This window comes from Coregonus clupeaformis, chromosome 27, assembly GCF_020615455.1.
Source record: "Coregonus clupeaformis isolate EN_2021a chromosome 27, ASM2061545v1, whole genome shotgun sequence".
NCBI lineage: Eukaryota > Metazoa > Chordata > Actinopteri > Salmoniformes > Salmonidae > Coregonus > Coregonus clupeaformis.
Genome location: NC_059218.1, coordinates 4,394,586 through 4,455,533, shown reverse-complemented (window position 1 = coordinate 4,455,533; position 60,948 = coordinate 4,394,586). Strand labels below are relative to the sequence as shown.

General features: G+C 42.3%; 2 protein-coding genes and 1 pseudogene across 2 annotated transcripts; 2 read left to right on the top strand and 1 right to left on the bottom strand.

The window, feature by feature from the left end:
* Positions 1-4,506: 4,506 nt before the first annotated feature.
* On the top strand, positions 4,507-12,822 carry LOC121542170 (annotated as a pseudogene).
* Positions 12,823-26,949: 14,127 nt separating this feature from the next.
* LOC121541412 (serine/threonine-protein phosphatase 6 catalytic subunit) lies at positions 26,950-40,712 on the top strand. Its single transcript, XM_041850400.2, has 7 exons — positions 26,950-27,054; positions 32,735-32,830; positions 32,974-33,039; positions 33,164-33,305; positions 35,845-35,924; positions 38,128-38,337; positions 38,811-40,712. The coding sequence occupies exons 1-7, from the start codon at positions 26,980-26,982 to the stop codon at positions 39,057-39,059; spliced, it is 918 nt and encodes a 305-aa protein (XP_041706334.1). The 5' UTR covers positions 26,950-26,979; the 3' UTR covers positions 39,060-40,712.
* Positions 40,713-44,118: 3,406 nt separating this feature from the next.
* LOC121541100 (actin-related protein 2/3 complex subunit 5-like protein) lies at positions 44,119-47,355 on the bottom strand. The gene is made up of 4 exons (XM_041850082.2): positions 46,918-47,355; positions 45,855-45,927; positions 45,040-45,216; positions 44,119-44,793 (listed from the first exon to the last, which is right to left on the bottom strand). The coding sequence occupies exons 1-4, from the start codon at positions 47,055-47,057 to the stop codon at positions 44,731-44,733; spliced, it is 453 nt and encodes a 150-aa protein (XP_041706016.1). The 5' UTR covers positions 47,058-47,355; the 3' UTR covers positions 44,119-44,730.
* Positions 47,356-60,948: the final 13,593 nt, after the last annotated feature.

Genomic DNA, 60,948 nt, shown 5'->3' with positions numbered 1-60,948 from the left:
GTTGGTTCTTGTCCCCGTTTCACTCAGCTGCTTCATCAGATCTGTGTGAAGAAACTGCCAGAACTCCCAGGGTCTACGAATGTATAGGTCCGCACAATCTTGTCTCCTTTTTACAATTTCAACTGTACAGGTACAATAGAAAGAGCTCAATCTTCTTCTCCGGCCCCTGTAAGACCACCTGCTTGCATGGAGATGAGAGCGTTACTCACTGACACTTCCTGTTGCTGTTTTAACTTTGTTGTCTTTTTGTATTTGAAGGCAATGTGAAGAATGCTAGGTTGCTTTAAAACTACACACTGGAAGAAAGCCTTCCTTTACAGTATTTGCTCATGTGTCCCAAGCTCAAGCAGCCAAAGCAGATCCCCTTCTCAGTTAGAAAGGCAATGTTGTCCATGTGCATCTTCTTCTTTAACCCACTAGGGGAGTGTCCACCCTGACAGCATAAACGGGAATCTGATAGATGAACCATTGACAGATGAACCATTAATTTGTGTCTGCTCTGGTGTGGACTTGGATTCCACCAGTGGCGGTCGGTGCCGTTTAAGATTAAGTAGAATTATAATTTTTTATGAGCATGGCGTTATTTCTATTACAGCATGATGCCAGAATTTTCCCTGTACCCATCATGAGGTTGCTACAACCTCGCCTATGAATGAAAGTTTACAACATAGGTGCACAGGTCGAGAGAATTTTGAGTAATCAAGGTGACAGACAGTGACATATTCAATACCGCCTTGCACACCTTTGCCTGCATCTAGCTGATCTAGGGTGTAATCATTAGTCCAACAGTTGGAAATGAGAGTTTCTATTGGACAAATTCAGGTATGTTTATCCCCGTTTCGTTCTGTTTGCTTCCGTTTAAGAAACGTTTTTCAACAGAATCGGCGGAATGAATACACCCCTGATCACACGAAAACAATTCACTTTCATAGCAGCCACATAAAAACAGCATGATCCCTTTGCTCGTTATATATATAATTCCTTCTCTCAACTATCTACGCGCTGTCCTCCTCTCACCTTTTCCCTTCGCTTGTGGGTTTCAGTGCACAACACATCAGCTGTCTGTGACCAGGCAAAACAAACTTTACAAGCCAAACCTTCATATCATGACCGCTATACACAGCCTATATTGTTGTCCCGTCATAGTCAACTAGAACTACTAGAACTAACGAGTTAGTAAACCTGCTAATATCATGCAGGACAGTGTACAGTCAGAAAGCAGTTACACCGGCAGGCCCTGGTGGCAATAAATTCATAAAACCAAAAGCTTACCTTGACTTGGAAGAGTTCCAGTGTTGGATAGCCATAACCAGCTAGCTAACATAGCATCCCTCTCTGTTTGAGCCAGTTGTTTGAGTAGGCAAAACTAGCTAGCTGCATAAACAGTTTAGCAGTTACACCCAGAGGAGGACAGAAGCTAGCTGTCCTCCGGCTACACCATGGTGCTACCCTACAGAGTGCTGCTGAGGCTACTATAGACCTTAATTAAAAAAGTGTGGTTTAATCAATTATTTGGTGACGTGAATATATTTTGTATCGTTTTATCTAAAAAGGATTACTTTAATGTTTCACTATTTTTATTTTTATAAAATTCACTGAGGAGGATGGTCCTCCCCTTCCTCCTCTGAGGAACCTCCACTGGATTCCACAGCCATGTTTACAGCTGCGACAGTGGCAAAATGGCTTCCTTTATTAGACTTGTAACCTTTGACCTTTGCAGTTCCCCTGCCAGTGGAGTCAACTTGGAAAACTTGAATATCCCCAAAGTGAGGGTCGGACAGAATCTTTACTTGTTTTTCAATGAAGCTCACAATGTCAAAAAACCTGGCCCTGTAGCCGCATCGCTCATGTAGCTCACAAGCTGTAGTTCTCCATCATTCTCTAAGTTTGTAAGGCAACTTCATGATGATCAATCTCATGTTGGACTGAATATCCATCTCCTTTATGTACGTTATGTCCTCCATGGCAGTACTATATCCTTGTGGGAAGTGCCTTTGCCTTTTGATAACCTTGGTTCAGATTCAAGTGTTGAAAAGTCTTACAAGCTCGTGAGGTTGACCTCAGGTGTACTGTTACAAAAAAAATACAAACAGTTCTGACTGTTGCCAGTATTACCTTCAATACAGTGTTCAAAGGCTTGAATATAATGTCCCATACTCCATTGGGTCTCCATCAAAAATGGGTATGTCTCTTTGTTGTAAAGACGCAGCACACTGTTGTTGGGCAAGAAGCGCTGTGATTTCATTCTGTCTTTGTAACAGATCGTAGATGTTCCCTTGACCTATGTTGTCTTGAACAGGCAGACTTGTATGAACAGCACAGCTTTGAGCTCGAGGTATGTGTTGTTGTTCTTCCAGTGCGGCTCTGGACTCCTCTATATTCCTTGACATTCCATAAGATGCAGTAGCCGGAGGTCTAGAAGAGCCATGAGGTTGAGACCGAAGAGAGCGGTTAACATTTTCAGATCCATTTTGTCCTTGTCCCTGAGTATGTTTCCTCTCCTTAGGACACACATCTTGATTTTGTGGGACTGAATGGGTAGCCTCTGAGGGTAATGCAGGAAGGTATTCTCTGGCATTGGGATTCAACCTGACAGAGGGTTCCCATGTTTTGGTTCTTTTAGATAGGTAAGAATTCATTCCATTACCTTCTTTGTGACTGCTTTGTACATCACTTCCTTCTTCCAATACCAATAGCTTTGCGTTAGCTGCTGCTAACTCAGTAGCAAGTTCCAATTGCTCCTTCCTCCTTCTGAGTTGCTCCTGTCTTTCTCTGAGCTTTTCCTCTTCAGCCTCCAAGGCATGTCTGGCCTCTAGGGCGGCAGCACGTTGAAGTAGGGCCGCTTTCTCTGCTTTGGCTCCGATGCGAACAGAAGAAGTGGATGAGGCGTTCGACCTGGTAATGGAACAGACTTTCCTGTCCGTATGTTTAGTTGAAATATTTTACACACTATCATCTGGGCCAATTTCATCATTGGCAGTAGAGTACTCTTCAAAATCACACTTAGGTCCATTGTCATCATATGGTTTGTCATTGTCACACAGCCATTATTTAACATCATCCACCATTTTGTCATTTTAGTTGTGAACCTAACATCCTGTTTTTCACACTCATTGTCAGGGAGAGGTAGGTCCATCAACTGGCCATGCATTTCAAGTGCATCATCACAGAGCTTAATAAAACATTTCAAGTTGCTATGAACTTCAGACACTGTTTTTCATGAGGTCATCTATCTTTGACATTATTTTACTTGCTTGAGTCAACTTTCATTTTCTTCATTTCTGAAGATTGTCAATGTACATTTCCATGCCTTTTGCAGTCAGCTTAAATTGTCCTTTTTTTCTTTCACATGATCCATTTAAACTTTTGACTTATCTTTACCATTAACTTTTTCAGAATCTTGAGCAGCAGAATTAGTAGCAAGAGAAGTTTCTATTTTATCCATTTAAATTTCCACTTTAAATTAATCACTTTCAGAACGTGACACCTGATGATGTACACACGTCAGAACTCATCGACAACTCTTCAATGAATTAATCATAAGCTCGCCAAAGAAGCGCATCCCAAAAATATCCAATGCATAAATTGGCAAAGTACAGTATTCACAATTAAATGCTTCCGAACGTCCAACGATCCAAAATACATCAGAGATATAACCAGCCCTGGTATTCACATGCAGCAACCCAGTAATAACCCAATGCTGTTCCAAATTTAGGCATATGCAATAGAGAATGAAAAAGATACACCCACCGGTTGTCTTCTTGTGTCTTGCCATTGGTGTCCTCCTTTGTAAGTCGGTTTCAAATCCCAATGCCGGTGAAATCAATCAATGAAACATTTTCGGTACATAAATGTAAAAATCCAACGAATTCCAATAAGTCCGTTTGGAGAATAGGTTGTTACTTTTTATTTTGACAATTTGCTTCGAAAAAAAATCTAACAATTCTAAGTAGTCAATGTCACCAGGCGAGTGGATGGTAGCAAATAGACTTGTTTTATGCGCCTCAAACTTAGCAATAGTGGTTACCTTGAATGAATGAATGTTGAGCCTTAGAGTTGACTGTATTAATCCTTTGTATCTTGTTTCGGTGTGTGTGGATGGTGGCTCTCCCACCATCCACACACACCTTTAGGTTCAAACACCTGTGTCTTTATGGATCACTGACACGTTTACCACCACCATTTGTATACCCCTAGTGGTCGGGAGTGTAATTGCCCAAATAATACCAAAATATCAGATACACCCAAATAGTCTCCAACAGATATTTTCAAGGACAATGGGAATGAAAATGTAGTTGCTATTTGTTTAGGTAAAATTTTGGTTTGAGAGTTGGCTGTATGATTTATATAAATTAATTATATAATATTAATGTTACTTATCTCATTAAATCTCACAAATCCTTAGTTTTAGACAAACATTATGCTTTTGCTCTTGGATGTTCTATTAGGTAATTCCTGGAAATTATTTCTGTCATAAAGTTTTTTCATGCTTGAAAAATTACACTAATGCTATCCTCCATTCAGCTTCCAAAAACTGGTTTTTACTGCACCTCAGACAGGGACTGCAAAGCCGGCTTCAGTGATACCCGAGGCAATGGTAAGGATGTAAAGTGATTGACATTGAGGATTTGTGGACACTTGTTATCTTCATTGTCAACACTTTCATTTGAGTAATTTCAGTTATCACATTATCATCTAATCCTAGTTTTACATTTGCTGAGATTTTCTAGATTCATAATGCTTGATGTGTAGATTATCAGTCTTTCTGTAAAATAAAAATGCCTTTTGTTGTCACTTGATGGCAGCATCAGCATTTGATAATCATTACGCCCGTGTCATATGTCAATTATATTTAAAGGCTGATGTTGAATTTTGTGTGTGAGATTGCCTCCTACCATTTAATCATACAGTGAGAGGCAAAATAGCATATAAGTTGTCCTTAGTGATGTGTCTCCTCCCACTGGTTTTCAGACTGGGAAATGTGTGAAGTATTCAGATGTAGTTAAGACTTGAGGTTCTGGATTGGTGCCCGCTGGAGTTAGACACTGAACCACCCAAGTGAGAACTATTGAGTAAAATGTTCTGTAAACTTACATACTTAATCCTGAATGTTCTCATCCTTTATTATCACATACTTTAGTCCGCTGATGTTGGCAGATGCAGAAAACTTCACAGTACTCATAAAGAACAGCATCTGATACCCAAAATGTAACTTCAATAAGTAAGTCAAAAGTTGTAACTTGTGCGTAGCAAATGTCTTATAATTTTTGCAAATGTACATACTGTATGTACGGCACTATTAGTTACATTGGGTCATCCATTGATCAGTGATGAATAAAGTTGAATTGCAGTCAGAGGGATACAACAATGTAGCACAAATATTTAGCTTTTCTTGCCCTCTTCTTGTCTGTTCTGCAGAAGGAATATTTTGCCACAGGTCAACAAGACCTACTTGGAACATGATGTATTCATTCGCAACACTGATCCCGACTGCCCGATTTTCAGGCTCAAAGACAAGGTCACAGAGGCCGATGAGGACTTTCAGACCATGGCTGTCCAATTTGTAAGTGCCTTCATGTTTTTAAAAACTTGCAAATTAATTTCAATTTGGTAAGATGGGGATATATATATTAGTCAAAATGTCATGTTATACACTGAGTGTACAAAACATTAGGAACACCTTCCTAATATTGAGTTTCACCCCCGTTTGCCCTCAGAACAGCCTCAATATGTCTGGGCATGGACTACAAGGTGTCAAAATCTTTCCACAGGAATGCAGAACCATGTTGACTCCAATACTTCCCACAGTTGTGTCACGTTGGCTGGATGTCCTTTGGGTGGTGGACCATTCTTGATACACACGGGAAACGGTTGAGTTTGAAAAACCCAGCAGCATTGCAGTTTTTGACACACCCAAACCGGTGCGCCTGGCACCTACTACCATGCTCTGTTGAAAGGCACTTACATTTTTCACCTAGATTCACCTGGTCAGTCTATGTCATGGAAAGAGCAGGTGTTCCTAATGTTTTGTACAGTCAGTGTATATTGTGGCGTTATGATGCATGTAGAGTACTCTAACATGCATCAGAGCATATTATGTCTCATCGGGTCACCATTGTAACCAAATGTAAACTGTGCACTCCTTTTCTACATTGATTGTCATTGTCTAGGGTGGGGTTATGGGTGTCCAGATCTGTTGGGAATGTGATCTGGATATGCAAAGCAGCTGGTGTGTGCTTCGTAGTGATGTGCGGGTTATATCCGCGAGGCGGACGGGTTTAGGGTCATTAAATATTGTGTGCCTGGAGGTGTGTTGGGTCATTGTCCTGTTGAAAAACAAATGATAGTGCCATTAAGCCCAAACCAGCCATGCTGGTTAAGTGTGCCTTGAATTCTAAATAAATCACAGACAGTGTCACCAGCAAAGCACCCCCACACCATAACACCTCCTCCTCCATGCTTTACGGTGGGAAATACACATGCAGAGATCATCCGTTATCCCCACCGCATCTCACAAAGCCACGGCGGTTGGAACCAGAAATCTCCAATTTGGACTCCAGACCAAAGGACAAATGTCCACCGGTCTAATGTCCATTGCTCGTGTTTCTTGGCCCAAGAAAGTATCTTCTTATTATTGTTGTCCTTTAGTAGTGGTTTCTTTAGTAGCAATTCGACCATGAAGGCCTGATCCACACATTCTCCTCTGAACAGTTGATGTTGAGATGTGTCTGTTACTTGAACTCTGTGAAGCATTTATTTGGGCAGCAATTTCTGAGGCCTGTAACTCTAATAAACGTATCCGCTGCAGCAGAGGTAACTCTGGTCTTCCATATCTGTGGTGGTCCTCATGAAAGCCAGTTTCATCATAGCGCTTGATGGTTTTTGCGACTGCACTTGAAGAAACTTTCAAAGTTCTTGAAATATTCCGTATTGACTGAGCTTCATGTCTTAAAGTAATGATGGACTGTTGTTTCTCTTTGTTTATTTGAGCTGTTCTTGCCATAATATGGACTTGGTCTTTTACCAAATAGGGCTATCTTCTGTATACCCCCCCTACCTTGTCACAACACAACTGATTGGCTCAAACTTATTAAGAAGTCACAACTTAACTTTTAAGAAGGCACACCTGTGAATTGAAATGCATACCAGGTGACTATCTAATGAAGCTGGTTGAGAGAATGCCAATAGTGTGCAAAGCTGTCATCAACTCAAAGGGTGGCTATTTGAAGAATCTCAAATATAAAATATATTTTGATTTGTTTAACACTTTTTTGGTTACTACATTATTCCATATGTGTTATTTCATAGTTTTGATGTAATCACTATTATTCTACAATGTAAAAAATAGTACAAATAAAGAAAAACCCTTGAATGAGTAGGTGTGTCCAAATTTTGGACTGGTATTGTAAGTATTCAGACCCTTTACTCAGTACTTTGTTAAAGTACCTTTGGCAGCAATTACAGCTTCAAGTCTTCTTGGGTATGACGCTACAAGCTTGGCACATCTGTATTTGGGGAGTTTCTCCCATTCTTCTCTGCAGATCCTCTCAAGTCGAGTTGGATGGGGAGTGTTGCTGCACAGCTATTTTCTGGTCTCTCCAGAGCTGTTTATCAGGTTTAAGTCCGGGCTCTGGCTGGGCCAGTCAAGGACATTCAGAGACTTGTCCCGAAGCCACTCCTGTGTTGTCTTGGCTGTGTGCTTAGGGTTGTTGTCCTGTTGGAAGGTGAATCTTCGCCCCAATCTGATGTCCTGAGCGCTCTGGAGCAGGTTTTCATCAAGGATCTCTCTGTACTTTGCTCCGTTCGTCTTTGCCTCGATCCTTACTAGTCTCCCAGTCCCTGCCGCTGAAAAACATCCCCACAGTATGATGCTGCCACCACCATGCTTCACCGTAGGGATGGTGCCAGGTTTCCTCCAGACGTAACGCTTGGCATTCAGGCCAAAGAGTTCAATCTTGGTTTCATCAGACCAGAGAATATTGTTTCTCATGGTCTGAGAGTCCTTTAGGTACCTTTTGGCAAACTCCAAGTGGCCTATCATGTGCCTTTTACTGAGGAGTGGCTTCCGTCTGGCCACTCTACCATAAAGACCTGATTGGTAGAGTACTCTAGAGATGGTTGTCCTTCTTGAAGGTTCTCCCATCTCCGCAGAGGAACTCTAGAGTTCTGTCAGAGTGACCATCAGGTTCTTGGTCACCTCCCTGACCAAGGCCCTTCTCCCCCGATTGCTCAGTTTGGCCGGGCGGCCAGCTCTAGGAAGAGTCTTGGTGGTTCCAAACTTCTTCCATTTAAGAATGATGGAGGCCACTGTGTTCCTGGGGACCTTCAATGCTGCAGAAATATTTTGGTACCCTTCCCCAGATCTGTACCTCGACACAATCCTGTCTTGGAGCTCTACAGACAAGTCCTTTGACCTCATGGCTTGGTTTTTGCTCTGACAACTGTGGGACCTTATATAGACAGGTGTGTGCCTTTCCTAATCTTGTTCAATCTATTGAATTTACCACAAGTGGACTCCAATCAAGTTGTAGAACCATCTCAAGGATGATCAATGAAACATGATGCACCTGAGCTCAATATCGAGTCTCATAGCAAAGGGTCTGAATACCAATGTAAATAAAGGTATTTCTGTCTTTTATTCAAATTAAACATTTCTAAAAACTAGTTTTTTGCTTTGTCATCGTGGGGTATTGTGTGTAGAATGATGAGGAAAATGTTTTATTTAATCCATTTTAGAATAAGGCTGCAACTTAACAAAATGTGGAAAAGGAGTCTGAATACTTTCCGAATGCACTTAGCCACATTTGGTCAGAGAATATATCAATTTAACATATTCATATTTAGATAAAAAAATACTCACTTCAATGTGACAGTTGTTGATGATGGCAATCATGTACTGGACTTATATCACTGAGGGAGCTGCCGGTCAAGTGGTCTTGCTTGTAGGCGATTGCCTCTTGTCTGTACCTGAACATCCAATATTTGACAATTGTAGACAAGATGTACAGTAGGGTTGGGCTCAATTCGAATTGAAGGCAGTCAATTCACAAAGTAAACTGAAATTCCAATTCAATGACTGAAAATAAATCTCAAACTGAAAAGGGAAGCTATTTATGTCAGACGTTTCAATTGAAGACCAAGGTGAGGGGGTCACAATCTATTTGGCCTTCAGGTCTTCTGCAGCCAGCTCCTGGTCTCTCATGGACACAGGTTCTTCAAGCTCGACCACAACACTCTGAAGGTGTTGTAATGTGGGGGAAAGCGCTGCATCAGCGTCACCAGCCACATCTTGTCCGACTCGCATGTCACCGACTGGGTGCCCTTGCAGAGTATGACCCTACCTTACACAGGAAGCGGCACAGGTCCTAATCCAGGCACCTGTCATCTCCCGTCTGGATTACTGCAACTCGCTGTTGGCTGGGCTCCCTGCCTGTGCCATTAAACCCCTACAACTCATCCAGAACACTGCAGCCCGTCTGGTGTTCACCCTTCCCAAGTTCTCTCACGTCACCCCGCTCCTCCGCACACTCCACTGGCTTCCAGTTGAAGCTTGCATCTGTTACAAGACCATGGTGCTTGCCTATGGAGCTGTGAGGGGATCGGCACCTCTGTACCTTCAGGCTCTGATCAGTCCCTACACCCAAACGAGGACATTGCGTTCTTCCACCTCTGGCCTGCTGGTCCCCCTACCTCTGCGGAAGCACAGTTCCCGCTCAGCCCAGTCAAAACTGTTCCCTGCTCTGGCACCCCAATGGTGGAACAAGCTCCCTCACGACGCCAGGAAAGCGGAGTCACTGATCACCTTCCGGAGACACTTGAAACCCTAGCTCTTTAAGGAATACCTGGGATAGTATAAAAGTAATCCTTCTACCCCCACCCCACCCCCACAATAAATAATAATAATAATAATAATAATAATAATAATAATAATAATAATAAATATTTCAAAAATGTGTAAGTCGCTCTGGATAAGAGTGTCTGCTAAATGACGTAAATGTAAATGTAAATGTGTCCAGCCTTGCCCATGTCCACTGCAGCACTATCCACAGCTGCTTGGCCAGGTCGTCCGACAGGCCCTGTACCTCACCAAAGTAGTTTGAATGAGGTTCATGTTGTGTGTGTTCTTGCTGTCCATGCAGTACTCATCGTACATGAGGTCATTGCATGAGCACTCCAGCGCAAAAGTATTCATCCCCCTCTGCGTTTTTCCTATTTTATTGCATTACAACCTGTAATTTAAATGGATTTTTATTTGGATTTCATGTAATGGACATACACAAAATAGTCCAAATTGGTGAAGTGAAAAAAATACTAAGAAAAAAATAACGGAAAAGTGGTGTGTGCATATGTATTCACCCCCTTTGCTATGAAGCCCCTAAATAAGATCTGGTGCAACCAATTACCTTCAGAAGTCACATAATTAGTGCACCTGTGTGCAATCTCAGTGTCACATGATCTCAGTATACACCTGTTCTGAAAGGCCCCAGTCTGCAACACCACTAAGCAAGGGGAACCACCAAGCAAGAGGCACCATGAAGACCAAGGAGCTCTCCAAACACGCCAGGGACAAAGTTGTGGAGAAGTACAGATCAGGGTTGGGTTCTAAAAAAATATCCGAAACTTTGAACATCCCACGGAGCACCATTAAATCCATTATTAAAACATGGAAAGAATATGGCACCACAACAAACCTGCCATGGGAGGGCCACCCACCAAAACCCACAGAACAGGCAAGGAGGGCATTAATCAGAGAGGCAACAAAGACACCAAAGATAACCCTGAAGGAACTGCAAAGCTCCACAGCGGAGGTTGGAATATCTGTCCATAGGACCACTTTAAGCCATACACTCCACAGAGCTGGGCTTTACGGAAGAGTGGCCAGAAAAAAGCCATTGCTTAAAGAAAAAAAATAAGCAAACACGTTTGGTCTTCGCCAAAAGCCATGTGGGAGACTCCCCAAAGATATGGAAGTAGGTACTCTGGTCAGATGAGACTAAAATTGTGCTTTGTCTGGCGCAAACCCAACACCTCTCATCACCCCGAGAACACCATCCCCACAGTGAAGCATGGTGGTGGCAGCATCATGCTGTGTGGATGTTTTTCATCGGCAGGGACTGGGAAACTGGTCAGAATTGAAGGAATGATGGATGGCGCTAAATACAGGGACATTCTTGAGGGAAACCTGTTACAGTCCTCCAGAGATTTGAGACTGGGACGGAGGTACACCTTCCAGCAGGACAATGACCCTAAGCATACTGCTAAAGAAACACTTGAGTGGTTTAAGGGGAAACATTTAACTGTCTTGGAATGGCCTAGTCAAAGCCCAGACCTCAATCCAATTGAGAATCTGTGGTATGACTTAAAGATTGCTGTACACCAGCGGAACCCATCCAACTTGAAGGAGCTGGAGCAGTTTTGCCTTGAAGAATGGGAAAAAATCCCAGTGGCTAGATGTGCCAAGTTTATAGAGACATATCCCAAGAGACTTGCAGCTGTAATTGCTGCAAAAGGTGGCTCTACAAAGTATTGACTTTGGGGGGGTGAATAGTTATGCATGCTCAGGTTCAGTTTTTTTGTCTTATTTCTTGTTTGTTTCACAATAAAACACATTTTGCATCTTCAAAGTGGTAGGCATGTTGTGTAAATCAAATGATACAAACCCCCAAAAAATCTAATTTAATTCCAGGTTGTAAGGCAACAAAATAGGAAAAATGCCAAGGGGGGTGAATACTTTCGCAAGCCACTGTACATTGTTACTGTACAGCAGGGCTCTCCAACCCTGTTCCTGGAGCGCTATCCTCCTGTAGGTTTTAACTCCAACCCTGTTCCTGGATAACTACCCTCCTGTCGGTTTTCACTACAACCCTGTTCCTGGAGAGCTACCCTCCTGTAGGTTCACTCCAACCCCAGTGTTAACTGATTTAGTTTACCAACCAACTATTTATTAGAATCGAAGGTGTGCTAGATTATGGTTGGAGCGAAAACCTACAGGGCGGTAGCTCTCCAGGAACAGGGTTGAAGAGTCCTGCCGTACAGTGTCACATCAAATGCAATGCAAGCCAACAATAATAGTTCCCACTCAAGTGGCATCTTATGTTGCAACTGAACATACCTGAAAATATATTCTTCAGGTTCTCCACGGCTGAGGCAAGCTGACTGTTGCATCCCAGCATATTTTATGTCCTTCAGGTTTCAATGGTTTTGATGCTTTGCCTCCAGTCCTTGCTGATATCTGCCAGGGAGTTCTGGATGTCCTTCACGTCCCCCAGGGCATAGTGGAGCTGACAGAGGGCCTGTACGTGCCCTGTCTAACTGAGACTGGCTGGCAGCCTGGAGAGTGGTAACAGAACATTGTAAATGCTTTAGATAGGGCTTTACAGCAAGCAGACTCCATCAGTATACAAACACACACACAAAACAAACACACACACACACACTGAGATGTCAGTATGTCAGTTCTCTCCATCTCTCCGACAGGCTTGATGATGCGTCCGCTCCTGATGTCCACCAGAGTGGCCTGGGTGTTCTCGGTTCCCTGTCTGAACTCGTGCTCAGAGGAAGGAGTATACACTGGAGAGGACAGGAGAGAGAAGGGTATGAGTGAACCCTCCTGTAGTGGATAGTATTTTCACTGTTCAACATTTTTGGAAAATGACCATAATCTTTCTATCAGTATGTCTTCCCTGGTCCCACTCTCCTGTCCATCTCGCCAATGTGTTCCTTGAGCAGGCCGGTGTTCAGATCCATGAGCATGTGGAGGGGGCTCTGTTCCCTGCCTGCGCTCCTCCTCTGGATCTCAGCCTCGACCAGCCTCACATCTAAAGGGAGAAGGAGAGAGGGCTACTGAATAAGCTATTCAAATAAACAGGCTTTTGGATATATGACTGAGGCCTGTACGCACCCCGCCTAACTGGGACTGGATCGCAGCCTGGGGAGTGGGGACAAACCATTTTTTAAGGTTTAGATAGAGCTTTACATAAATGCAGCCAATGTAAAAGCTAAATAAATTATGTTCTACTTTCTGTCGTGCTTCTACTAAAAAGACAGATCTAAATGGGTGATGAATAAATCAAGGGATTTATGTCAGTTGCGAAGTCTTAGCAGGTGAATGATTCATTTTCTAATGATTATGCTAGCTATGGCCCCATACAGAAGAATGGAGCTAGCTACTGTAGCTAGCTTACATGTTAGCTTGGATAGCTAGCTCTGGGTAAAAATAACTTGCAAAATAACTTTACCTAAACGATTTCGGTAGCAGAAGTTAGAGTTACACTTATATTAAACTCCTGGCAATAATGACTTGGACAATAGCTTCCAAAAAAGCTGAAAGAATTGGAAACTTACCGGCCATGACAGCTGTGACAGATGGACTTCTTTGATGGACATGTGCACTCAGTGTCAGTTAAAATCAGCAAAAATCAGCATTGAAAGAGTTGCCTATCACAGTCCGACATGTGGTTCTGAATCACCATTCAAAGGAATCACATACCACATACAGTGGGGAGAACAAGTATTTGATACACTGCCAATTTTGCAGGTTTTCCTACAATTTTGCAGGTTTTCCTAAGCATGTAGAGGTCTGTAATTTTTATCATAGGTACACTTCAACTGTGAGAGACGGAATCTAAAACAAAAATCCAGAAATTCACATTGTATGATTTTTAAGTAATTAATTTGCATTTTATTGCATGACATAAGTATTTGATACATCAGAAAAGCAGAACTTAATATTTGGTACAGAAGCCTTTGTTTGCAATTACAGAGATCATACGTTTCCTGTAGGTCTTGACCAGGTTTGCACACACTGCAGCAGGGATGTTGGCCCACTCCTCCATACAGACCTTCTCCAGATCCTTCAGGTTTCGGGGCTGTCGCTGGGCAATACGGACATTCAGCTCCCTCCAAAGATTTTCTATTGGGTTCAGGTCTGGAGACTGGCTAGGCCACTCCAGGACCTTGAGATGCTTCTTACGGAGCCACTCCTTAGTTGCCCTGGCTGTGTGTTTCGGGTCGTTGTCATGCTGGAAGACCCAGCCACGACCCATCTTCAATGCTCTTACTGAGGGAAGGAGGTTGTTGGCCAAGACCTCGCCCCATCCATCCTACCCTCAATACGGTGCAGTTGTCCTGTCCCCTTTGCAGAAAAGCATCCCCAAAGAATGATGTTTCCACCTCCATGCTTCACGGTTGGGATGGTGTTCTTGGGGTTGTACTCAACCTTCTTCTTCCTCCAAACACGGCGAATGGAGTTTAGACCAAAAAGCTCTATTTTTGTCTCATCAGACCACATGACCTTCTCCCATTCCTCCTCTGGATCATCCAGATGGTCATTGGCAAACTTCAGACGGGCCTGGACATGCGCTGGCTTGAGCAGGGGGACCTTGCGTGCGCTGCAGGATTTTAATCCATGACGGCGTAGTGTGTTTCTAATGGTTTTCTTTGAGACTGTGGTCCCAGCTCTCTTCAGGTCATTGACCAGGTCCTGCCGTGTAGTTCTGGGCTGATCTCTCACCTTCCTCATGATCATCGATGCCCCACGAGGTGAGATCTTGCATGGAGCCCCAGACCGAGGGTGATTGACTGTCATCTTGAACTTCTTCCATTTTCTAATAATTGCGCCAACAGTTGTTGCCTTCTCACCAAGCTGCTTGCCTATTGTCCTGTAGCACATCCCAGCCTTGTGCAGGTCTACAATTTTATCCCTGATGTCCTTACACAGCTCTCTGGTCTTGGCCATTGTGGAGAGGTTGGAGTCTGTTTGATTGAGTGTGTGTGTGGACAGGTGTCTTTTATACAGGTAATGAGTTCAAACAGGTGCAGTTAATGCAGGTAATGAGTGGAGAACAGGAGGGCTTCTTAAAGAAAACTAACAGGTTTGTGAGAGACGGAATTCTTACTGGTTGGTAGGTGATCAAATACTTATGTCATGCAATAAAATGCAAATTAATTACTTAAAAATCATACAATGTGATTTTCTGGATTTTTGTTTTAGATTCCGTCTCTCACAGTTGAAGTGTACCTATGATAAAAATTACAGACCTCTACATGCTTTATAAGTAGGAAAACCTGCAAAATCGGCAGTGTATCAAATACTTGTTCTCCCCACTGTATGTGGCGCGTGTGGTACCACTTATCACCATATGAATGATGTGATTGGTAAGATGATTTCCACCGTTTAATGGTGTGATTGTAGTCTAATCGGGTGCCTCGTAATAAAAATCTCATCTCTCGAATTGAAGAGGTGCATCAACATGGAAACGCTTACGCCGAATAGAAGCCTGTAAGCTCAAAAGTGATATGCACTTTCATATAATCATTGGCATTGCTCAATAAAAGCTTTGCGATTTAGACATTTGTGGTGTGTTTATGTTATTTGTAACTCAACAGAGCCCATTACTTGCACCAAGTTTTCATTATACGATGGGTGAATTCTATTGTTGAATTTTTTATTTTACAAAAATCCATAATGTAACCCAAGATGGCTACCAGCTAGTCCTTCTTGTTACTCACCTAAAATGACCGACCGGTGATGTCATAACCCCCAGTCACTTCCTCATACGGCCCTTAGCCTCTACCAAAATGGCTGTTCGTTTACTTATTAGCATTGTTAGCCCGTAGCATGCTACCTCTAGCCGCTAACTGCTGATACCCTGTATTCAGTTTGCTATAATGGCCTATAACCTGAGGCCTACTAGCCTGTAGCCTAGTGTGCTAGCCTACAGTTATTGCCTATGCTTACTATTGTATCTTATTTTGGAACGCTATGGCCTAACCTTTTAGCAGGCCCTGTTCATACTCTATAGCAGGAGTGCCCAACCAGTCGATCGCGATCTACTGGTCGATCGTGGAGTGCTTGCCAGTCGATCGTGAGATGATTATACATCTACAAAAATTCAGCCACACAAATCTATGTCTATAATCTCTTTCTGTTTTAACGTTCGACAGTCCTCCATTCACAGCAATGTCTGAAAAGTCACATGATTTACATAAAATATGACCACTTATTGATGTATGCCTAGTTAGCGCGGTCAGATGCCGCCCGCCAACTCCAAGTCGAGGTCACGGTGATGCCAGGCAGGTAGCTAGCTAACTTTGTAGCCAGATTCGTTCTTAGGTTGTTCTTAAGTTGTGTGGTCGACAGCAGCAATAATGAGTGAAGGGAAGGATACAAAAAAACAGAAAACGTATCATTTCCACAATGAATGGGAGGAGGATAATTTTTTTGTCATGTCAAACTCAAAATGTGTGTGCCTCATCTGCCATAATAGCATCGCTAGCCCAAAGAAAGGTAACATAGAACGACATTTTAAAACCACACACAAAACCCAGGAAAGAGATTTTCCAGCAAAGACTGAATTACGAAGAAGAAAGGTACAAGAACTTGCAGCGCAGCAGTCAATTTTCACAAGGCCTGTGACCAAAGGGAAGGCGGCAACCATAGCATCTTATCGTGTGAGTCGCGTTCTTGCTAAGCATAAAAAGTTGTTCAAAGATGGGGAGATGATCAAGGAAGCATTTATTGAGGCTGCAGACTCGCTGTTTGGGGATTTTAAGAATAAGACTGAAATGATGGCTGCCATCAATCATATTCAGTTGACCAGAAATATGGTGACAAGAAGATGAGGGAATAGCGGAAAACTCGAGGATCAACTGAAGAAGGATATTGACAACTGCGAGTGTTATTCCCTCCAGTTTGAGGAGTCCACAGATTTGGTAGATGAGGCACAGTTATGCATTTTCATCAGAATGGTATTTCACAATATGAGTACAAAGGAGGAACTACTCGCCATTTTGCCACTGAAAGGACATACAAGGGGAAAATATATTTTTCAAGCTTTATGGAGTTAGCTAACAAATTCCAACTGCCCTTTTGTAAGCTTGTCTACATTACTACCGATGGGGCACCCGCTATGTGGGTTAGTTTCATTGTGCAAACGAGATTATTATTTCCCTGACTTTCTTAGTTATCACTGCATAATTCACCAGCAAGCTTTGTGCGGGAAGATGTTAAACATGTTAGAGGTGATGTATGTTGCGATGAAGATTGCGTGTTCTATTCGAGCAAGAAGCCTACAGCGGAAGCTATATCGTGCTCACTTAGAAGAGACTGAAGCGGAGCACACAGACCTGCTGCTGCACACGGATGTGCGGTGGCTGAGGTGAGGTACATTTTTAGGGAGATTCAGTGAGCTGTTGCCTGAAATCAAGGAGTTTAAGGTCTCCAAACATGCAGAATATGCACAGCTAGAGGTCACACAGTTGCTCCTGGATTTAGCTTTTCTCACTGACCTAACTTACATGCTTAATGAATTGAATGTAGAGCTGCAAGGAACAGGCAAACATGTAATCGACATGATCAGCTCTGTGAACACTTTTAAATGCAAACTACAACTGCTCACAAGAAAGCTGCAACGTAAAGACATGCATTTCTTTCAACAAATGCAATCAGAACTTGAACATCAGGGCAAGGGTACAGCACAGCTTGACAGTGCACGTTACGTGGAGCAAGTCCAGAGCATCTTATCTGTGTTTGACAGTCGTTTCACTGACTTTGCATCACTTGTGCCTATTGCCACTTATATGTGCTTTCCATTTGGCACTGTCACGATCGTTGAGAGTCGGGTCAGACCAAGGTGCAGCGTGATATGCGTACGTATTTATTAGTGAAGAAAAAAACTTGACAAAACAACAAAAGTAACGTGAAGTCCTTTGGGCTATACTCACAACAAGCCTAACAGGAACCCAAACAAGATCCCACAACTAAGGTAGGCAACCAGGCTACTTAAGTATGATCCCCAATCAGAGACAACGAGCGACAGCTGCCTCTGATTGGGAATCATACCCGGCCAAACATAGAAATCTCAAACTAGATCTACAACCTAGAAATACAATAACATAGATCTCCACAGAAACTCACACCCTGACCCAACCAACTAGAGTTCTCTCGATCAGGGCGTGACAGGCACAGACATAAATGTGGAAGCAATTGTCTCCAAAATGGGATCACTTTTTCAGTTGGACACAACTATAGGAGAAACTGAAGTTCTTACTGAAATCCAGGGCAACCACTGAGATTAAGAGTTCTGGGAGCTGCTGCTTGAGGGGAAGTATCCCAACATAAGAAGATGTGCTCTCAACTTATCAGCCCTTTTTGGATAAACCTACCTCTGTGAGTCTGCATTTTTTCACATGAATCTAATAAAGTCCAAGTACAGATCTACTATGACTGATGATCACCTTGAGGCCTGCATGAGACTTGCAACAAGCTGCTACAGCCCTGACTATGAAAAACTACTTGCCTCCACCCAATGGTGTGACAAAAGTCACACTAAGGTAGGAAATGAAATTAGTTGCACTTATTTGTGGAAAACATGTTATTGGTCCACATTATATTTGGGTATCAAATAAGTATCATAGCGGCAGGTCCATCCTCAGTGATGTGTTGCGTTTCATACATTTTGTTGGTTGGTTTAGATTTAGAGACTGGTAGAGCTCATCAGGCTGGCAAATGAAAAAGTAGATCTCACGTCAAAGAAGGTTGGTCTATAGCTTACTGCTAATGTATATATTGTATACTATGTTAGCTCATTGCTAATGTACATTGCTTGTTTATGGTGCTATGTCCTGCTCACTAGCCCAGTGCTTTTAGCTATTAGCCGCATGCTAATCCCTAGTCATTATATTGTATACATTACAGCTATTACTGTTACAATAGCGGTGCTATTACTGTTAGCCTGTGCTACATTGCTATTAGCCTTTGCTGTTTTGTAATAGATTCCCTGTTTCTTCTGTTCCATTACAGAAACCAATACAACACTATACACTTTCACTAGTCCACTCCCTGTCTGCCTGTCTTGGGCGTGGCAATAAATGTGTTCTGTACACCTGTCTCCTACTGGTCATTTCCGTCTACTTACCCGGACGCTGGGACAGTTGTACCTATATTCTAAACCTGCACCTCTTTCAAGATCACCACCAGTTGGTGGCACTCTTTTTCAATATCAATTATTAATTTGTAGACAAACTGGAATTACAACCAGACTAAGTCAGTGGCAAGAAAATATACATTGCCTTCAAATGTTGATATTGAATGATATGTTGGATTCACGTCTCCAACTAAACCAAAAATAAAAGTTAAAGAGTAGGATTAAGCCAGTGGCTCAGATGAAACTATCCAAGCATTAAATCCTTTAAACTTCTCCTTTAAAATGTTGATATTTGGTTGCATTGTCAACTAAACACAATTCAATATGACTTTTGTAATACAGTAAATAGCCTAAATTAAGGTTATCTTACAAACTAACGTAACAGTATTTATTCAACCTTAAAATGAGTAACACATCCATGGCTACATTTTGAGGTTACTGTACCTCTAAATGTCTTCTTATGTAATCATAGAAAGCATGCATGTTCAAGATAGCCTGCAAAGGTCGCAGGTCTGTGGAGATCTTAACAATTGCTACAGTGGGGAAAAAAAAGTATTTAGTCAGCCACCAATTGTGCAAGTTCTCCCACTTAAAAAGATGAGAGAGGCCTGTAATTTTCATCATAGGTACACGTCAACTATGACAGACAAATTGAGATTTTTTTTCTCCAGAAGATCACATTGTAGGATTTTTTATGAATTTATTTGCAAATTATGGTGGAAAATAAGTATGGCTCTCACGGACCTGTAACTTCTTCTTTAAGAGGCTCCTCTGTCCTCCACTCGTTACCTGTATTAATGGCACCTGTTTGAACTTGTTATCAGTATAAAAGACACCTGTCCACAACCTCAAACAGTCACACTCCAAACTCCACTATGGCCAAGACCAAAGAGCTGTCAAAGGACACCAGAAACAAAATTGTAGACCTGCAGCAGGCTGGGAAGACTGAATCTGCAATAGGTAAGCAGCTTGGTTTGAAGAAATCAACTGTGGGAGCAATTATTAGGAAATGGAAGGCATACAAGACCACTGATAATCTCCCTCGATCTGGGGCTCCACGCAAGATCTCACCCCGTGGAGTCAAAATGATCACAAGAACGGTGAGCAAAAATCACAGAACCACACGGGGGGACCTAGTGAATGACCTGCAGAGAGCTGGGACCAAAGTAACAAAGCCTACCATCAGTAACACACTACACCGCCAGGGACTCAAATCCTGCAGTGCCAGACGTGTCCCCCTGCTTAAGCCAGTACATGTCCAGGCCCGTCTGAAGTTTGCTAGAGTGCATTTGGATGATCCAGAAGAGGATTGGGAGAATGTCATATGGTCAGATGAAACCAAAATAGAACTTTTTGGTAAAAACTCAACTTGTCGTGTTTGGAGGACAAAGAATGCTGAGTTGCATCCAAAGAACACCATACCTACTGTGAAGCATGGGGGTGGAAACATCATGCTTTGGGGCTGTTTTTCTGCAAAGGGACCAGGACGACTGATCTGTGTAAAGGAAAGAATGAATGGGGCCATGTATCGTGAGAATTTGAGTGAAACCCTCCTTCCATCAGCAAGGGCATTGAAGATGAAACGTGGCTGGGTCTTTCAGCATGACAATGATCCCAAACACACTGCCCGGGCAACGAAGGAGTGGCTTCGTAAGAAGCATTTCAAGGTCCTGGAGTGGCCTAGCCAGTCTCCAGATCTCAACCCCATAGAAAATCTTTGGAGGGAGTTGAAAGTCTGTGTTGCCCAGCAACAGCCCCAAAACATCACTGCTCTAGAGGAGATCTGCATGGAGGAATGGGCCAAAATACCAGCAACAGTGTGTGAAAACCTTGTGAAGACTTACAGAAAACGTTTGACCTGTGTCATTGCCAACAAAGGGTATATAACAAAGTATTGAGAAACTTTTGTTATTGACCAAATACTTATTTTCCACCATAATTTGCAAATTAATTAATTAAAAATACTATAATGCGATTTTCTGGATTTTTTTCTCTCATTTTGTCTGTCATAGTTGACGTGTACCTATGATGAAAATTACAGGCCTCTCTCATCTTTTTAAGTGGGAGAACTTGCACAATTGGTGGCTGACTAAATACTTTTTTTCCCCACTGTATAATAATCTGTGCAGAATCTCGAACACCATTAATCACTTGCACTATGTACTTTTAATGTAATCTCAACTGCAATCCAGGTCATTTGGTTGTGCTATTTGTATTTGTATTTATTATGGATCCCCATTAGTTGCTACCAAGGCAGCAGCTACTCTTCCTGGGGTCCAGCAAAATTAAGGCAGTTTATACAATTTTAATAACATTACAATACATTCACAGATTTCACAACACACTGTGTGCCCTCAGGCCCCTACTCCACCACTACCACATATCTACAGAACAAAATCCATGTCTGTGCCTATGTTTGTGTTGCTTCACGGTCCCCGCTGTTCCATAAGTGCAGTGATAACACATTTAGATGACAATTAAACAAAATATTTGACATTGTTTTTCCATTGGAATGTGGTTGTGATTTTAGATCTTTGAAAGCATAGTGATAACACATTGGGAATTCAACAAACTTCTGGCTGTCTTTTGAGTGGGTGAATAAAGGTTGAAATTTCTTTGATCAACGTCTCCACCAAATATTACCCACATTTCCATGTTGAAATGACGTGGTGTGCCCAGTGGGTAGTGTCTCCAAGACCAGAGAGAATTCCCAAGGGTTGAGCTCTATGGTCGAGAGCAGGGAGCATTCTCTGCTTAGCTTCAGAAGCAAGCCAGTAGACAGCAGCGTAAAAGTAGACAGGGTAAAAGAAGCCCTGCAAACAAAGGTGTTATTGTTGTGTGGGGAGGAACTCCAAACAATAACATAGATGGGTTACTTTTCTCTTTAGGTGTGCATGCAAAAGATGTGTCTTTATGCCCAACATCAACCCTGAAAGTAGCCCAACCACTAGATTACGCTAATTATTCCTTTTACCTCAGTTGTCGTTTTACATCCGACTTTAATGTGCTCAGCTGGCAATACACTCGTGTCCCCCATGGACAGGCTCGTACCTAAAACATCCTCCATTCAGGCTCCAAAGGCGACTGTTTCCTCCTTAACGGCTTGTCGTGGGGGGAAAAAGCTGGGAAAATATGTGTAGGGGAGAGTGGGGTAAGTTGAGCCAAAGGGGTAAGTTGAGCCACCCTTGTTTCTGGGAAACCACACACAAAATGTATCATTTGACCAAATATTTAGGAATAGGTCATCATTTCATGGAGGGTGTGAAGGAAGAAACCCCATGGAAAAAGTGGTAAGCGAGTTACGTCCAAAAAAACTGAACTGATTTTCACCAAGTCAAATGAATTTATTGTGTTTGATTCTTGTATCTAAACCAAAGTAGATGATTTTAAGATTGTTCAGTATATCAGTTGGGGTCTCTATAAGCTTCAATATGAGGTCCTAAACCTAGCATGAATGTGCATCCTTGTAGCTGTGTGGGCTAATATAGTCAAAATGTTTGCCATGGGGTAAGTTGAGCCAATGGTTGAGATAATGGCAAGTTGAGCAAATTGAAGTGTTTTCTTCTCAGGTGTAATGCAAAGCCTGGCCTATGTTAAAAGTGTTAAAATAGTACAAAGTGTTTGTTAGGTGTTAAGCCTGTGTTAAAATGTGCTTAAAAGTATTAAAAGACAAAGAAAAGTGATTATGATTGTGTTTAATTGTGTTTGGGAAATAAAGATAGATATTGTTTTAAAAAAGGTAGTAGTAATATTTCATTCAGTACAGAAATGTCCCTTGACCGAGTGATGCTGAATGTAAAAAATGGCTCAACTTAACCCACTGTCCCCTATTGTCTTAATAAAACACAATTTTCCACCAACATTTTCGGATTTCCGGACAACTTCCAGATGTTGCACACCGCATGAGTCAGTTGTTTACCCCTGGCTGAACGCGCACCGCAACATCAGGTAGTAGCATTAGCCACCCTAGTGTAACGGAGTTAAGAACGTACCGTAAGCAGGGATGGGCAGAAATTACAAAATACAATTACAAAATACAATAAAGATCAAGGTATCAAAATAAACTACAAAATACTTGTATTTTGAAATGTATTTCATTCAAATACATGGATTTTGTATTTTTATACAGAAATACACTGAGTATACAAAACATTAAGAACACTACGCTCTTTCCATTACATAAACTGACCAGGTGAATCCAGGTGAAAGCTACTATATGATCACTTATTGATGTCACTTGTTCAATCCACTTCAATCAGTGTAGATGAAGGGGTAGACAGGTTAAAGGAGGTTTTAAGCCTTGAGACATGGATTGTGTATGTGTGCCATTCAGACAGTGAATGGGCAAGACAAAATAATTAACTGCCTTTGAATGGGGTATGGTAGAAGGTGCCAGGCGCAACAGTTTGTGTCAAGAACTGCAACGCTGCTGGGTTCTTCATGCTCAACAGTTTCCCGTGTGTATCAAGAATGGCCAACATGGGCCAGCATCCCTGTGGAATGCTTTTAACACCTTGTAGAGTCCATGCCCCAACGAATTGAGGCTGTTCAATATTAGGCAGGCGTTCCTAATGTTTGGTATACTCAGTGTATATTTGGAAGTAGCCGGCCCGAACAGCAACAACATTCTCAGTAAAGGTTACAGAAACATTTAGCTTGCTATGGCTGTGATATGTTGTTGTTTGTCTACCGTAATTGAATGCACTGACTGTAAGACACTCTGGATAAGAGTGTCTGCTAAATGACCAAAATCTAAATGTATATGTGAAAATGTATATACCAAAATGAACTGCAACGCACACTGGGTATTATTATTGGCCTTGTTTCGGGGTCATGTCTAGATGGGATACAGCGGTCACGTGTTGCGAAGCAGAGGATCACTTGATTTGTAAATCAGGAGGTGCTGGAACAAAATGTGAGCGCAAGAGCAGGGTGACCTGTAGAGCTCTGAGGTACCGGAAGGTATGAGAAAAAAAATCACCTGTATAAGCATTGCATGCATATAATCGCATTTGCGTAGTAGCATAGAGCAGTAGAGTAGAGGCACTTACAGAATTTGTACACATGGGAAACATTTTTAGTGGCCTAGGGTCCGGAAAAATGTTGGCCTTTTATAAATGCATTTCATGCAATTCTACGTCATTTTACATGACTGGAGACTTTGGCATAATCTTTTTTAATGCCGCGTTCAAAACAACTCTCTGACCTCCGACTTCAGTGCGTTCATAACGACAGGGAAATCTGGGAAAAACGAGCTCCCACTGGGAAAATTTGTATTGAACGGTCATCCAAATCGATATTCCAAGTCGGGAACTCGGGCCTCTTTCTAGAGCTCTTACATTCCGACCTGAAGATCACTGACGTCATGATTCAACCTAGTTTTTTTCAGAGTTCCCAGTTGTCTTGAAAGCAGCATAATATCGCACAAATAATAGAAATGAAAGGCTACTTTGACACTGAAAAACTGAGAATCTGAGATCAATGAAAACGACCTTGTCTTGAATCCATCAATAGCTTGGCCTAGGTGTGTGGAGACACATATTGTAGGCTACAATATGAATAAATTATTTTCCTAAAAATGCTTTCCAGTTTCACTGACTCACCCAATGACACGCAGCTCACTTGCTGGTGATGGCCAATGTGCTAGTGCCAAAAGCCCCCCCCTCTCTCTCTCTCTCTCTCTCTCTCTCGTTTTACTTTGTAAACAAAGTTCATTCCAGTTGCCTCTTCATTAATTCTCCCTTGTAAAACAATATTTGGAAGTGGATCAAATATTTTGGTAGCCTACAGCAGACAGATTAGTCTTCTCTTTGCAGCAGGAGCCATTTGCTTTCCAATCTGTGTTTTCCCGCGATTGTAGGCTATTTGAAATAGTGATTGTAGGCTATTTGAAATATTGCGAAAGGACCGTTTTGTCTGCATGCTGTTTGTTCACTGACAGATTTGCCACGCTCCCGACTAGGCTATGCCTTGTTATTGGGCTACACTCCACAGCTAAGCTATTTTTAAAAGAGGCAACTCGAATGAACTTTGATTGCCTTGGCATCCTGAATGGAGGATGTTTTATGTACGAGCCGGTCCATGGGGGACACAAGTGTATTACCAGCTGGGCTGACTGTCGACACCTAGAGGTAATACGACATCAGGAAGATCTATGCCCTCTAGGGGACTCGGCGCAACCCTGGAAGAATAATAATTATTTTCAAATGATGTACAAGCTTGGGCTGGGTTCCAGGGCACAGTCTTGGACAAAGCCATTTTAATAGAGAATCTAGACATGCATTTTAGTCCAAGACTTAATCTGTGTCTGAGAAACTGACCTAAAATGTTTACCAAAATATTACTTTTTGGTTTTACATTTGATATATTGTTGGAATGTAGAAACCAGAGAGGAAGAGGTGAAGCGAGAGGGTCGACTCCACCCAAAAGTGATACGAATACTAATGAGTAATATAACCACACAGAAAAAGAAGAAGAGGATAAGGAGAGTAAAGAAATCAGATGATGAGTTCTAATCCGATTTAGCGGGGGGCTAGCCAGCTAGCTACCCCTGTCGGAGCTGGTGGGAACATGAAGGAAATTCAACATGGAGAGCATGAGGATGAATTACCTGCGGTGGCAGGTGCGGTGAAGACGACCGAGGTCAAGCCTCGTCCCGATGATTCTGGTCCAATGGGAGTGAGATTGCCTTCTGGCTGATCCATATGTGGTGTCAGGATGGGTGGAGAAGAGGTTGAGGACTGTTGGGTCGGTGAAAGTGACTCGAAGTAGACTTTTCTTCCGTCCAAAGGGAGCGGGCACTCCGCACCACGCACCTAGGGACAAGAACTGTGACTTGCTTTGCTCTCCGGAGGTGTTAAATGTTGAGGAGGGTCAGTTGAAATGGAAGAATCCCGGTGTCTGTGATGCCCTGAGTGGCGCAGTGGTCTAAGGCACTGCATCGCAGTGCTAACTGTGCCACTAGAGATCCTGGTTCAAATCTAGGCTCTGTCGCGACCGGGAGACTCATGGGCGGCGCACAATTGGCCCAGCGTCGTCCAGGGTAGGGGAGGGAATGGCCGGCAGGGATGTAGCTCAGTTGATAGAGCATGGCGTTTGCAACGCCAGGGTTGTGGGTTCGATTCCCACGGGGGGCCAGAATAAAAAAGTATGTATTCACTAACTGTAAGTCGCTCTGGATAAGAACGTCTGCTAAATGACTAAAATGTAATTGTAATGCCCGCTGTTTGGTGCCACGCAGACCTGGTGGAGTGTGGTGAAACAGAGAAGACAATGTCGGTCCTGCTGAGTTTTGATGCAGAGTCTTTACCCAACAAAGTCAAGTTAGGATGTGTCAGTTATCCTGTGAGAGCTTTTGTCCCGAACCCATTACGATCTTTTAGGTGCCAAGCTTATGGTCATGTTTCAGCAGTGTGTAGGAGGGAGGTTCCTAGATTTGAGAAGTGTGCAGGAGAGCATGAAAAAGTTGTGTGTGTTAACTGTAGGTACCCATGGTTCTAGAGATCATCAGTGTCCGGTGAGAGAAAGGCAGGTTGAGGTTGCCAGGGTCAGAGTAGTACAGAAGGTGTAGTATGCTGAGGCAGTGAAGAGAGTAGAGGAAGATGGGTACAGGGTGAGGGATCCTAAGTAAATCACAGAAATAGATGTTGTGGTGGCAGTGGCAGAGAAGTACTTGGGTGTACGAGATTTTACCCCATCGGTTTTGTTGCTAAACAACCAACCTGTCTATGGGGGTGAGCGAGTGTCGAATTTGGTCAAGATAAACGTTAATTGCTATTTTGATAGGTGAGGTTTATTTGATCGAATAGAAGTTTCATAGTGTTTAGGGTGTTATGAGTGTATTGACATGTTTGTTACAAAATATAATTGGCTATCTAGAATGTTCCCATCTGATCTCGCCTCCTCCCGCCTGCCTTTCGGGGGATGTATTTACATTTTTAGAGCCGTTAATCGACTGTCTTGTCATTATAATAGATAATCTTTGGTAGAAACTCACTTTGCTTGAGAACAGGAAGTGATATGCATTTACTTCCGAATTGTCAGCGTTTTTAAAATGGCGCCGTTGGACTTGGATAAGTATGTTGAGATTGCAAGACAGTGCAAATATTTACCAGAAAACGACCTAAAGGTGAGCATGAATTTACTTTTTATTCGTGTACTTAAACAATACCGCAATGTTAGTGCATTCGATCAGGCTATTATCCATCTTATTGCGACATCAATATTCACCGAAACGGAAGCAGCTAATGTAGTTAACGTTAGCTAGCAAGTAGCTTGCCTGTTTGTTAGTTGAGCACGACACACATTTTAGCGACAAACCTTGGGGTAATCAAGGTAGAAGAGATGTTGTATATTCTCGCTAGTAGTTAACTAGCTAGACCTGTGATGGATATGCACCTTAGAGATTACTGTTAACGTTATTTGCACTTACTCTCCACACAGTCAACCCTTAACGTTACTCAAACACATACACACAACCACCCGTATTATAAACACACACAAGCTCATACACACACGCAGTCAACACTGTTGTTCAGCGGTTACTATATAGACCCCTTTCCAGTACACGACACACTGACGTCACGCACAGATGCACGCGTCTCTTGGCTGCAGTTAGAAAGCAGTCGCCATCTGTGCCCATTCAACATAGTCTAGATTTACGTTTTTATTACTTCTAAACAAACTAACTTTTTTGGGTTCACCTGCGCTTACAATGATGTTTCGATTCTTGCTTGAACAGTCGCTAAGATTATATTTGGTTGTGATCTTTGCAAAATAACTATTTTGGATGCAGCAGTTGTTAGCTAGAATGCTAATGCTCATTGACATAGGCTGTAACAAAAGCTAGCCAAAGAGACGTTTTACTGGTTGAAGTGTTTTAAAAGTATAATACAGTTAATTTGCGATGATGACACAAACATTATATTAAGCAGGACTTTCATACAAGCCTTAAAATCCAATTATAATCAAAAGTAGTGCGAAATGCACTCATAAGCAACATGTAAATAGAGGCGTTTTTATGCTGGCATTCTAAAATAACTCATGTTCTGCCACCAACTTGGCCACATCGCCCTCGTGCGGCAATGTTTGCAAACACAGAAAGGGGTCTATAAGTTAGCTACTATTTATTCAACTGCGTGACCAAGACATTACATTCCCACTTTATATTACAGTCATACTTATAGCACATTCATTATCTATACTGTATATCCTCTTGTGTATATACAGTGCACTCAAAGTATTCAGACTCTTCGACTTTTTCCACATTTTGTTACATTACAGCCATATTCTAACATTTATTAAATAGTTTTTTCCTCATCAATCTACACACAATACCCCATAATGACAATGCAAAAACAGGTTTTTTGACATTTTTGCAAATGTATTACAAATAAAAAACTGATATGACATTTACATAAGTATTCAGACCCGGCAGATAGGCTGGCAGGTAGGAGCGTTGGGCCGCGTTGGGCCAGTAACCGAAAGGTTGCTGGATGGAATCCCCGAGCTGACAAGGTAAAAATCTGTCTATAAAGGCTATAAAAATAGCTTAAGAGAAAGTGCAAGTCTCTCCAACTCTGCTCTCTTCAAATGACATCATCCTCCTGACAGTTAAAGGAAGAGTCTGTGCCCCTTGTCCTTCATGGGACCACGGGACTGGACATACTGGGTCTGAAGGGGCTAATGGGTGAGGGTGGGGCTCTCAACATGACCACACCCCCAGGGTTTTCCATGCTGAGGGACGACTCTTGCTTTGCTATATAAACATATCAATGTTCAAGCATCAGCATCTGCACACAGCCACTCTGTCTGAAGTGCATTGTGAGAATCCAAAGACTCTTTCTCAGGAGGGGTCCTACATTTTTACAGAGGGATAGGATGGAATTCCCAATCCAGATGGTGGGAATGTCCTACCTACAGTGGGGGGAAAAAAGTATTTAGTCAGCCACCAATTGTGCAAGTTCTCCCACGTATGGGTGGTCCTCTGTAGCTCAGCTGGTAGAGCACGGCGCTTGTAACACCAAGGTAGTGGGTTCGATCCCCGGGACCACCCATACGTAAAAATGTATGCACGCATGACTGTAAGTCGCTTTGGATAAAAGCGTCTGCTAAATGGCTTATTATTATTATTATTATTAAAAAGATGAAAGGCTTGTCATTTTCATCATAGGTACACGTCACCTATGTCAGACAAATTGAGAGAGAAAAAATTCCAGAAAATCACATTGTAGGATTTGCAATGAATTTATTTGCAAATTATGTTGGAAAATAAGTATTTGGTCACCTACAAACAAGCAAGATTTCTGGCTCTCACAGACCTGTAACTTCTTCTTTAAGAGGCTCCTCTGTCCTCCACTCGTTACCTGTATTAATGGCACCTGTTTGAACTTGTTATCAGTATAAAAGACACCTGTCCACAACCTCAAACAGTCACACTCCAAACTCCACTATGGCCAAGACCAAAGAGCTGTCAAAGGACACCAGAAACAAAATTGTAGACCTGCACCAGGCTGGGAAGACTGAATCTGCAATAGGTAAGCAGCTTGGTTTGAAGAAATCAACTGTGGGAGCAATTATTAGGAAATGGAAGACATACAAGACCACTGATAATCTCCCTCGATCTGGGGCTCCACGCAAGATCTCACCCCGTGGGTAAAATGATCACAAGAACGGTGAGCAAAAATCCCAGAACCACACGGGGGACCTAGTGAATGACCTGCAGAGAGCTGGGACCAAAGTAACAGCCTACCATCAGTAACACACTACGCCGCCAGGGACTCAAATCCTGCAGTGGCAGACGTGTCCCCCTGCTTAAGCCAGTACATGTCCAGGCCCGTCTGAAGTTTGCTAGAGTGCATTTGGATGATCCAGAAGAGGATTGGGAGAATGTCATATGGTCAGATGAAACCAAAATATAACTTTTTGGTAAAAAGTCAACTCGTCGTGTTTGGAGGACAAAGAATGCTGAGTTGCATCCAAAGAACACCATACCTACTGTGAAGCATGGGGGTGGAAACATCATGCTTTGGGGCTGTTTTTCTGCAAAGGGACCAGGACGACTGATCCGTGTAAAGGAAAGAATGAATGGGGCCATGTATCGTGAGATTTTGAGTGAAAACCTCCTTCCATCAGCAAGGGCATTGAAGATGAAACGTGGCTGGGTCTTTCAGCATGACAATAATCCCAAACACACCGCCCGGGCAACGAAGGAGTGTAAGAAGCATTTCAAGGTCCTGGAGTGGCCTAGCCAGTCTCCAGATCTCAACCCCATAGAAAATCTTTGGAGGGAGTTGAAAGTAGAACATCACTGCTCTAGAGGAGATCTGCATGGAGGAATGGGCCAAAATACCAGCAACAGTGTGTGAAAACCTTGTGAAGACTTACAGAAAACGTTTGACCTGTGTCATTGCCAACAAAGGGTATATAACAAAGTATTGAGAAACTTTTGTTATTGACCAAATACTTATTTTCCACCATAATTTGCAAAAAAATTCATTAAAAATCCTACAATGTGATTTTCTGGATTTTTTCTCTCTCATTTTGTCTGTCATAGTTGACGTGTACCTATGATGAAAATTACAGGCCTCTCATCTTTTTAAGTGGGGAGAACTTGCACAATTGGTGGCTGACTAAATACTTTTTTCCCCCACTGTATATGGAAGCTCTGGGTGGTTTATGGAACACTGCTTATTTTCCCGACATGGTTTGATTTAAACCCTATTAAATGTTGCTCTTTAATTGTCAAATATACTATATGTAAATGCTAATGCTGTGCTGTATACTGTATGTTTATAAAAGAAACAAGTGCCAACCAATACAATTCCAAGCTTCAGATTTCAGCCGTCGTGTTGTCCAATAGGGTTAGAGCGGACCAATCAAAAAGCCTACCTAAACTGTGTCTGTATCTATCTCTGTGTGTGTGTGTGTGTGTGTGTGTGTGTTATATGATATCACATGTTGAGTGTGTTCCACAGTTCCAGCTCTCTGGTTCACAGGGAGGAGTCACTGATTTACTGGCTATATTTAGAGCACTATTGGGCTTTTTCAAAGGTTGTCTCCATGTAAGTCGCTTTGGGTAAAAGCATCTGCTAAATGGCATAGATATATATATATATATATATATTATCTATCTATCTATCTAGCATATTGGCTGATATAGCCCAGTAATACAATGTAAGGGCCATGTGAAAATCTCTGGTAATTTAACCTATTTCTTAAGTTATGTTTGCGCATTTGATATTGCTAATAGGGCGCAGAATTGCTGGGACCGTGGCTGGCAAGTAAGCTGCGTCACATACACCTAAAATAACATTGCGGGACTGTGGTTGGGTTTGGGACCAGTTCTTACGGTAGCGGGTGGGAGTCGGATAGAAAGCCAGCGTCTGCCGTCGGGAGTGGGATGAAGAAATCGGTCCCACGCAGACCTCTAATGTGCACCGTGACAGTGAAGCTTGTGACATTTATAGCAGTTTTTTACTGTGTCAGTGTGAAAAGCAAGGAATTAGCTAGGGAAACTGACAGATCAATAATGTTACATTGCCATACTGACTAATAAAACTCACATTGCACTGAAAAAACATCAGAATATAAATCTTCAGTCGTTTGGCCGATGGTGTCATCGTTAGATTCAGATCTAGTGTGATTGAGGCAAAAAGAATAGCTAACATTAGCCAACTTTTGGGCAACTTTCTCTGTAACAGTACATCAACTGGTGAAAGCTAGCCAAATTAATTTACTTCTGAAACGGGACTAAACAAAGGTTACAAAACATTTTCATACAAACAGCAGCTGTTAGGTGGTGGTGGTATTAGTAGTAGTAGTAGTAATAGCCACCTCATATCGCTATCTGACAGATAACTACAGGCTAGAGCTGACCTGGCTGTGGTAGCTGCTACTAGCTAGCGTAGCTTATTCATTCACCTCAGTCGAGAGGGGATGAAACATTAGATAACGTTACTGTACATGTCAGTTACAATACTAGCTCAGCACTGCGAATAAACACTAGTTTAGTTTTTTTCTGTTAAGTTAAACAGCAGTTACCTTGCCAGCTACATCAGTCAACTAAAGAGTAGCCAGTTTCTGCTCTGCTTGCTTTTACAACTCAGTGAAAGAGCGCAACACATACACACTGAACTATGCTCAACTTCCACGTGCTGGTTCAGCCAACCTTCCAGAAGCTTTTCCTCCACACAGCCTGTCAGCCTGCTCTGTGGTGTCCTTGCTGTCCTACATGTCCCCAGTGAAAGTTGTGCCCCTGATGGAAAATATATTTCATGGTGGTTTAGATGGTACAATGATTCTCTACACTATAATAGCTTATTTTGTCACACAAACTGAAATTAGGCGAACTATTAAGAGTTTTAGCAACCAGGAAATGGCAGAGCGATGTATGCATAGTGTAACTTTAATTCGATGTTCCTGTTCTTTTTTGAAGACTTCTCACAAAAACAAGCGCATCTCTGTGAAATGTCAACGGCGCACTGACCGTACTGCAAGCATTTTATTTTCAAAGCCTTTTACATTTAATTCTGCTCGTGTCATGCTAACTTAGCTATTTGCAACCCTCAGAAACAACTTAGAAGACGAGACGACCACAAAATGCGAAATCCTCAAAAGTTTCGTAAAGAAAGCTGCACCGCTCTGTCAACAGAGCTCAATGTACCCTGCTAGCCCTGCAATTTTTTAAAAATGTTGATACATCTAACATTAGCAAATTCAAATATGGTCGTTTTGAAATATCAGTAGGCCCAACGTGCAAGTGTTATTTGGCAGCCTGATAATTTTGTCATGTGTCTCACCCCTTACAGAGATTATGTGACTACGTATGTGATTTGCTACTCGAGGAATCAAATGTTCAACCAGTATCCACTCCAGTCACTGTTTGTGGAGACATTCATGGCCAGGTATTATCCAATTTCCTTTTTTTTGATACCTTTCCCAAATTATTTTGTTCTTTTACTATGCACATTCTAAATATCCCCATTTTTATAGTAGTATGATCCAGTTGCCATGAATGTGAAATTCTTTTTCTGATCCCGGTCTCCAGTTTTATGACCTATGTGAACTCTTCAGAACTGGCGGACAAGTTCCAGACACAAACTACATTTTTATGGTAAGTAAGAAGCTGTATTCTATTGTTAAGCTGTTCTGTAGCAGGATGGTATTGAGAATGGTAAGAAACTGGATGACTTGAGATTGATCTGAACCCTGGTCAGTGACCGTCTCTGTTTCCTCAGGGAGACTTTGTGGACAGGGGATACTACAGCTTGGAGACATTCACATACCTGCTAGCCTTAAAAGCCAAGTGGCCGGACCGCATCACGCTTCTACGAGGAAATCACGAAAGCAGGCAGATCACACAGGTGTACGGCTTTTACGGTGAGACGCATACCTAATTGCTGGGGGCACATCAACTCTAACAAGACCTAAGACAATATGGATCCTTGTAGGGTCTCGTGCCCTAGTTATTGTGACAGCTAACTTACTGGTTCTAACTAAATGAACAAACAAACAAGTAATCTATAGGTTAACTCACTTGGCTTATTCCTTTAAGCTCCTAGTGGCGCAAAGGGCCTCAATGGTCCATCTCCAGCAGACTCTGTTCTGTTCGAACCCACAATTGCTGATGCTCCAGATACTCAACTAGTCTCAAGAAGGCCAGTTGTATTGCTTCTTTAAACAGTTTTCAGCTGTGCTAACATAATTGCAAAAGGGTTTTCTAATGATCAATTAGCCTTTTAAAATTATAAACTTGGATTAGCAAACACAAGGTGCTATTGGAACACAGGACTGATGGTTGCTGATAATGGGCCTCTGTACGCCTATGTAGATATTCCATAAAAGAATCAGCCTTTTCCAGCTACAATAGCCATTTACAACATTAACAATGTCTACACTGTATATCTGATCAATTTGATGTTATTTTAATGGACAAAAAAAATGCATTTCTTTCGAAAATAAGGACATTTCTAAGTGACCCCAAACTTTGAACGGTGGTGTATGTATATGATAGTGTGTATAGACATTATGGACAGTATATTAATAGAGAAGGTGTGTCTATTCATATACTGAAAAAGTCACTAGGCAGCACGCCGTGTGCGCAATACGCAAACTGCCGTATCTTGCGGGGTCAGGTCTGGGTTGTCTGCAATGGACCGTTTCATTTAGTATCTGTTGGGGTCAGCTTGGGGCGTGATTCTATTTCCCCATAGTATGTTGTTCTGAAATTGACTGACTGGAAGAGAACGTAGCATTATGACTATAACTACTGTTCCCTGAAGGAGGGAAACGAAATACAACACCCATTTGGCCCCGCACCACCCGTTCCTGTGCTCGGTGAAGAGCAGTATTAAATTGAAGGAATTAATCTGAGCCTTATGCTTATCACCTGTGGAAGGTTGGGCTTCCAGCGAGGCACGGATTTCATTGACCTTGTCAGGTGTGATTTTAGAACCTTCAACCGAAGTTGCGAGATTTCGACTCCCCATGGTATGTTGTACCTCATTTCCCTCCTCCAGGGAACAGTAATTATAGTCATAATGTTACGTTTGGATATCTCTGCAGGATTGCTACAACAGTTGAGGTTCTGTTTCAGCTGCCTCCTTTGTTCTATAAGAATCCAGGTTGCATCTGAGAGCCACTTTCCGATAGTTTTCCTTACGGCCCAGGACTTACGGCCCAAGTTTCTAACCAGGTGTTTTTTTAACATGGTCCAGTGCTCGTCCAGTGTGTCTTCCCTCAGTGAGGTGTGAGATGGCACTCAATCTGTTCTGCAGTGTGACAGCATATGTCTCCTATATCGGTTGTGTTCTGAAGCTCTGGATATTGAACTTGTGGTGTGGTTTGTTACTTGGCATCTTTGAAGGCTCTCAGCTTGGTTTTGAGGGTTCCCACGAGCATGTGGTGGTCGGAGGCAATGTCAGCACCTCTCCTAACTCTAACATCAAGTAAGCTCCTTCTCCATTTGCCTTCTATGATGATGTGGTCGATCTGGTTCTGAGTCCCAGGTTGCTTTATGGATCCTCTTGTGGGGAAAGATGCTACCTCCTACAACTAGGTTGTTATTGGCACAGAAGTCTCTGAATAGCTCTCCAGTTTCATTTATCTGACCAAGGCCATGAACCCCCATTATGGTCCCTTTGCCTGTGTTGTCTGAACCTATCTTGGCGTTTAGGTCTCCCGTTAGGATCTTGATGTCTCTTCTGGGTGTTGCATCATAGACTGCTTGTAGCTTCTCGTTATAGAGCTGTTTTGATTCCTCCACTGCATTGTTTATTTGTGTGTAGCATTGGATAACGGTGACTTTCCTGTCGTTGGAGTTAAACCTTGCCGTGATGATCCTTGGTGAAACTGCCTCCCACTCCATCAGGGCCTTGGCCATCATGATAGCTACACCTTCAATGTGGTCATGGTCTTTGTCCTCGAGTCCTGAATAGGCAATCACTTCCCCGCTTTGATAGTGTGGTCAAATCTGCACCAGTCCAGCAAGCTTCAGCAATCCCTAGTTGCTTTATTCCTTTATAACTTGGGTGGCTTGTGCTGCTTTTTCTGCTTGGTACATTGTACAGACATTCCAGGTCCCAAGTCGGATTGAGGTCTTGGTTGTAAGAAGAAGATTTTTCCGCAGGCTGGCTTCCCGGAGGTTTTCACCAGTCTGCTTCATTAGTCCCCTCGGCAGGGGTGGGCCTCCATTTGTTTTTCGAGTTCGCATTTGCATTGTTAGGTTTCTGTAACAGCGTTTCGTTTTACGTGACAGGGTTGTTAGCCCTGCGCACAACCCCCAACCTGGAGGACCAATTTATAGGTTATTACTGTGTAATGATCTTTTCTTCCATTATATCTGGGAATTTTGTACCATAAAATGAAGCGCTACCAGAATTCTAATGTGTGAAGTGTAATATAAGTTCTTTTTTTGCAGATGAGTGCCAAACGAAATACGGGAATGCAAACGCCTGGCGATACTGCACTAAAGTATTTGACATGCTAACAGTAGCCGCTGTAAGTCCAGCCATTGATTTCCACTTTTACAATATAAATTAAATGGTAATCATCTTGACCTTTCACTCTTCTTTTAAGTGCATGTGCTTTTGTTATGTAAAATTTTCCCACACTTACAGTACAAGTCAAAGGTTTGGACACACCTACTCATTCCAGGGTTTTTATTTAATTTTTACTATTTTCTACATAGTTGAATAATAGTGAAGACATCAAAACTATGAAATAACACATATGGAATCATGTAGTAACCAAAAAAGTTTTAAACAAATCAAAATATATTTTAGATTTTAGATTCTTCAAAGTAGCCACCCTTTGCCTTGATGACAGCTTTGCACACTCTTGGCATTCTCTCAACCAGCTTCATGAGGTAGTCACCTGGAATGCATTTCAATTAACAGGTGTGCAATCAGTTGTTGTGGCTCTCATGAGGACCGCCACAGGAAAGGAAGACCCAGAGTTACCTCTGCTGCAGAGTATAAGTTCATTAGAGTTACCAGCCTCAGAAATTGCAGCCCAAATAAATGCTTCACAGAGTTCAAGAAACAGACACATCTCAACATCAACTGTTCAGAGGAGACTGTGTGAATCAGGCTACTAAAGGACACCAATAAGAAGAAGAGACTTGCTTGGGCCAAGAAACACGATCAATGGACATTAGACCGGTGGAAAACTGTCCTTTGGTTTGATGAGTCCAAATGTGAGATTTTTGGTTCCAACCGCTGTGTCTTTGTGAAATGCAGAGTAGGTGAACGGATGTGTAGTTCCCACCGTGAAGCATGGAGGAGGTGTGATGGTGTGGGGGTGCTTTGTATTTGTATTTATTATGGATCCCCATTAGCTGCTGCCAAGGCAGCAGCTACTCTTCCTGGGGTCCAGCAAAATTAAGGCAGTTATACATTTAAAAAAACATTACAATACATTCATAACAGATTTCACAGCACACTAAGTGTGTGCCCTCAGGCCCCTACTCTACTACCACATATCTACAACACAAAATCCATGTGTACGTGTGTGTATAGTGAGTATGTTATCATGTGTGTATGCATGTGTCTGTGCCTATGTTTGTGTTGCGTCACAGTCCCAGCTGTTCCATAAGGTGTATTTTTATATGTTTTTTAAAATCTGATTCTACTGCTTGCATCAGTTACCTACTATGGTAGTACTGTGCGCCTCCCATAGTCTGTTCTGGACTTGGGGACTGTGAAGAGACCTCTGGTGGCATGTCTTGTGGGGTATGCATGGGTGTCTGAGCTGTGTGCCAGTTGTTCAAACAGACAGCTCGGTGCTTTCAACATGTCAACATGTCATCCGCATACGTAGACACTCTGGCTTTACTCAAAGCCAGTGGCATGTCATTAGTAAAAATTGAAAAAAGTAATGGGCCTTGACAGCTGCCCTGGGGAATTCCTGATTCTACCTGGATTATGTTGTAGAGGCTTCCATTAAAGAACACCCTCTGTGTTCTTTTAGACAGTTAACTCTGTATCCACAATATAGCAGGTGGAGTGAAGCCATAACACATACGTTTTTCCAGCAGCAGATTATGATCGATAATGTCAAAGCCACACTGAAGTCTAACACTGTCAGTGATTTATTTAGAATTCAAGGCACACTTAACCAGCATGGCTACCACAGCATTCTGCAGCGATACGCCATCCCATCTGGTTTGCCCTTAGTGGGAGTATCATTTGTTTTTCAACAGGACAATGACCCAACACACCTCCAGGCGGTGTATGGGCTATTTGACCAAGAAGGAGAGTGATGGAGTGCTGCATCAGATGACCTGGCCTTCACAATCACCCGACCTCAACCCAATTGAGATGGTTTGGGATGAGTCAGACGGCAGAGTGAAGGAAAAGCAGCCAACAAGTGCTCAACATATGTGGGAACTCCTTCAAGACTGTTGGACAAGCATTCCAGGTGAAGCTGGTTGAGAGAATGCCAAGAGTGTGCAAAGCTGTCATCAAGGCAAAGGGTGGCTACTTTGAAGAATCTCAAATATAAACTATATTTAGAATTGTTTAACACTTTTTTGGTTACTACATGATTCCATATGTGTTATTTCATAGTTTTGATGTCTTCACTATTATTCTACAATGTAGAAAATAGTAAAAATAAAGAAAAACCCTTGAATGAGTAGGTGTCTCCAAACCTTTGACTGGTACTGTATGAGTCTATAACTAATTGGAGTTTCTGACCACAGTTGATAGACGAGCAGATCCTTTGTGTGCATGGTGGCCTTTCACCTGACATCAAGACCCTGGACCAGATCCGCACGATCGAGCGCAACCAAGAGATTCCCCACAAGGGGGCCTTCTGTGACCTGGTGTGGTCGGACCCAGAGGATGTGGACACTTGGGCCATCAGTCCGCGAGGTGCAGGCTGGCTCTTTGGCGCCAAGGTCACTAATGAGGTAAATGCATAAAATTGTTCTCCTGCGTAGAGGGGTAACTACCAAAGGGGACAATAATAAATGCAGGCCTAGACAGGCTTCCAGACTGACTGTTTTGGTCGCATTTGTTGTCTCGCCTCATGTCAATCACAATGCGTCATTGCCAATGCAGAGAGTAAGTGACATGGTCATTCTAACTATCGGTCAACCATTCTAACTATCGACACCTTCAGTGCTTGAATTGTAACCCCCCAGGTGCACATTTTGGTTTTTGCCCTAGCACAACACAGCTGATTCAAATAATCAAAGCTTGAAGATTAGTTGGTTATTTGAATCAGCTCTGTAGTGCTAGGGCAAAAACCAGAACATGCACCCTGGGAAAAGTTAATCTGGAGCCTTGCTAGAGGTCCATGTGGAAAGGACTCTTGGGGGTGCACCTCACCTCCTATGTTGAATACTGAGTTCCATCCATGATCCTTCTTTCCCCATTTCAGTTTGTTCACATCAACAATCTGAAGCTGATCTGCCGTGCACACCAGCTGGTCCATGAGGGCTACAAGTTCATGTTCGATGAGAAGCTGGTGACGGTGTGGTCTGCGCCCAACTATTGTTACCGCTGTGGAAACATTGCCTCCATCATGGTTTTCAAGGATGTGAACACACGGGAGCCCAAGCTGTTCCGCGCCGTGCCCGACTCGGAGCGGGTCATCCCTCCCCGAACAACAACGCCTTACTTCCTCTAATTACAAGAGCCATTTTGTTCAGTTCCAAAATAGCCCCCAGCCTCTTCCCCTTGCCCCTATCTTTTTTGGTGTTTGCAGTCTTAAGGGAGGGGATTGGTGTAACTGAGAAATATAACAATGGCTTCACCATGGTCTGGTCCAGAAACAACCATAGCTCTTGCCCCTTCAATGTTTATAGAGCTGAAGGAATGAGGTGGGTGTTATCAATATGATAGAAGCTCCGCTGTACCTCATTGGAAAGCTAGGTGGAGCTGTCACTAGTTTGTTTACTTTACGCCTGTCTGATCCTTTCAGATCTACAAACACCAAAGTGATAGATGCTTCAATCAATCAATCAAATTGATTTTATAAAGCCCTTTTCACATCAGCAGTTGTCGCAAAGTGCTTTTACAGATATCCAGCCTAAAACCCCAAAAAGCAAGCGATGTAGATGCACAGTCGCTAGGAAAACTCTCTAGAAAGGCAGGAACCTAGGAAGAAACCTAGAGAGGAACCAAGCTCTGAGGGGTGGCCAGTCCTCTTCTGGCTGTGCCAGGTGGATATTATAAGAGTACATGTCCGTTTAGGCCAGATTGTTCTTCAAGATGTTCAAAGATGACCAGCGCAGGGTCCAAAAAATAGTCACAGTGGTTATAGAGGGTGCAACAGGTCAGCACCTCAGGAGTACGTCAGTTGGCTTTTCATAGCCGAGAGGCGGAACAGCAGATGCTTCTGGACTGAATCTTCTAATGGGTTTAGGGCAGCTATCTATATATTTCATAAACCTATCTGGTCCCTTGTTATCTACAAAGAGGTACAGGTTAGCAGTTTTAGGACTTGGCATCTCCCGAGGGGACTTGCATCTCTCCTCTATCTGTTTTAGTCTCCATTTTTTTCTTCTTGAAATATCCAATCAGACCTCCCCCTTCCCTTGAAAGTATTTGATGTTGTGTAATGCATTTTATTTGCATTTCTTTTTTACAGATCACATTGCTGCATTGAATGAATTGAGTCAAAAGTCCTATTGGCCCCTCATTTCAATTGAAGCCCTATCTTCATAGATTACTACATGCCAATACACCTGTTTTAATTTATACTCCCTCAAATTCCATTTGATGGTAGTAAATGGGACATGCTGTTCCGATTTAAAAAAAGAATTGTAGCCATCAATGTATTTGTATGAATACTCAATGTTTCGCAGCTTTGTGCACATTCATCAGTCATTCATCTGCACTGCTTCTTTATCATATGTTATCATATGATGTCTCGGATTGAATTCCTTTGATTGCACTGTGTCACAGAATTCCATGTTAACTATTGAATGGAGTTCAGTGTTGTGTTTGGGTGTGTTATCGTTCCAACTGGGTCGATATTGCAATTACGCTAAAGGCATGTCACCTGATACTATGGTCTTTCTCAGATGTAGTCTATAGAAGAAAACATATAATTTCCACCAAAGACAGCAATTTAAGTATCCTGTTTAGATTTTTTTTTTACCAGATCACGGTCGATGGGGAGGGGGAGGGGGACAGTCTTGGGGACTGAGTGGGCTATGAAGCTGTTGTACATTCAAATAATTGTATTGATTATTTTTCTGCTCTGATTTGTTGTATTTTATTATTGTAGACTGCAACCGATATACCAATTGAAAATAAAAGGCCTTTATTAACTTAAGTACCTGTTTGTATTTTGTTGAAAAATATCCTAGAAATCTCTTCCAATGGTGGTTGCTGCATTGGTGTTAGAAGTGGGGTGGCGCAACTCCCTGCAAGAGTGTGAACTCTATTTTGGATTGTGATTAGCATACTTGCCTTGGCTTGATGTCAGGGTTTGAGCCCTGCAGTGGTTGCACTGATTTACATTTTGGTTACATAATTAGAGGTTCACAGCAAAGCAAAGCTACATGTCTTCACTTAGTTTAAGAAAAGCTAAGGGATTGGTCAAAAGATGGCTGCGTTATTGACAAATAAAATCTGATTTGTCTGTTTAAACCACTGTAAATCCACTCCACAGTGGCCTATTAACTTGAAACTTATCGCTATCATTAGGTGATGGGCCAAAGTGAAGTTGATCGATCCCCGTCGAGGGAGGAGCAAATTTTTTTGTATGACAGTAAAACATTCTTATGACTATAACATTTGTTTGCACCTTTTAATTCTTGCACATTTTCTCTTAAAAAGTATGTTTCAACACTGTCTGCTCAGGCAAATTTGCCAAACTTGGAACCAATCAGAACTCCCGTAATTACACCTCGTGATGAAGGCAGACAATGGCCTGCTTCTATTTACGACGTAAACACAGTCTCTTGTGAAAACGTGAGCTGCTGTCTGATGAAGAGGCACATACACTGCTCAAAAAAATAAAGGGAACACTTAAACAACACAATGTAACTCCAAGTCAATAACACTTCTGTGAAATCAAACTGTCCACTTAGGAAGCAACACTGATTGACAATAAATTGCACATGCTGTTGTGCAAATGGAATAGACAACAGGTGGAAATTATAGGCAATTAGCAAGACACCCCCAATAAAGGACTGGTTTTGCAGGTGGTGACCACAGACCACTTCTCAGTTCCTATGCTTCCTGGCTGATGTTTTGGTCACTTTTGAATGCTGGCGGTGCTTTCACTCTAGTGGTAGCATGAGACGGAGTCTACAACCCACACAAGTGGCTCAGGTAGTGCAGCTCATCCAGGATGGCACATCAATGCGAGGTGTGGCAAGAAGGTTTGCTGTGTCTGTCAGCGTAGTGTCCAGAGCATGGAGGCGCTACCAGGAGACAGGCCAGTACATCAGGAGACGTGGAGGAGGCCGTAGGAGGGCAACAACCCAGCAGCAGGACTGCTACCTCCGCCTTTGTGCAAAGAGGAGCAGGAGGAGCACTGCCAGAGCCCTGCAAAATGACCTCCAGCAGGCCACAAATGTGCATGTGTCTGTTCAAACGGTCAGAAATGAGGGTGGTATGAGGGCCCGACGTCCACAGGTGGGGGTTGTGCTTACAGCCCAACACCGTGCAGGACGTTTGGCATTTGCCAGAGAACACCAAGATTGGCAAATTCGCCACTGGCGCCCTGTGCTCTTCACAGATGAAAGCAGGTTCACACTGAGCACGTGACAGAGTCTGGAGACGCCGTGGAGAACGTTCTGCTGCCTGCAACATCCTCCAGCATGACCGGTTTGACAGTGGGTCAGTCATGGTGTGGGGTGGCATTTCTTTGGGGGGCCGCACAGCCCTCCATGTGCTCACCAGAGGTAGCCTGACTGCCATTAGGTACCAAGATGAGATCCTCAGACCCCTTGTGAGACCATATGCTGGTGCGGTTGGCCCTGGGTTCCTCCTAATGCAAGACAATGCTAGACCTCATGTGGCTGGAGTGTGTCAGCAGTTCCTGCAAGAGGAAGGCATTGATGCTATGGACTGGCCCGCCCGTTCCCCAGACCTGAATCCAATTGAGCACATCTGGGACATCATGTCTAGCTCCATCCACCAACGCCACAGACTGTCCAGGAGTTGGCGGATGCTTTAGTCCAGGTCTGGGAGGAGATCCCTCAGGAGACCATCCGCCACCTCATCAGGAGCATGCCCAGGCGTTGTAGGGAGGTCATACAGGCACGTGGAGGCCACACACTCTACTGAGCCTCATTTTGACTTGTTTTAAGGATATTACATCAAAGTTGGATCAGCCTGTAGTGTGGTTTTCCACTTTATAATAATAAATAATAATATGCCATTTAGCCGACGCTTTTATCCAAAGCGACTTACAGTCATGCGTGCATACATTTTTGTGTATGGGTGGTCCCGGGGATCGAACCCACTACCTTGGCGTTACAAGCGCCGTGCTCTACCAGCTGAGCTACAGAGGACCACTTTAATTTTGAGGGTGACTCCAAATTCATACCTCCATGGGTTGATAAATTTGATTTCCATTGATAGTTTTTGTGTGATTTTGTTGTCAGCACATTCAACTATGTAAAGAAAAAAGTATTTAATAAGATTATTTCATTCATTCAGATCTAGGATGTGTTATTTTAGTGTTCCCTTTATTTTTTTGAGCAGTGTATATTTTTAACAGGGAGTTTAAAAAATGAACCCCAAAAGGTTATTTGAATAACCCTTTTCAAGGGTTCTTAAAATAACTTTTAGGGGTTCCCAAAAAAGGTTATTCGAATAACCTTTTTCAAGGGTTCTTTGAAGAACTTATAGGGGTTCCTCCACAGTTTCAATTTGAAGAACTCCTAAAGGATTCTCCAGGAACCTTTACTTTTTAATGTTCCCTGGGTGGCTGTAAGTTGTAGCTGTTTAAAATCCTGTGTGAATAGATGTAATTTGGAGCTTAACATTTCTGGTTAAGCATAAGAGGCGGTTTTCATTCATTTGACTAGTAAAAATAAAAATAAATGTTTACTGCCGCCAACACTACTTCTCATAATTTTTTTTATAAAGCCAATCTTTCCTCCTGATATGTCCTGCCCTTAAATTGACAGTTCACTAAAAATACAAATATACATTATTTTGCACTTAAAGGCTATTGTCAAGCAAACATCCATTACCAAATTGACCCCTAGCCCCTACGTACTTGTTTTCATCTAGCTCCACCTTACCCTCCGTTAGACTAAATGGAATTGTCACCATATTGCAATCCTTACGGCTCTCCCCAAGCGCATAGGGCAGGTTTACTGAAAATACTCTGCTTTGTGCTTGCACATAGAATATGCAAAAAAACTAAAAAATAATGTACACTATTTGGATGACAGTGGTGTTTTTCCTCTGGAACTAAAGTTTGTAGAATCACAAGAATATTAGTCCCTAGTGTGGAAAGAGCAGTTTGTCACACGTGCCATGGTTGTATTCAATCTGAACAGGAAAACCGGTTCCGTAGCCAAATTCACTACCACAATTCTGAATATACTAAGCTCCGTTTAGACAGGCAGCCCAATTCTGATATTTTTTTCCACTAATTGGTCTTTTAAACAATCCGATCAGCTCTGAAAAAGATGCTATGTGATTGGTCAAAAGACCAATTAGCGGAAAAAAATATCAGAATTTGGCTCCCATAGAGAGGGCAAATGACAAGGACACTTGTTTCCAGTTTTATTGCAGCAGGCACTTCACAATGAAATCCCCCATTGTTCAATATACCCCACATACCAATGAATTGAATCTCAATCTCTTTATATTAAATGTACTTCTGTCTGTATAAAAATAACAATGAGAAAAAAATGAAATATTAAACACTGGCATATCAGACATATATACACTCGCAAGCACACTGAATTTGTCACACACACACGCGTATAAAGGTACAGTACCACTTAGTGCACACACTTCCTTTGCCCTGCCATGTTCATGTCTCTTTTCCTTCCTTTCCCACCCTCAAAGAAACACATGCTGATGCACATGCTGATTAGAACATTAATGCAATAAAGAAATAGAGCGCGACAAAGTCTCGTGATTGGGTAAAAATGATAATCCTATACATGAACACGTATCATCCTTTCCTAAATTACAGCTATCCCATACATTTTGAAACTGAAAATAATGTTCCCTTTTTTGTCTTTAACTTTTGTAGTGTAAGGGTTTTTTCTTCAGTAAGAAATTAATTGTGATAATCTACTTTCCCTTCCACAGAAGGAAGTCACTCCTCTTGCCAGTGGTCATCCGAGACGCTCTACTTGATAAAGCACCTCCCCTCAAACTGTCTTTCGGGCCGTCAGAACTCGTACGATTGACCCTAAGCCCCCAACTGCGAAAGCCTGAGTGAAGAAAGAAAGGGGAAGAGACAAATGAACAAACATACCACAGGAGGCCGGTGGCACCTTCATTGGGGAGGACGGGCTCATAGTAATGGCTGGAACAGAATTAATAGAATGGTATCCAATGTCAAACACGGTTTCCATGTGTTTGATGCCATTCCATTCCAGCCATTATTATGAGCCAACCACCCCTCAGCAGCCTCCTAGAGTTTAAAGATTGCACAAGTTCAGATATAGCTTTCACACCTTTTCGTGCCACTGTAGGAGAATGGCACTGCTATTGTCGGAGGGCTTCTCGAAGCCTCTATATATGTACTTCATAAGCAGGTCCACCCCGCTTCGGTCAAGCGACTTGACGGCTGGCTCAATATCGCTTGACTTGAATGACGTCAACACTCTCAACACTATTACCAGAGCCCTTTCCTGAAAGACAGAACAAGACAGTGAGAGTGTTAAAGTTATTTACACCAGTGCAGATTCCCAAGAGAGAGGCAACACATTTTTGGGACACTTGCTAAGCCTCTCCTGCCATGAGCTAGCATTCTTAACGAATGTTAATATTGACTCCAAGTACACTACATGACCAAAAGTATCGGGACACCTGCTCGTCAAACATCTCATTCCAAAATCAAGGGCATTAATATGGAGTTGGTCCCCCATTTGCTGCTATAACAGCCTCCACTCTTCTGGGAAGGCTTTCCACTAGATGTTGGAACATTGCTGCAGGGACTTGCTTCCATTTAGCCACGAGCATTATTATTATTAAGCCATTTAGCAGACACTTTTATCCAAAGCGACTTACAGTCATGTGTGCATACATTTTTACGTATGGGTGGTCACGGGGATCGAACTCACTACCCTGGCGTTACAAGCGCCATGCTCTACCAATTGAGCTACCATTAGTGTGGTCGGGCACTGATGTTGTGCTTGCAGTCGCCGTTCCAATTCATCCCAAAGATGTTCGATGGGGTTTAGGTCAGGGCTCTGTGCAGTCCAGTTCTTCCACACAGATCTCGACAAACCATTTCTGTATGGATGTCTTGTATGTCTTGGCCCCTTACCTTAATTGCTGGATTCTTAGTGTTGAGAGGAGGGTTCCGCAGAGCAATGTGAAAAGCTGTCATCATGTCTCCTGTGCATTACAGTCAGTTAAGGAATTCAACACTGTCTATTGCCATATCCTAAATAGGTTTGAGTGGCAGGAAAACATTGTACATCTCCACAAGCAAATACTTTTCCACCAACAGAGGCAAAAGAAACGCACACCTATTTAGGCGAGGTGCTGGCTAGCTGAGTAAAACACTTGAAAAAGAAAAGGAGAGCCGCACACTCTAGGAGTTCAGATGCAATACTTTTATAACCAACGTTTCAACAGACAAGCTGTCTTCATCATAGTATAATGACAAGCGCTGAGGGTCACTAATTTATATACTTTGAAAGGACACAGGTGCCTGCAATCATGGCTGGTTGTGGCTTGATTTCATTGGTTGATTTACAGATATAAATAGAACATAAAAATGCATGAATGGATAACATATGATCATAGATACAATTTGGCTACATAGGCCAACAAAGACTTACAATGGATAGCAAAATCACAATAACCACAAGAATGGCTTCAGATCAAAGTCTACATTGAGACCGAAGGGAGTGTCCCGACACCCTGCAACTCATGTCTCACCCACATCAAATGGCACAGTGATTCCTTCATTAATACTGCAGCAACTGCTGGTGCTTTCCATGCTATCAATAGACAACTATGTTTAGACATAACTAAGTTACCTAGCTAACTGTTAGCTAACAAGTAGCTAGAGTCTCGTGTTCAGATAGCTCTGGAGGGCGCACTGGTCTGGACCAGCGCTAAAACGGTTCAGCCAGGGATATCATCCATTGGCTAACTAACAACCTAAACCGACATATTTACATAACATCAGCTAACTACCTAGCAAGACACATGTGTCAGTACGAGCACAATAAATGAAATGAGCATTTGGTTTTTGATTATAAAACAAAATCGCATCATCAAATCACCTCGGCTATCTGTTAACGTTAGCTAAATGTGTTAACTAGCTTGCTAACGTTAGCTCGATAACATGGGGGCATCTGCACGAACGTAAAGGATATTGCCTGATGAGGTTGTCTATCTCCGCCCCGTCCGGTCCCTGATTATCACCAGCCTCATCGTGATCATCAACGAATTTGTTCTCATCAAATTCATCTATGTCGAGTTTCCTGAATCGCGACGAAAGAGTGTTTTTCGCCATCAGAGCAACTTCGCTGGAGGAAACAGTAGCTAGCAAGCTGGAGCTAGTCCTCCACACAGCGCTGTTTTGAGTTGATGCGAGCCAAGTACAGGGTACTTGCTCTGTATCCGCGCTCTTGCTAGCTAGCAAATGTGACAAGCTAACGGTGTTTTGATTGTAATTTGTCTAGATATTATTATCTGTCAGTGTTACACACATTACTTTACCACCAAGTGTCTAACTAACTACTTTGACACGCGATAGTGTTGTCAGAATTATTTTCACTCACGTGAAGCCCGCAGCACCAACCGTCACTTCCGAGTCAAATATATATTTTTTATCCTTCACAATTAGAGTACTGCTGCCATGAAACCTAGACAATTGGAAATAAAATATAAATGTAAAAAAAGGTAGCACCAGAATTGGGGCGTAACAGTAATTTACATTTAATCAGTTACATGCAATCTGATAACAAAAACGAATTGTAATCAGATTAGATACTTTTGAAAAACGACATTACTTCTTGGATTACTTTTAAATTCAGAAAGGACGTTTGTGAGAGAAGAAAACATGACACCTTTCTGTTTTCTCAATTACATTCAATTCAGCATTGAAAAAAGTTTACGATCGTTCCACCCCAGTGAGTCTGTCCACAAGTCAGAGACCACTATGATGACAAGCGTTTGATGGATCCTTTTTCCTCTTCTTCTAATGCCTCAAGGGGAAAGTCATCCAAAAGTAATGGAAAGTAATCAGATTACGTTACTGAGTTTGTAATCCCAATATTATGTTATTGATAAAACTGTTGGACAGGTAACTAGTAACTGTAGCAGATTACATTTAGAAAGTAACCTACCAACCCTGGATAGTACGGTATACAGCACACCATTGTCATTATATATTATTCTAGTTATCAAACTCAATACATTTAGATTTTTGAAAAATATTACTTTTTTGTTATTACTAGGGTAAAATAGGACTGAACATTTTAAAGATTTCTTCAAGAACCAGTATTAAAGAAGACAAATGTACCCTCAGCAAGGTGCAGTGCAGATTCACTAATGTTCACATAATTAGTTGGGGTGCAAAGATGATTTATATATCAGTGATTTGGCGCAGCACCGTGCTCAGGCCAATTTCATCAAACATGTATGTTATGGAGTACCACAGTATGTTATTTGACAGACAACCCTAGGTTTCATTTAGTTGGTTGTTATACAGTGCATTCGAAAAGTATTCAGACCCTTTCTCCACATTTTGTTACGTTAAATTATTATAAAATTGATTAAATATTATTTTTTACTCATCAAGCTACACACAATACCCCATAATAACAAATAAAAAACAGTTATTTTTTTTAATTTGTGCAAATGTTTAAAAAATAAAAAACAGATACCTTATTTACATTAGTATTCAGACCCTTTGCTATGAGACTCGAAATTGAGCTCAGGTGCATCCTGTTTCCACTGATCATCCTTGAGATGATTCTACAACTTGGAGTCCACCTGTGGTAAATTCAATTGATCAGACATTATTTGGAAAGGCACACCTGTCTATATAACGTCCCACAGTTAACAGTGCATGTCAGAGCAAAAACCAAGCCATGAGGTCGAAGGAATTGTGGGTAGAACTCCAAGACAGGATTGTGTCGAGGTTCAGATCTGGGGAAGGGTACAAAAACATTTCTGCAGCATTGAAGGTCCCCAAGAACTTCAGTGGCCAAACTGAGCAATCGGGGGAGAAGGGCCTTAGTCAAGGAGGTGACCAAAAACCTGATGGTCAATCTGACACAGCTCCAGAGTTCCTCTGTGGAGATGGGAGAACCTTCCAGAAGGACAACCATCTCTACAGCACTCCACCAATCATGCCTTTATGGTAGAGTGGCCAGACGGAAGCCATTCCTCAGTGAAAGGCACGACAGCCCGTTTGGAGTTTGCCAAAGGCACCTAAAGGACTCAGACCATGAGAAACAAGATTCTCTGCTCTGATGAAACCAAGATGGAACTCTTTGGCCTGAATGCGTCTGGAGGAAACCTGGCACCATCCCTACAGTGAAGCATGGTGGTGGCAACATCATGCTGTGGGAATGCTTTTCAGCGGCAGGGACTGGGAGACTAGTCAGGATCGAGGGAAAGATGAACGGAGCAAAGTACAGAGATATCTTTGATTAAAACCTGCTCCAGAGCACTCAGGACCTCAGACTGGGGCGAAGGTTCACCTTCCAACAGGACAACGGCCCTAAGCACACAGCAAAGACGACGCAGGAGTGGCTTCGGGACAAGTCTCTGAATGTCCTTGAGTTGCCCAACCAGAGCCCAGACTTGAACCCGATCTAACATCTCTGGAGAGACCTGAAAATAGCTGTGCAGCGACACTCCCCATCCAATCTGACAGAGCTTGAGAGGATCTGCAGAGAAGAATGGGAGAAACTCCCCAAATACAGGTGTGCCAAGCTTGTAGCGCCATACCCAAGAAGACTTGAGGATGTAATCGCTGCCAAAGGTGCTTCAACAAAGTAGTGAGTAAAGGGTCTGAATACTTACGTAAATGTGATATTTTTGCTACAAAAAATGCTTTGTCATTATGGGGTATTGTGTGTAGATTGAGGAAAAAAGCTATTCAAACCATTTTAGAATAAGGCTGTAACAAAATGTGGAAAAAGTCAAGGGGTCTGAATACTTTCCGAACGCACTGTATACACGTGAGACATCAAATAAAACTGTTATTGTCACGTGCGAAATACAACAGGTGTAGCCTTTACTGTGAAATGCTTACTCTTGTTTATTTCATGGTGTTTGAATGTTCACTGTGAATATTAACACGTTAATTTCTTAACATCTTCAACATACTCTAAACTCATGCTAAATGTGGACCAAGTGGCAATACAGCAATATATAAATTACATAAAGCTGAAATGATTGTTTTGATTTCCCCCTAAATAGACTATTAACTATTGCCATATGACATTACTGTACAGACAGGTGGTTGGTGGAACCTTAGTTGGGGAGGACGGGCTCGTGGTAATGGCTGGAGCAGAATAGGTGGAATGGTATCAAAGACATCCAACACATGGTTTCCATGTGTTTGATGCCATTCCATTTTCTCCATTCCAGCCATTATTATGAGCTTTCCTCCCCTCAGCAGCCTCCTGTGGGTAACCGCAAAAAAAGATTTCCATCACTTAGCCTAAGCTTCTTTTTTTTTTTACCGGGAGCTTTAAAAAAAAAAACTGGATGTCTAATTGATGTCAGTTCTTGTCAGGATTACGGCGATTCTGATTGGTTGATAACCCAGTAGATGTTCCTACCTGGCCCTTCAACCAGAGAGAAAGAGGCGAAGTGAGATGGTTTACTCCGCCCAAAATCTGTCCACGGCGTGAGGAATTTTTGAATGGAGGTCAACGAGAGAGTGTCGAATTTGGTCAACAAAATGTTGTATTACTAATTTGTTATGTGAGGCTTATTTGATCGAATATAAGATAAGTGAGGCTTATTTTATCTAATAGAAGTTTCGTAATGGTTAGGTTGTCACGTGCACTGATATAAGTGGACGCACGAGGCATTTCGCCAACTTTGAGAAAAATTACTTTATATCGGAATTATGCCTGTTCTAACCCAGGGGTAGGCAACCCTGAACCTGGAGTGCCACAGGCACTTCATGTTTTTGATTTAACCGACCTGGAAGACCAGGTGTGTGGAATTTAGGCAAATCACTGATCAATTTGCTCAGTTGGCCAGCTGTGGTGCCTAGTTGGAACAAAATCCTGCAATACCTGCGGCACTCCAGGAACAGGGTTGCCTACCCCTGTCACTGAGGTATGTAAAGGGTCTGAATACTTGTAAATAAGGTATTTCAGTTTTTTATTTTTAATACATTTGCAAACATTTCTAAAATCCTGTTTTTGCTTGGTCATTATGGGGTATTGTGTGTAGATTGATGAAATTTTTTTATTTAATCAATTTTAGAATTAAACATAACAATGTGGAAAAAGGGAAGGGGTCTGAATACTTTCCGAATGCACTGTAAAAGCGATGCTGAATGAGGGGGAGCGTGATGGAAAGATTTGTCAAATACTGTGAGGAACTATTATAATGTTGACTTACTGTATGAGGTGAAGAGAAAAGTGAGAAGCCCAGCTGGGCACTTTCCTATATGTGCGAGAAGCAGGAATATCTATGCGTACTCAGGCGCGCGCTAGCTCCATCAACATTAACAGAGAAACCAGACATGCTCATTGCTCACATGGAGTGCGTAAATGAGGGTATGAAAACTTGTTTCTCACAAGTGTAGCAGGTTGTGAACTCTACAAACAACGTTTACACTCCAAGAATGAGAATGGTAAATGACTAGAATTAATACATGCATTAACAGAAATTCATGTAACCAAAGGATTAAAGGTAAATTGCCTGTTTTACAAACAGTAGGCTACCACATGGGCGTTCATAAAAGTGCATTGCAGGCCGACACTGTATAGCCTAAGCTACTATTCTACTTTGCGGGGATAGGAGGGTGGCCATTTTTTTTGTGCCTCTTCTAGGGCAGTATATCGGCCAGGAACGGTGCCTAGTTGAATCAGCGTTGATTAGTCTATAAATTAAGAAATGATTCCGTATCAAATTATACCATGTCAGGTTGGAGAGGATTGGCGCATTGTCCATTTGACCCAACATTAGTGCATTATAGGGCTCAGCCAGAACAACATTGTCGACTGCTGTTGAATAATGAATGAATAGTCACACACCCCATCTAGCGATTAGCTGCTTGAGAACCAAAGGGAAGTTGGAAAGAAGAGGAGATGTAGAAACGTATGGTCTTCATCCATAACCGTCTGTTACACCATTGTTCAAGTAGTCACGGCCCTACATGCGCTTCTAATGTGACAAAACACAATTCACAGAATAAAAAAAGAAAGAAGCTATTGATCCTCTCTGGTGTATTATTTTAAATTTTCTATAGGCTACAGACAGGAGTAATTATATAGGAAATGCATTTCAATTTATCTGCAGCACCTCCAGAACCCCTTCCCGGGGCTGTTTTCTTCCATGCGTTGTGCTCTCCCCAAGGCCAAATAATCAACACTTCTTATTATTAATTCAATGGATTGTGGTCAGTAACCCCATGTGTGGCTATTGTGTAGGGAGGCCTACTGTAACAATAATATGTTAAATAATCTAGCAGCAAGTAGCCTACAATTAGGCTGCAAGTGACACCAACATTTTGAATACCAAAATATTGATTTATGCTACATTATAGCATGCTAAATGTTTCTGATAAGTGATAATGATCAAACGAATAGATGAGCTGCACCTTCACTTATTTGCCCAGCCAGAGATCAGTTAACCGAATATAGGCTACAGATGGAGATTTAGTTCAACAAAATAACATTGATTGATTATCAGACAAATGACTGGCTTTTGGTCGGGAGTAGCCTAGGCTACTACACAAGTGAAGAGCAAAATAATCCACTAGGCTATACATAACATGCTAGCAAAATGCTCTGATCAATCCTGCCAATAGATGAGCAAACTAGACTAATAATCATGAACACTCTCCTCAACTTGGCTAACATTTCCCAGCAGGGCATAAAATTAACTTTTTGATCACCAGCCACTGTGGCAGGTAGATTTAAATCTACCAACCACTCAGATTTATTACCAGCCAAAATATTTTTTTTGCCCTAAAATTACACCAACAAAACCCACAAAAAAATGGATGAACATGCTTTGTAATGTTTCTAAAACAATACATGTATTACTATTAAGAAGTAACTAATGTGGTATATTGTTTAATTCTGTTTTTCTGTGACCTGAGTCTTTTAACCAAAATATCACTTTAAGTGCGGGAGGTTACCGTGATAGCGCGACTAGAGTCATGTTTGTGCCTGTGAGATTGAGTCTGATTAGTAGAAGCGTTGTCTTCTTTTCCTTAGCAGTTGAAACTCAAACATAGAAAAACAACCTAGCTTGTGAACAAAACAATGTAAATAGAAAAGAAACACAAGGACAAAGTCTCACTAAAGTAAACCTTCGTTTCAAGTAAATTTGACCAACTTCTATGCCTGTGCGCAGCGCTTCTAAAATGAATCTTTCACTCAGCTCTTCAAGTACGCACAGCTCCCAGCCAGGCAGTGTTGCAGCGCAAGGAAATAATTTGAAAACAGCTACTGCAGCATTTATTTTACTATAGATGTGATCATACTTGACTATTTTTATTCACAAATGTGAGTGAAATGCTCGCACCGTGGAGCCCTGACCACCCGCCAACGTGGCTGGTGAAATAGACATACAGTCGTGTTCAAAAGTTTATTTCGTTTATTTATAAGTATTTGTCTTCACAAAGTTCGCTGCTTCAGTGTTATGAGATATTTTTGTCAGATGTTACTATGGTATACTGAAGTATAATTACAAGCATTCCATAAGTGTCAAAGGCTTTTATTGACAATTACATTACGTTTATGCAAAGAGTCAATATTTGCAGTGTTGACCCTTCTTTTTCAAGACCTCTGCAATCCACCCTGGCATGCTGTCAATTAACTTCTGGGCCACATCCTGACTGATGGCAGCCCATTCTTGCATAATCAATGCTTGGAGTTGGTCAGAATTTGTGGGGTTTTGTTTGTCCACCCGCCTCTTGAGGATCGACCACAAGTTCTCAATGGGATTAAGGTCTGGGGAGTTTCCTGGCCACGGACCCAAAATGTCGATGTTTTGTTCCCCGAGCCACTTAGTTATCACTTTTGCCTTATGGCAAGGTGCTCCATCATGCTGGAAAAGGCATTGGTCGTCACCAAACTGTTCTTGGATGGTTGGGAGAAGTTGCTCTCGGAGGAGCACCTTACCATAAGGTGGTGCTCCTAGTGGTCAGTGCTTTTAATGCAGAAGAATGTATGCACTCACTAACTGTAAGTGTCAGAGATTTGGGCCTGGTCCGGGATGAGCAGTATGTCCTTCGCCGCTGACTCACTGAAGTAGAAATCCTCATCCAAATTGAGTTTAGTGATCGCTGTTCTGATGTCTAGAAGCTCTTTTCGGTAATAGGAAACGATGCCGGAAACATTATGTACAAAAAAAGTTACGATCAGCGCAGAAAAACACACAAAGTCGCACAATTGGTCAGGAGCACGTAAAACATCTGCTATTCCCTCCAGCGCCATTCTATACAACGTCACCCTCTCAGTTCACCAGCTAGTAGAGAACACTGACGAGACCTACTGTATTGACAATGAGGCTCTCTGTATGACTTCTGCTTCCATACCCTCAAAATCACCACGCCCACCTACAGTGACCTCACCCACCTGGTGTCAGCTACCATGAGCGTGATCACCACTTGACTGCATTTCCTCGGTCAGCTCAACACTGACCCTCATAAACTGGCCATCTACATGGTGCGCTTCCCCCGTCTCCACTTCTTAATTCCCGGCTTTGTCCCACTCACTAGCAGGGGGATTCAGGAAGGATTCAGGAAGGAAACCGGTACAAAAGTATCTATATCCACACTAAAACGAGTCAAATCGACATAACCTGAAAGGCTGCTTAGCAAGGAAGAAGCCACTGCTCCAAAACCGCCATAACATTTTACATTTTAGTCATTTAGCAGACGCTCTTATCCAGAGCGACTTACAGTTAGTGAGTGCATACATTATTATTTTTTTATTTTGCATACTGGGCCCCCGTGGGAATCGAACCCACAACCCTGGCGTTGCAAACACCATGCTCTACCAACTGAGCTACCAACTGAGCTACATCCCTAAAAAAGCCAGACTACGGTTTGCAACTAATAAATACAAATACTAATTGAGTGTAAACTTCTGACCGACTGGGAATGTGATGAAAGAAATAAAAGCTGAATTAAGTAATTCTCTGTACTATTATTCTGACATTTCACATTCTTAAAATAAAGTGGTGATCCTAATTGACCTAAGACCGGGAATTGTTACTAGGATTAAATGTCAGGAATTGTGAAAAACTGAGTTTAAATGTATTTGGCTAAGGTGTATGTAAACTTCCGACTTCAACTGTATGAGCAGCTGCAAGGTAGATCCCTCTCTGATCGCAGTCAGGCAAGGAGCTCGAATAGTAAATGGTTACATGTCCCTTATACTACTTGCACACAACTCGGACACCCATGCAAACCCCACAAGACATGCCACCAGAGGTCTCTTCACAGTCCCCAAGTCCAGAACAGTCTATGGGAGGCACACAGAACTACATAGAGCCATGACTTCATGGAACTCTATTCCACATCAAGTAACTAATTCAAGCAGTAAAATTAGATTTAAAAAACAGATAAAAATACACCTTATGGAACAGCAGGGACTGTGAAGCAACACAAACATAGACACTTGCATACAAACACACTATACACACACGTTATAGATATGTGGTAGTAGAGTAGGGGCCTGAGGGCACACACTTAATATGTTGTGAAATATGTTATGAATCTATTGTAATGTTTTTAAAATGTATAACTGCCTTAATTTTGCTGGACCCCAGGAAGAGTAGCTGCTGCCTTTGCAGCAGCTAATGGGGATCCATAATAAATAGAAAATACAAATAGTGGGAAGTGATAATACTATCATATTGTTCACTCAACGGTTATTTTTTTACAAGCAAGAGTTCCAGAACACAATAGCCTTGTGTTAGGGTGCGGAGATAACAAGAGTCTATGAAATGCATAATATCACAGTCCAACACAGAACAGAGCATAACACTTGAGAAGTTACTCACCTTAATTCTGCCACAACAATTCCCCTTTGATGCTATGGAATCCATAAGCATCACCATACATGATGTATCTGATCTGTCATGTCATTTAAGTTCATTTCTGTGGTCATGACCATCTGGTGGGGAGGAGATACTACCGTTTCACACAATCTCCTCACCAAGGTCGTCAGGCATGAAAACAGGCAGGACGATCGCAAAAGGACTCCAACTAGTACCAGGAGACATTGCAACACCAGAGTTCCAATGTTCCCCAGGCTAGTTTTCACCCATGCAAACCACAGAAGGTTGGTGGCACCTTAATTGGGGAGGATGGGCTTGTGGTAATGGCTGGAGCAGAATCAGTGGAATGGTATCAAACACATGGTTTCCATTCCATTTGCTCCGTTCCAGCCATTATTATGAGCCGTCCTCCCCTCAGCAGCCTCCAATTGTGAAGTAATGCAGAGGAAAAAACGTTTTGCAGGGCCAGCTACAAGGGTGATTTGGGGGTACTGGGGTAGCACGCACAGCAGGAACAACATAGGCAGCATAGCATGATCCTGACCAATTTGTAGGCAGATGATGGTAGGCTTTCCCCCACACATACATAGTTCCACTTACTGAGGAAGTAGGTTTAGTGATTGACATCCTTAAGTTTACAATGTATTCCCAACAACATGTTAGGATGGAATGTTCCATCTCAACAGTAAAGGCAGGGTTATGTTATTGTAGACAGAAAGGTTATACTTGCAATGACTTTGCCCCAACTGGAGACCGGTTCCATTTTCTATGTCACACAAATAACCTGGGTGATGGGTTGCTTGGGCATATAGATGTGATTATTAAAATAAAATCTTCTCATATAAAACACCTCATCCTCCACCCAATCAAGCTCTCGGTCAGTAAGGTGACCTTCTTTGGTCCACATCAATATTTCATAAGCACCAATGGGTAAAACTAGCAATGGGATAGTCTCAGTGCTGTCTGGTAACAATCTACAAACCCAACAATCTGATACATTCTGTAGTACAGAGACATTACTAGGTCATTGTAAGTAAGTGTTTGACCTGGGGAAAACCCCATAATGCTTGTGTTCTCTTTTACTTCTCTTCAGGTCAGCGGGGTCATCTACTTCTGGGCTTCAAACACGTCAAACGAAATATGACAGCAAGAGGACTTTGCCCGTTTCTGATATACCCAGCCATCCTGAAAATCAGGAAAAATTGAACACTCCTAGAATTCCATAATGTGGAAGAAGCGGAGGCATGCCTTGCAGGTGAGGACAACTACAACTGAAGTCAATCACCCCCCATTACTCCATATTCTCCCCACTGCAGACGGAAGAAACAGACAACTACGGCCCCCCTCCTTCCTTGGATACCCCATCGCATGAACTGTTCGCTGCTGGTGGAACAAGCTCCCTCACGACGCCAGGACAGCGGAGTCACTCACCACCTTCCGGAGACACTTGAAACCCCACCTCTTTAAGGAATACCTGGGATAGGATAAAGTAATCCTTCTACCCCCCCTTACCCCACCTCAAAAAAAAAAAATCAAAAAAATCAAATAATACATATTGTAAAGTGGTTATCCCACTGGCTATAAGGTGAATGCACCAATTTGTAAGTCGCTCTGGATAAGAGCGTCTGCTAAATGACGTAAATGTAAATGTAAATGTAATGAAGGCCCATCTTAACTAGTAAGATGGACACAACTAATGCTTAGCTAACATCACCCATGTTTATTTGTTATTCGGCGACATAACTTTGTTAATTTGGTGTGAAGGGCTGGTGGATTTGTAACTTGGCTGTTGGCATTCTGGTTATATGGCTAAGATGCAGCTGGCTGGCACATGGCTCACTAGCTGAGTTGGCTGGCTGGCTAGGTTAGCTGGCTGGATAATTATTTGGTTCAGGCTGCAAACGTTAGCTGGCAAAAATATTTTGCTGTCAGTAAAGCAGTCCTGGGGTAGGGTAAACTTTATGGGGATTAACATACAGAGCGCTCAGCTTGGAATGAACGTGTTCTGTGAAAAGTAATTTTGCCACATTCATGTCATGTTGGATAAAGACAAGTGGCTGACATAATGGGACTGGACTTGGGACGTGCGTCGCTGTTTGGGAGCCCCCTGAATTTGAGTTCCTACTAGCCAAAGAGAGCGGTTGAAGCTATAGACTTCCTCTCTTGCGGGTGGTTACTGTTTTTGTTTGTATATTGTTCAAACCCAGCTGTCAGAGTTTGTTCACAAATATGTATTTTTTAATTTAACCTTTATTTAACTAGGCAAGTCAGTTAAGAACAAATTCTTACTTACAATGAAGGCCTACCAAAAGGCCTCTTGCTGGGACAGGGGCTGACCCAACCCCCTGATCTGCCACTTTTAATATATATATATATATATATATATATAGTGGCAGATCAGGGGGTTGGGTCAAGATGTTTACACAGATCAGACACGGACAGAGTATGATTACCTCGGTTTCAAGGGTGTTTATTAATAAAACAATCAAAAGAAAAGGTCTCCCCCATGACACCCTCTCCAGGATACCGTCTCCAACTACACAGAAGTTACCTTACTTCCCCCAGTCCTCCCTCATGTGCTGCCCTTCTGGCAGCTTTATGGGCCTTGCACAGCTGGTGAGCAATCCGCCCTTAATTACTCACCAGCTCCCAATCAGCCCCAATTAGTCCTGTCCGGGGAGCCCGTCGAGACCTGGCACGTCCAGCAGATGGAGCCACCGCCTCGTGATGTATACTCCATCTGTTACCAGGCCTCGATGAGTGTTGTCTGTGCCCAATAATGTTTGTAGCATGTCTTGTGCTGCTACCATGTTATGCTGCTTCCATGTTGTGTTGCTACCATGTTGTTTTCATGTTGGGTTGCTACCTTGCTGTGTTGTCGTGTGTTGCTGCCATGCTATGTTGTTGTCTTAGGTCTCTCTTTATGTAGTGTTGCGTTGTCTCTCTTGTTGTTGTGTGTGTTTGGTCCTAATAAATATATATATATATATATATATATATATATATATATATATATATATATATATATATATATATATATATAGTATATATATATATATATATATATATAGTCCTTGGTAGCTGACCTGCTGTACATATATATATATATATATATATATATATATATATATATATATTAGGACCAAACACACATAACAACAAGAGAGACAACACAACACTACATAAAGAGAGACCTAAGACAACATCATAGCATGGCAGCAACACACGACAACACAGCAAGGTAGCAACCCAACATGAAAACAACATGGTAGCAACACAACATGGAAGCAGCATAACATGGTAGCAGCACAAGACATGCTACAAACATTATTGGGCACAGACAACAGCACAAAGGGCAAGAAGGAAGAGACAACAATACATCACAGCAGCCACAACTGTCAGTAAGAGTGTCCATGATTGAGTCTTTGAATGAAGAGATGGAGATAAAACTGTCCAGTTCTAGTGTTTTTTGCAGCTCGTTCCAGTCGCTAGCTGCAGCGAACAGGAAAGAGGAGCGACCCAGGGATGTGTGTGCTTTGGGGACCTTTAACAGAATGTGACTGGGTGTTGTATGTGGAGGATGAGGGCTGCAGTAGGTATCTCAGATAGGGGGGAGTGAGGCTTAAGCATCAACCAGTGGGTCTTGTGACAGGTATACAGAGATGACCAGTTTACAGAGGAGTATAGAGTTCAGTGATGTGTCCTATAAGGAGCATTGGTGGCAAATCTGATGGTCAAATGGTAAAGACCATCTAGCCACTCGAGAGCACCCTTACCTGCCAATCTATAAATTACGTCTCTGTAATCTAGCATGGGTAGAATGGTCATCTGAATCAGGGTTAGTTTGGTAGCTGGGGTGAAAGAGGAGCAATTACAATAGAGGAAACCAAGTCTAGATTTAACCTTAGCCTTCAGCATTGATATGTCCTGAGAGAAGGACAGTGTACTGTCTAGCCATACTCCCAAGTACTTGTATGAGGTGACTACCTCAAGCTCTAAACCCTCAGAGGTAGTAATCACACCAGTGGGGAGACGGGCATTCTTCTTACCAAACCACATGACCTTTGTTTTGGAGGTGTTCAGAACAAGGTTAAGGGCAGATAAAGCTTGTTGGACACTAAGAAAGATTTGTTGTAGAGCGTTTAATACAAAATCTGGGGAGGGGCCAGCTGAGTATAAGACTGTATCATCTGCATATTTACATTTTAGTCATTTAGCAGACGCTCTTATCCAGAGCGACTTACAGTTAGTGAGTGCATACGTTTTTCATACTGGCCCCCCGTGGGAATCGAACCCACAACCCTGGCGTTGCAAGCGCCATGCTCTACCAACTGAGCTACACGGGGCATATAAATGGATGAGAGAGCTTCCTACTGCCTGAGCTATATTGTTGATGTAAATTGAGAAGAGCGTGGGGCCTAGGATCGAGCCTTGGGGTAGTGGCTAAGATAGCAGATGTTCTGACTTTATACACTGCACTCTTTGAGAGAGGTAGTTAGAAAACCAGGCCAAAGACCCCTCAGAGACACCAATACTCCTTAGCTGGCCGACAAGGATGGAATGGTCTACCGTATCAAAAGCTTTGGCCAAGTCAATAAAAATAGCAGCACAACATTGCTTAGAATCAAGGGCAATGGTGACATCATTTAGGACCTTTAAGGTTGCAGTGACACATCCATAACCTGAGCGGAAACCAGATTGCATACCAGAGAGAATACTATAGACATCAAGAAAGCCAGTCAGCTGAATATTGACAAGTTTTTCCAACACTTTTGATAAACAGGGCAAAATAGAAATTGGCCTATAACAGTTAGGATCAGCTTGATCTCCCCTTTAAATAAAGGATGCACCGTGGCTGCCTTCCAAGCAATGGGAACCTCCCCAGAGAGGAGAGGTTAAAAGGTCAGATACAGGCTTGGCAATGATAGGGGCTGCAACCTTGAAGAAGAAAGGGTATTTTGGTGTCAAGTTTAAGGAGCTCCTTTAGCACCTCGGACTCTGTGACCGCCTACAGGGAGAAACGTTTATATACAACGGTGCACAAATATTTGTTCCTGTTTATATTGAGGTAGGTGTTTTTATTTTTAAATATATATATTTTTGTCATACACTTATCTATACATTCTGTATGACAAAGGTTTTAAATGAACCATGAGCTCATCATAATGTCATTAAATTCCCATGATTTG

What these genes read in the sequence shown, in the direction of transcription:
- LOC121541412 (XM_041850400.2), top strand. Translation starts at nt 26,980, where the DNA reads ATGGCGCCGTTGGACTTGGATAAGTATGTTGAGATTGCAAGACAGTGC. An exon ending in TACCAGAAAACGACCTAAAG is followed by an intron (nt 27,055 to 32,734) that starts GTGAGCATGAAT and finishes CACCCCTTACAG; the next exon opens with AGATTATGTGACTACGTATG. An exon ending in GCGCCAAGGTCACTAATGAG is followed by an intron (nt 38,338 to 38,810) that starts GTAAATGCATAA and finishes TCCCCATTTCAG; the next exon opens with TTTGTTCACATCAACAATCT.
- LOC121541100 (XM_041850082.2), bottom strand. Translation starts at nt 47,057, where the DNA reads ATGGCGAAAAACACTCTTTCGTCGCGATTCAGGAAACTCGACATAGAT. An exon ending in CTAAGAATCCAGCAATTAAG is followed by an intron (nt 45,217 to 45,854) that starts GTAAGGGGCCAA and finishes TCTGTCTTTCAG; the next exon opens with GAAAGGGCTCTGGTAATAGT. An exon ending in TCCTACAGTGGCACGAAAAG is followed by an intron (nt 44,794 to 45,039) that starts GTGTGAAAGCTA and finishes TTCTTCACTCAG; the next exon opens with GCTTTCGCAGTTGGGGGCTT.